Source organism: Sminthopsis crassicaudata, chromosome 1 (assembly GCF_048593235.1).
Source record: "Sminthopsis crassicaudata isolate SCR6 chromosome 1, ASM4859323v1, whole genome shotgun sequence".
Taxonomy (NCBI): Eukaryota; Metazoa; Chordata; class Mammalia; order Dasyuromorphia; family Dasyuridae; genus Sminthopsis; species Sminthopsis crassicaudata.
Window position 1 is genome coordinate 305,227,474 of NC_133617.1, and position 72,089 is coordinate 305,299,562.

Here is a 72,089-nt window from a genome sequence, read left to right on the forward strand (position 1 = left end):
TCTCTAGATTCTTGAACAGTATTGTAAGTTATCTAGGTGACTGATTCTGTAATTGTAAATTAGATTTGAGAAAGAATAAGCTCTAGGCAGGGAGACTAATTAGAACACTATTGCAATAATCCAGAGTAGACTGATAGAGGATTGTAGAGTGAAGTAGAAATAGAGGAAAATCTATTCACCCATGTAGCCTACTAAATGTGAGGAGCAATGAAAAAAGAAGTTAAAATAACTCTTGGATTTTTATCTGGAGGATTGGGGGTTGCCTATTCCATGAACAGTAATGAGCAAATTAGGATGAAACTTTTAGGAAAGAAAAGATGGGGGCAAATTTTGTCATAATAGAGTTAGAAGCTAAATTACAATATTGAGCTCAAAACCAGCTCATCATTGCCACTTTTCCTCCCACTCATTCATGAGTCTTCCTTTTCAAGATTGAGTCAATAGAGAAAGCAGGAAGGAAACCAGACACTTCCCACTATAAAGAAGAGTGGGAAAGGGGTCAAACTAGTCAAACCAAAATAGTCTTCACAAAGTCTTCTGATCTTACTGCATTAGTCAGACCCGTTAACATTTTGAATAGACCTTTAGGATTTGTAGGGAGAAGACAAAGGTGATCAAATGTGTGCTGTTACAGACTAAAAGCTTAAGTTATTTGTAACTACTATAATACGTGTCACTCTATTGGAAAGCTTCTGTATATGCATGTGAAAATATATGTAATGTATTTATACTTTTAAAAATAATCTTTTTTTTACTGAAGTTCTAATCAGAGGTTTTAGAATAGGATTTTATACTTCCCTTTTTGTTATGGATACTTCTGTTGCAGGATGTTTTATTTATAACTTTTTAATAAATAGTATTTTATTGCTACTTGTTCCCCAGAAAGTTTTACAAGAAAATAAGTTTTGAAATCTTAGACCAAACAGCTAAAATCCTATAATAATCTTTTATTACCTTTTTCAGATTTCTCATATTTATTTTTTGTGTGTTTTCACTTTAGAGAGATTAAAGAAATGTGTGTATGTGTATATCCTTCAGCTAGCTCCCATGAGGGCAGGAACAATGTCTTATTTATATAGGGATCTTACTCAGCAGCTAAGAGTTCTGCATGTAGTAGGTGCTTAATATTTATTGGATTGAAGAAAATTTAATTCATTCAAATGCTAAAATTCCAACACCTTTTTACACATTAAGCACAGTACTTAATTTACTTTAAGTTGTCAGCTCCAAATTCACAATCATTGCATGTGTTCAAATAAAATCAGAATGACAACTTGTCAGGGATGTTGCAGAGGAGACTCATGTCTCTTAGGTAAATGTTGGACTAGAAGACCTCAGAGGTCTCTTCTAATGTTAAGATGGTAAATTGGTAAATGTACGGATCCAGTGTGCAGCATTCATTGACTTCAAAGGCTATTTCTTATGTGTTTTAGCACCAAAGAGAATGGAGAAAGATGAAAGAAATGATCTACTTAATTATATGTAGGTACATATTAGTTTCACTGTCCTATTCAATATTACTGTTCATATATGTTAGGCTTTTCATTAATGAGCATATTTTATACTTATATATTAACTTGTTCTTTATCTTATTATTATTCATATTTCCTCTACCCTATACAAATATATATGTATATATAATTCATATAAAAGGCAATTTATAATGATTCATATCCCATTTTAGAAGACATAATCAGTACTAGAAAAGAGCAGAGTAGACAGAAAAATATAGATTAGGGACTTTCTAAATCTACTAAAATATAAAGCACACAATAGGTTTTACATGTCACAAATCACAAAATAATACAAATCATAGATTCTCAGAATGAGAAAGACTCTTAGTAGGTATTTACCACCCATGATTAAACAAGAATCCCCTTTGTAACACCCATGGCAACTTGTCCCCCAATAGATTTTAATTGAAACAACTAGAAAGAAAAGAGTTATTTAACATATCTTGGTACAGGCCATTTCGCTTATAATTGGCCTGTAATTATGCCTAAAGAAAATATTTTAATTTCTAATTTTCTTACTAACCTGGATTTCCTACCCAATTCTATTACTTACTACCTGGATGATATCAGGCACAGTTTTCTAACATGTAAAATAAGGGATACAACTAGATTCCCTAAGTACCCATCAAGCTATTTGATCATATGAACTCTATAGAAAGTAAGGAATATCAAGGTTAAATGGAGTTAAATAGAAGTTTCTTCCAAGGAGCAATTATTTCTAAGAAAGAGTAAAGACTCACTTCCCCCTCCTCCCCCCCAGCCTTGAAGTTTCCTTTACTCTTCATGTCCCATAGAGACTTAGTCTTCTCTTTGGGATATTCTGGGATTTTGCTTTCTCACTGCCCTTCCTACCAATCCCTCCCCATACTGAATTTTGTGAAGAAAGAAAGAGGAAGAAATGGTTCTTTTTCTGCTCTCCACACTAGATCTTTGTTCTTTCTTTAAAGCTTTCTTTGAGGTATCTTCAGCCATGTGAGAACCTTTGCGACCTTCCATGGTTCTTACAACCAAAAACACTTTAGTGTACTCAAAACCTGGGAATTCTGAAAACAAAGAAAACATTGTTAGGAGCAAGGCTGCTCTTGCTTTCTACAATGATCTCATCTCAACAGGCTAGTACTTTTTCTTGGAATATGATGGAAATTCTTATGGAATTTAGAAATGAAGTTCTCTAAAGAAACTGTTTTACTGAATAGATCTTATGAAATCAGGTAACAGTTCTGGTGTTTTATTTAATTGCTAGGAATCCATTGCTGACAGAATCCATCTTGAAATGGCAGTATCTTTCAGGCTTATAATGCTTTTAGCTTTAGTGTGAAGTTTTCACAGTTTATCATGCTTCTGGCTATACAGGGGGCATTAACCACAGACCATTGACACAGGCCGTTGACAAGATAAACCATGCATGCTCAGTAAGCATGCACACTAAATACCCATATGAAAAGGCATTTGCTCTGTATGCTCAGTGAACACTTTCTTGGCATGTGTATCTTCACTACTTGTTTAAATACTTGTCTGCAGCAACATTTATTATGTTGAAATAGTAAAAAAAAATTCAAATATGTGCCACTAAAACTGAACTCACAAACTCTTTGAAATTAGGTTTATAAGAGACACACTAAAACATTCTTTTTAATGGTATAGCAACTTTACAGATGCAGAAAGATGGCATTGGGTAGGAAGTGGTTAATGCTGTTCCACATTCTAACTATTTCTTCATTTTAGTTTCAAAACTATGGTACAATTACAAACAAAAGATTTCTGAAGATCTGAAAATATGTGCTGGATCCAGGTCTCACCTGAGGCAAAAATAAGCAGTCAAAAATTATTTTTGTCATCTGTTAGAAGCATCACTGGGTCTCAGAGCTGCCATTCTGCTCCTTCAATGTCCAGCTTCTCCTCCCTGCCAGTTCCTCCTTTCTTCAAATCTATAGGGCCATTGCGTTTAACAGGGGTCTCTATAACAAATTTCCTTTTAGGAAATTTCCTCCTAGGAAATTGAAGTTGTCTTTCTCACTAGTTTGATACACAATGTTTGTATTTGAACAGGAGTCTAAGGAGTGGTCAATTTCTGGCACAATGGCAAGTTTGTATGAGACATAGTATGTGTGTGCGTGTGTGTGTGTGTATGTGTGTGTGTGTGTGTAATGGATGTCTTTTGTGTCTTTCACATTGTATCATATAGGATTATCAATGTGTAAAAATGTTGTTGTAAAAATGAGGTTTATGTTTTCTCTCCCATTAAAGTATATTATCCTTGGGTACAAGGTTTTGCTTTTTTTGATATCTTCAGCAATTAGTAGAGCATATGGAACATTGTAATTGTTGAATATTTGTTTACTCATTGACTATTTGGATCTATCTCCCTCCTTTTTAACTCAAAATCTCTCTAGTCTTTCATTTTTTCTTGTTTCCTTCCAGTCTTAGAAAAGAAATAGAATAAAGAGGTCCTAAAACTAACCCTTTTATCTAGACTTACAATATCATTCCTTTCTCAAGCAATCATTTTTATCCCCACTTTTATGTCTTCTCAAATACTTTGCTCTGTTTACATGTATGATTAAGCATTTCTTCCATGACACTTCAAAAACACCTTGATTTGATTTTAGAGGATACTTTTTCTACTGACTTAGACAAAAAATTCATGATTTAACAGATGGTATTCATGTGTTGTGGTAGCAAAAGAAACAAATAATGTTTAAAAATCACTTATATTTCATGATTTTTTTTTCTTGAAAACTTCTACAAATGTCTGATCTTGGGAAGATTGATGTTAGAACCTACTTCTGGAGCTCGAGGTCATCTACTCCAAACCACTCATTTTGCATATTTAGAAACTGAGATCCAGAGGGGTTTTAATGACTTGCCCAAGATCACATAAGTAATGAGCATGCAATCTATAAATAAACATGGTCCTTGATGCAAAATGTTTTCTGTTGGGTCTGAGAGACCTTCTACCCCAGTGACATAAGAAAGTCACCTCTACTTCATTATGAAATATAAGTTTCAGTGTAAAGAATAATGTAATATCTGAATTTCAGCATTAAAAAGGATATTAGACTATAGGCAAATCACCTAACTTCTTTCAGTCTTAAATTTCTTATTTGTAAAATGGGAATAATAACAGAACCTATTGCTCACTGAGTTGTCATGATAAAATAAAATAACATTTTAAAATGTTTTGGAAAATGTTAAGTGATATATATATATATATATATATATATATATATATGTATCAGTTGTTATTGTTAATGTAATTTTTATTGTTTTTCTAGCTGCTCTATTTTCTTTACTATTCCATTGAGTTAATGTCCTTTATCTTTCCTCTTCTGCTCAAACTTCAAAAAAAGTGTTTTTCACATTTGTCACTCCTTCTGTACCTTCCCACACATTGTACAACCTCCTGCCATGTGTATTGCTCAATACCCAATTGAAATATCTTTCTCCAAGGTTACCAATGACTAGAAAAGCAGCATGCTATTGTGGAAAGAAGATTTTATTTGAAGTTTAAAGATGTGATTTGAACTGTGACTCAAGTACGGGTATGACTTAAAGTAACAAGTTGGTTGATTTCTAGTGGTTTGCCTGTTTGGCCTTTTTATCATAAATCTATAGTTATTATAACAAACATCTTTGGCCACTTTTTTATTCTCATAAAGGGCAGATTGTAAGGGCTTTAAAATAACAAATAGAGAAATTTACATTTCATATATTCCTCACACTCTAAACCTCTCCTCAATAACCTTATAGCCCTTGATGAATTTGGGGACTTGATATCCAAATTATTGCTTGCCCCTCCTGTACTATTAAATCTGGAACACCTCACCCACCAAGCTTCACTTTACTCTCTACCATTAGGGCATATTTTCCATAGCTTTATGAGTTGCTTCTTTACAAAAAAAATATTTCCTGTCTACTCTATTCCCAATCTAAAGTTCTGAATTTATGATTCAATCAGTTATGGCATCATTCATAGATACAGTATTTTACTCTATTTTACTCTACTCCTTTATGGTTTCACTTACCAGCCCCTCTGACTTCACAGGAAAAAAAGTGTCCTTCTCTGACCAACATTTGATTATATTATATAGGTTGGCTCTTTAATTTATTTATTTAGTGAAAGTATGGAAGTGATATAGTCAGGTCTAATATCTTTTTAGGATCTGTGTGAAGAAACAAATAGGAAGACCAGAGGCAGGAACAGTGATTATCTTTTCTTTAATTGAAAACAAAGTCACTTTATTATAAATTTTTGATAGTATATATGCATGAGTAATATTTTTATAACATTATCCCTTGTAACCATTTTTCCAAATTATCCCCTCCCTCTCTCAACTCCCTCCCCTAGATGACAGGCAATCCCATACATTTTACATGTGTCACAGTATAACCTAGATACAATATATGTGTGTAAATCCAATTTTCTTGTTGCACGTTAAGTATTAGATTACAAAGGTATAAGTAACCTGGGTAGATAGACAGTATTGCTAACAATTTACATTCACTTCTCAGTGTTCCTTCTCTGGGTGTAGTTGTTTCTATCCATCATTGATCAACTGGAAGTGAGTTGGATTTTCTTTATGTTGAAGATATCCACTTCAATCAGAATACATTTTCATACAGCAATGAAGTGTACAGCAATCTTCTGGTTCTATTCATTTCACTCACCATCAGTTGACGTAAGTCTCTCCAAACCTCTCTGTATTCCTCCTGCTGGTCATTTCTTACAGAGCAGTAATATTCCATAACCTTCATATACCACAATTTACCCAACCATTCTCCAATTGATGGACATCCATTCATCTTCCAGTTTCTAGCCACTAAAAAAAGAGCTGCCACAAACATTTTGGCACATAAAGGTCCCTTTCCCCTCTTTAGTATTTCTTTGGTATATAAGCCCAGTAGAATCACTGCTGGATCAAAGGGTATGCACAGTTTGATAACTTTTAGAGGATAGATCCAAATTGCTCTCCAGAATGGTTGGATTCTTTCACAACTCTACCAACAATGTATTAGTGTCCCAATTTTCCCACATCCCCTCCAACATTCATCATTATTTGTTCCTGTCATCTTAGCCAATCTGACAGGTGTGTAGTGGTATCTCAGAGTTGTCTTAATTTGCATTTCTCTGATCAGTAGTGATTTGGAACACTCTTTCATATGAATGGATATAATTTCAATTTCATCATCTGAGAATTGTCTGTTCATATCCTTTGACCATTTATCAATTGGAGAATGGTTTGATTTCTTATAAATTAGGGTCAGTTCTCTATATATTTTGGAAATGAGACCTTTATCAGAACCTTTAACTGTAAAAATATTTTCCCAATTTGTTACATCCCTTCTAATCTTGTTTGCATTAGTATTGTTTGTACAGAAACTTTTTAGTTTGATGTAATCGAAATCTTCTATTTTGTGATCAATAATGATCTCTAGTTCTCCTGTGGTCATAAATTCCTTCCTCCTCCACAGGTCTGAGAGGTAGACTATTCAATGTTCCTCTAATCTATTTATGATCTCATTCTTGATGCCTAAACCATGGACACATTTTAATCTTATCTTGGTATATGTTGTTAAGTGTGGATCCATATCTAATTTCTGCCATACTAATTTCCAGTTTTCCAACAGTTTTTTTCAAATAACGAATTTTTATCCCTAATGTTAGTATCTTTGGGTTTGTTGAAGACTAGATTGCTATAGTTGTACACTTTTTTGTCCTTTGTACATAATCTGTTCCATTGATCGACTGTTCTATTTCTTAGCCAATACCAAATGGTTTTGGTGACTGCTGCTATGTAATATAGCTTTAGATTAGGTACAGCTAGACCACCTTCATCTGACTTTTTTTTCATTAGTTCCCTTGCAATTCTCGGCCTTTTATTCTTCCATATGAATTTTGTTGTTATTTTTTTCTAAGTAATTAAAATAGTTTCTTGGGAGTCTGATTGGTATAGCACTAAATAAATAGATTAGTTTGGGGAGTATTGTCATCTTTATTATATTCGCTTGGCCTATCCAAGAGCACCGAATATCTTTCCAATTATTTAAATCTGACTTTATTTTTGTGGCAAGTGTTTTGTAATTTTTCTCATATAATTCCTGACTTTTCTTTGGTAGATGGATTCCCAAATATTTTATACTCTCAACATTTGTTTGGAATGGAATTGATCTTTGTATCTCTTGCTGTTGCATTTTGTTGGTGATACATAAAAATGCTGAGGATTTATGTGTATTTATTTTATATCCTGCAACTTTGCTAAAATTCTGAATTATTTCTAATAGATTTTTAGCAGTCTTTGCGGTTCTCTAAGTATACCATCATGTCATCTGAAAAGAATGATAGTTTGATTTCCTCATTTCCTACTCTAATTCCTTGAATCTCTTTCTCGGCTCTTATTGCTGAGGCTAGCGTTTTTAGTACTATATTGAATAGTAATGGTGATAGTGGGCAAACTTGTTTCACTTCTGATCTTACTGGGAAAGGTTCCAGTTTATCTCCATTGCATATTATGCTTACTGATGGTTGTAAATATATGCTCCTGATTATTCTAAGGAATAGTCCATTTATTCCTATACTCTCAAGCATTTTTAGTAGGAATGGATGTTGGATTTTATCAAATTCTTTTTCTGCATCTATTGAGATGATCATATTTTTTTTATTAATTTGATTATTAATATGGTCAATTATACTAATAGTTTTTCTAATATTAAACCAGCCCTGCATTCCTGGTGTAAATCCTACTTGATCATGTGTATTATTCTGGGGATGATTTTCTGAATTCTTTTTGCTAATATCTTATTTAAGATTTTAGCATCAATATTCATTAAGGAAATTGGTCTATAGATTTCTTTCTCAGTTTTTGATCTACCTGGTTTAGGTATCAGTACCATGTTTGTGTCATAAAAGGAGTTTGGTAGGACTCCTTCATCCCCTCCTTTTTCAAATAGTTTATATAGCATTGCGGCTAATTGTTCTTTAAATGTTTGGTAGAATTCACATGTAAATCCATCTGGTCCTGGGGATTTTTTCCTGGGGAGTTGATTAATAGCTTGTTCTATTTCTTTTTCTGAAATGGGACTATTTAAGCAATTTATCTCCTCCTCTGTTAATCTAGGAAGCCTATGTTTTTGGAGGAAGTCATCCATTTCACTTAAGTTATCAAATTTATTGGCATAAAGTTGGGCAAAGTAATTCCTTATTATTTCTCTAATTTCCTCTTCATTGGTGGAATGTTCCCCCTTTTCATTTGTAAGACTAACAATTTGATTTTCCTCTTTCCTTTTTCTGATCAGACTTACCAATGGTTTATCTACTTTATTGGCTTTTTCATAAAACCAACTCTTGGTTTTATTTATTAATTCAGTAGTTTTTTTTACTTTCAATATTATTGATTTCTTCTTTTAATTTTTATATTTCAAGTTTGATTTTTGGTTAGGGGTTTTTAATTTGGTCTTTTTCTAGCTTTTTAAAGTTCCAGACCCAATTCATTAATCTTCTCTTTCTCTATTTTGTTCAAATAAGCCTCTAAAGATATAAAATTTCTCCTTATTACCACTTTAGCTGCATCCCACAGATTTTGGTATGATGTCTCATCATTGTCATTATCTTGGGTGAAATTATTAATTGTTTCTATAATTTGTTGTTTCAGTCAGTCATTCTTTAAGATGAGATTATTCAGTTTCCAATTACTTTTTGGTCTATTTACCCCTAACTTCTTATTGAATGTAGTTTTTATTGCATTGCGGTCTGAGAAGAAGGCATTTATTATTTCTGCCTTCCTTCATTTAATTTTGAAATCTTTATGTCCTAATATATGGTCAATTTTTGTATAGGTTTCATGAACTTCTGAGAAGAAAGTATATTTCTTTCTATCACCATTCAGTTTTCTCTAAAGGTTTATGTTCTATTTACTTTTTAAAATTTCTTTCTTATTTGTTTTGTGGTTTAATTTGTCTAAATCTGAGAGTGCAAGGTTGAGATCTCCCACTATTATAGTTTTATTGTCTATTTCTTCTTACAACTCTCTTAACTTTTCCTTTACAAAGTTAGATGCTATACCAGTTGGTGCATATATGTTTAGTATTGATATGGCTTCATTGTTTATGCTACCTTTTTGCAGGATATAGTTTCCTTCCTTATCTCTTTTAATTAGGTCAATTTGTGCTTTTGCTTGATCTGAGATAAGGATGGCTACCCCTGCTTTTTTGGCTTTACCTGAAGCATAATAGATTCTGCTCCAACCTTTTACCTTTACTCTGTATGTATCTCCCTGCTTTAAGTGTGTTTCCTGTAAACAACATATTGTAGGGTTCTGACTTTTGATCCAGTCTGCTGTCTCCATTTGATGGGAGAGTTCATCCCATTCACATTTACAGTTAAAATTGCTAATTCTGTATTTCCTGCTATCATATTATCCCCAGATTATGCTTTTTCCCTTGACCCCCTTGAACCCCTTCCCCAATATTTAATTTATAGACCCCACTTGTGATGCACAGCCCTCCCTTTTTAGTATCCCTCCCCCCTCCTTCCAAATCCCTTCCCTTTTCTTGTACAGTTCCCTTATTCCCCTTTTCCTTTTTCCTTTTCCTCTCCCCCCTTTTAATGAGGTGAGAGAGAATTCTCTGAAAAACAGATATGTCAATTATTTACTCTTTGAGCCTACTCTGATGAGAGTAAAATTCAAACAATGTTTCTCCCCCTCTCTAAATTCCCTCAGATATGGTATATTTTCTATGCCTCTTCCTGGGATGTAGTTTCCCTCTTTTTATCTCTCCTTCCCCTGTTTCTAATACTACCCCCTTCGCTTTACTACTCCCCCCCTTTTTTAATATCAGTAAAATCAAATTATCCATGCAGACTTTCTATATTTCCACAACAGAGATACAGTTCTCAAGAGTTCTTTTTACCTTTTTCTTTTTCTCTTCAGTCTTGTGGATGTAAATCTAATTTTTTGTTTAAGTCTGGTTTTTTTCTTAGAAACAAATGGAATTCCTCTGTTTCATTAAATGACTATCTTCTTCCATGGAAGAAAATGCTAAACTTAGCTGGATAGTTTATTCTTGGTTGCAATCCTTGATCTTTTGCCTTTTGGAATATCAGGTTCCAGGCCCTGTGATCTTTTAATGTGGAGGCAGCCAGATCTTGAGTGACCCTTATTGTGGCCCCTTGATATTTGAGTTGCTTTTTTCTAGCTGCTTGCAATATTTTTTCCTTTGTTTGGTAGTTCTGCAGCTTAGCTACAATATTCCGTGGAGTTCTTTTTTTAGGGTCTTTTTCAGAAGGTGTTCGATGAATTTTTTCAATGCCTATTTTCCCTTCTGTTTCTATTATCTCTGGACAGTTCTCTTTGACGATTTCCTGTAAAATAGAATCTAGGCTCTTTTTTTGGTCATAGTTTATGGGAAGTCCAATGATCCTCAGATTATCCCTCCTAGATCTATTTTCCAGGTTTTCCCAGTAAGTATTTGACATTATTCTCCAGCTTTTCCTTTTTTTTTTTTTTTTGGTTTTGTTTTGTTTGACTGATTATTGGGTTCTCAATGAATCATTCATTTCTATTTGTTCCATCCTGATTTTTAAATGAGTTATTTTCTTCCTTCACATTTTTAAGTTATTTTTGTATATGCCCAATTGAGTTTTTAAATGAATTATTTTGCTCTATTGAATTTTTTTTCCATTTACCTAATTTTTTTAAAGAGAGTTATTTTCTTTTTCCAATTCAGAAATCCTACTTTCTGGAGACTTTTTTATCTTTTCCAATTCAGAAATCCTACGTTCTTGAGACTTTTTTTTTCTTTTCTAATTCAGAAATCCTACTTTCCTGTGATTTTTTAACCTTTTCTAATTCACAAATTTTGTTTCCCTGCATCTCCTGTGAATTCTTTATTTTTTCCAACTCAAATTTCAGAACGTTGTTATTCTCTATCATAGCTTCTCTTTCCTTTCCTCATTTTTCTTCAAACTCTCTTAACTTTTTAATAGTCTCTAGGAGAGAGTTATGTGATGAGGGGCAGGTATTGTTCCCCTTTAGAGTGTTATCTGCTGACTCTGCTGTTTACTTCCTTGGGGTTGGATACCTGCTCTTTCTCTGTGTAGAAGGAATCAATAGTTCTCTTCAGCTTTTTACTCATGGTTAAAAATCTTTTGGGGTCTGTCCTTGGGGTAAGACGTTTATTTATTTATTTATTTATTTGTTTTTTTACCAGCTTCCTCCCAGACCAGATGGATGTAGCGGCTCCTGTGTCTGAGTTAAGAGATAGCTCTGGGAGAGAGTTCCCCTCCCCCTCCCTCGAAGTGCCTCAGAGGTGATTAGTACGACTGCGCTGTGAGGGTTGCCCAGTGAAGGACCCCTAGCGACTTCCCTGAGGTTTAAGACTGAACAGTAAAGGTGACACAAAGCCCAGCCAATGTGTCCAGTGGGGCGTGGATATCAGCAGCTGATGTGAAAAGCCCCTGCTCTCAAACTGAAAGTGTCTGCCCAGAAACTGCGATCCCTATTTCAAAGGTTCCTCTTCTCTGGGACTTCTGAGGCTAAGTTCTACAGCCTCTGGCCAAGCCTGGCACTATGTGGATTAGATATTGCCTCAGGCTGTTTCCCTGCTGTTCAGGCTCTTAACTACTCCAAGGTGAAGCCAGGACAGCAGAAAGTGGTTGCACAGCAGTGCCGAGATCTGTTAGGTCACTTCCGGATTGGGGTAGTTCTAGGATCTGGCTTTATATTTTAAAGTGGCTTGATTTCTCTTCTGAGCTGCTGTTTTATAAGCAGAGAAGAGCTATCAGCCTGTGCCAGATTCCTCTATCTCAGTGGCTTCTCTGATCCCAGAACATGATCGGCACAGTGTGCTAGCACCTAACCCTGTCTGTGCTGGCCTTTTTCCTTCCTCCCCTCGGAACTGACCTTTTCTGTTGAAATTCCAGATTCTCTTCAGCTGGTACATTGTGCTTCCAATCCTTGTGGTTTCTATCAGTCCAGTGTTATTTTTGAGGCTGATTAACTAATTGATAATGAGGGAAGAAGGGAGCTTACAGATTCTGGTGGCTGCCTTCTTGGCTCGCCCCCTCCCCCCCAGTGATTATCAATAGGCTACTGCAAAAGTCTTGACAAGAGGTATTGAAGACTTGAACTAGGGTAGTTGCTTTATGTATAGAGAGGAAAGAATAGTCAATGGAGACATTATGAAGGTAGAATCTACATGATTTGATAGTGGTCAAAGAGGTAGAAAAATGAAGAGAAAATAGTATTCTACTTAGACAAGAGAGATTATTATTCAACCAACATTTTTTTACTAAATACTTGAAATATTATAAAGGAAATAATTTGTATCATCAAAGACTGTTCTATTAGATTGAGGAGAGAGGATGTTTAACATGTTTCAGAGAAGTTGCCTGACAAATATAATCTAGGGCATATATGACTGGAAAAAAAAAAAAAAAGGTGGTCAGTCATGTCATGAAAGTGATAAATAACAGATCAACAGCTTAAGTGGTTAACTAATCCCTAATTAATTAACCTGGATTCCATGAAATATTAATGGAAAGAGGGGAAACACTCCAGATTGTCTTGTGGGATCCTGTATAAAAGATTTATGGGAAAACATGAGCAAAACTCACATAGCATAAAAACCCATGTATAGGTTATTTCTGCTGCAGTGCTCATGAACAACAAGAACCAATAAACTTCCCAGAATGCCTATAAGTCTATCCCCACTGACTATTTACTCTTAAGAGGTTTTTCTTGCATAAATTACAAAGCATTAAACTACTTCAGAAAATAAGTTAAATTTGGAGGTTTATTCCTTCTCCCTCACACTCAGCCCCTACGTTTTTTATTCTATTTAATGATTGCTTTGAATAAACAGTATGACAAGTGGTCTCACCTGCTGTATTATTCCATGCCAAAGCAAGGACAAAAGTTACAAGTGCCAAATGCCAGCCAATTTGTGGAAGTAGACTTGTTCTAATTTCCTATGTGACTAGTGTCTTGTGTCTGTTGTTGAGTCTATTCCCTGCTTTTCTGACCTGTTAATAGAAGGCAAAATTCCAAGGAAATGTTTAATTAACATTTGTAATTAGTATAACAAAAGACCCTGCCTCATAGAGCAGACTGTTTAAAAAGGAGGAAAATTGTCTCTTCACCCTGTAATTATTGTGGCTCACCATAGTACTCTCCTTTATCTAATTAACATCACAGTGGGATGGTGCCACTACAAGCAACTGGCAGGTGTCTAACTGCCCTGCTCCTGGGGAGATTGGAAAAAAAGGTTCTGGTCTGCAGAGAACTTGCAAAGCTTGCCAGCAGTATGCCCCTTTCACATTTTGCAAAATTCTTGGTTTCCCAAACACAAATGAAGTCTTTAGATTTGCTAAACAGAAGCATTTGAAAGATTTGAAGTCCTGGATTTGTTACTTAGAAAATATCTTTCAGGATGATCATCACAAAACCTTCCAAAAAATGACATTTTTTTTTCATTGCTGCTTAACTGCAAATTCCTTCAAAGAACTTTTTAGCCTGGACATTTGGACTCTAGCCTTCTTTTACTGATAAACTTGTGCTGTCATATACACCTCTGTAGGAGTTCTTTATTTTTTCTATGCAAACTACTTTTGTTTCTCTATTGAATTGATGAACTTGCAAAATTCTCTGGATTAGTAAATTATCAGCTTGCCTGCAAACAACGTATTCACTACGAAGTTCAAACAAGTTTTATGCTATTAAATAAGATGGCTTTGTTCTTGAGAACTGCTAAGAATTTTGTTTTCTTTTGAAATATGGTAACTGATATACATTTTGTTGAACTGTTAATTTGCATTATAAGCCAATGATGAGGTGGACATTTTGAAATGTAGAGATGATTTAATTTCTAAAATATTTAGGTAGGCATCATGCTATTGAATGAAAAGGAGATGATTGAGCCTGAGTTATTAATATTGGTAGTTTATAGTAATTAATTAAAGTTAATTAACTAAATTAAATTAAGTTTATCATATAACTTCTCAGCTTTGCATTTCATTTGATATATGTAGACAAAATAAGTATACTACTAAGCAAAATATTTTTGGACTATTATTAAATTGAATCTTGCATTTTTTGCATAATTTTGAATTTTAGCTTTAATTTTTTAGATTTTCATTGCTTTATGATACTAGATTGGAAGGCCAGGCAATGAAAAAATAAATAAAAATGCTGTGTCAAGCATGTGCCTTGAAAATATAGAGATGATAAAATGTAAGTGGTACATTAAGAAAAAAAAATTTCACTTAAAGCTATGTTATATCAAATGAAAATGGAATATTCCCCATTCTTTTATGTATAATGTCTCACATAGGAATATTTTGTAAGATTTAAAGATAAAGGGTTCCCTGTTCACACCCTTTATTATGAGTTTCTCTTTAGAGAAACCTCACTAATTATACTTTCCCTCTGGATTTCTAAAGCCCAAACTTTCCCAAACTTCAGAATATCATTGAATTTTGAATTGCTACCTTTTCCTCTAGACAGCTTCAGCCTTTGAAATTTTTCTACAGAAGTCTAAGGGGGAATAAATTAGACTAAAAGTATCCTCCAGCTTTGAAGAAGAGTAGAATAGGCTACTGTAAAGCTTCTGAAAGCCAGAGACTCCTTAGATCATGAGAAGGAAATGTCAGTTGTGTGAAAGGTTAGGGGATTTCTTTTAAAGGCTCATTGCTTTATGCAGGTATGTTTATGTTTCCTTCCTCCCCTACTTCCTTAGTGGATCAGGCTCTTCTTTAATATTTTAATTTAATTTTCTCATAAGATCTTTTGCTATTCCTGAAAGCTATCAATAAGATTGAGAAATGACTGTACCATTAGAGTCAGTATTGCTACCAGTAAACCTTGTAACAGTCTAGCAGAATAGAACAAAGTTTGTAGTATGAGATAAACCATTCCGGTCTAGGCAACATGCAAAAGATGATGGTCAAATTAAAAAGTGACATAATATGTGAACCAAATATATTCTTTTCCTATTGTCTGAAAACCTGAATGTACATAAGGTATGAGATAAAAAATATGACAGTCTAAAGAATGGATAATCTTGAAAATCAGAATATGTTAAAGCAACAGACTTAATTCAGATTCATTTACAATGTATAACTTTAAGATATAATATGAATTCACTTACCAGGTATCCAGTTAATGTGCCAAAAAAAGTAGAGGCATATCTGGAGGGAAAAAGAATATACTGAATTCTCACTTAGGACATTTCAAGTTATGACTCCAATACATTTTTATAATTTTCATTGCTACTTACTTTGACCATGTCCTTAAGCTGCTTGTACAAAAATATAAATTCTTTGTCTTGGCCTTCAACCTCCATATTAGTCAGTATTGATCTTCATAATCACTCTTTCTCACATGTATCTTTCCATTCCTTTTTTAAACTGAACTTTCTCTAAACTTTTTTCATAACTTTGACTCACAACTGTTTTTAGACCTCCAAGGAGAACTCTTGAGATAACCTATTCCACGTTTCTCACAATTGTAATAATAAAGAATTTATTTATTTTCCTTTTTAGGACATTGAGTTTAAATTGGCTTTATATTTTCTATCCATTGCTTCTGGTTCTGCTTTCTGAAGACAAACAGAATGAGTCATGCCTTCCTTCCACACAGCCCTTCAGATATGTTTTTTTTTTTTTTAATAAAATAACATTGTAGTTCCTGAACCCTGTCTTTTTTCCCTATATGAATTTCTGAACCAGAGAACCTATATTTTAATCCTGGTTTTGATATATTTTTTGCTTGCTGCTTGACTAATTGCAGCCAGTTACTTCATGTTTCTGAGACTTGATTGCTTCATCTGTGAAAGGGATATTCATCATAGCCTCCAAAATAATTTCTAGCTCTACAACTTTGGTTCTGTGAATATTATACATAAAAGAAAGATCTTTCAATCTTATAGTCCAGTCTTTTCATTTCACAGTAAGGGGAATGGAGTAACATTTGTTCTAAATAGAAGTCATTATTCCTCTTTGAAGTTTCTGCACAATGAATCTTACTGATTCATGTGTTTAAAAATACCTTCATTGAGGTATTTAAAATGTCTTTACATTCAATGGTTATAATATGACTTTTCCCTTTTTATAATTTCATTTTATGACTATTAAAATTGCCTGTGACACATAATATGATCATGTTAATTAAGTGTCTACTTTGGTCAGGTGAATAAACTCCATTGGCAGTGTGTTGGAACTTGTGATTCTAATATATCAAAGCCATAAATATATTTATATATGTTGAGCCTCTGGGCTTTTGCACATGAGATTCACAAGAATGGTTCATTATTTTTAGAAATTTTTAGTTTTGTTTGCATTTATATCACCTCCTATTGTCAGGCTGAGCTTGTGCACAGTTTACTACATCTGTGTCAAGAGTCTAGTATCACTTGTCTGTACCAGAATTTTAAGGAAAACATTTAAGTAGAATAGAAAAATAGAAGTGGCTTTTTGTATTCAAGGTACTTATATATGCCAAAACAACACTTTTAATTATTATTTCAAACAAATTGCTAGTTTTTTGGGAAGAAGAAAGGGCAAAATGCACAAACCAATTATTTGCACAGTAGATAAGTAAAGTAAAAATAATGATTTGGCAACAATATGCGAATATTAGATTTTGTCCACTCAACACATAACATAAATCAGTCTGAAAATATCAACCAAATGAAGAAAACAAAATCAGCAAACCTGTGGTTTGACATCAAGTAGACAAAACAACTCTCTGATTGGTATTTTTTGACTTTTAATTGGTTGTTATGATATCATGCTGACACAATCTTATCCTGCAATGTCAAAATACAATTGTGTTATTTCTATTTTTTATTTTGGTTCCAGAGGAAAATTTATCAGCAGAGGCAACTATTTTCTTGATGCATGAGGCAGACTAGAGTGGTAATCTTTCAGTGGTAAAAATGTATGCTTGCCACTAAATAAATGAGATTCACATCTTCTGGATTATTTCTACATGGGCAAGTTTTTTCATCAAGTCAAGAGAGTCAATTTAAAAATAGGAATAAAATTACCTTCAATAGTTTAGTTGAATTGATGAATTAGTTGTTTTTTTTAATTTTAAAAAATTTTATAATGAAATAATTATTTTAACAAGATAATTGGTTCACTGTTTTTTTTCCCTTTACTGTACTATTTTCACTAAAGGAATCAAACTGGCAAAAATTTAAAAAAAGAGACTTATGCAGCCATTGTTACACATATAACCTGTAACATTCTGCTCCTGGAATTTATGATTTCTTCATGGAAAGAAAGGAAGACTGATTGTTTTTTAGATCATTAATGTGATAGAATTAGATCATTGCTTAATTTAGTTAAACTAGTTCATATGTCACTCTTTTGGGTTATAGACTTATGATATTATGATATGATATTCTCTACTGAGGCAGCCTGGTACCTCATCTTTAACCTTAGAAAGTTATCCAAAGCACGGAGAGATTGTTTTGTCTGGGTCGCACAGCTAGTATATGTCCCAGGTAGCTCTTAACTGCAGGTCTTTTCATCTTTTAGATTGACTCTATATTTATTTTTCCTCTCACAAATCAACAAATATTAATTAAACATCTCCAACTATGGACTATATATTGGAGATATAATGACAAAAATGAAATAATGTCCTTCCAAGTATATTGTATCAGAATTCTTCTAAAAGACAATGTACAGAAATAGATATGAGATAAATGCAAGACAGTTATATATAAAATAACAAGATCACTAGCATTTGAGGAGGACCAGAAAAATCAATGATGTTTTTGGAAGCATTTTTAAAGAGATAAATAATTATTTGAGGCAGAGAGACGGAAATGGAGCATTCTGGGCATAGCTATCCTATGTAAAGGGATGGAGATGAGAAATAGAGATTCATATTTGAGAAAGCTATGAGACTAATTTGGCTGGATCAAGGATCTCTACATCCTATATTCAACATTCTAAATTTATAGAGTTCTCTAACTTTATCTTTGATTTCATTTCTAATAATGCTCAGTTTTTCATTCTGTTTTGAAGTATGTTTCAAAATCTTTAGTCTTTTATTAGATATATTTTCTTTTTTTAGACTCCTGATTTATGTCCTTATTTCTGTGATATTTTTAGTTAATTCTTTGATTATTTTTCTGAACAATTCTGCTATTTTTTAGAGTCATTGTATTATTGTCTCAAGAAGACTCATAGAATCTAGTGGAACACTCACAAATTCTTCAAGAGATTTTGAATTTTTGATGGAGAGAAAAGGGATCTTTCAATTTTTTTTCTTGTCATTGCTTCTTTTGCTATAATTTAGTCATTAATTTTATTTATTTGAAGTGATGTATGTTATTGTTTCCAAGGTTAATTTTCACTTTATTATCTTTCCAGGATTCTCTTTTGCTACTGTTCTCCAAGGATCACTTTAGAGAATACAGTTCTTCCTTTGTTATGCATGTTATGCATAGATTTGATGATATGGCCATCACATTTTTTTTTTGAAAAAATCTCAGTCATTAAGTTTCCTAAAAGATAATATATATATATACATATATATTATATACCCAGTCCAATCTTTTTCATTATACCTTGTTATTTTAAAATATATAACAAGGTATAATGAAAAAGATTGGACTGGGTTATCAGAGAACCCAAGTATGAATACTACCTATGGTACTTACTGTGTAATCTTGGGGGAAAAATTATCTTACCTCTCTTGGCCTCAGTTTCCATTTCTGTATAATGAAGAGATGGGCTAAGTTATCTCATAGGAATTGTTTAGGGCTAAAACTTATGATTACTTGCTTTGTATTATTTAATACTGTAACTAATTTCTCAAGAATGATCTTGATACATTTTAACTACTCTTTCACTAATATTTTAGTATGCTTAACATTAGTAGGTGAGATGGGCAACACAGAAAGAAACAATTTATTTTATATTTGTGTGGCATTTTATAAAACTTTTCAGAGTTCTTTTACTTCTATTATTATATGCTGTAAAACAATAATTTATTAAGCCATTTGCAATGTTTCTATATTGATTTTGTCCTTACAATAAGTCTATGTATTAGGTAGCACAAATAGCATTATCTTCATTTTACAGATAAGAATCCTGAAGTTTAAAGCTACCAAATGACTTGTCTAAGATCAACTGATGAATAAATGTCAAAAGTGGAATGATATCTCCTATTACTTCATTTTCTCTTTCACTATAACAGTGTGGACAAAATAAAGAAACTTAATTTGATGAATTTAGAAATTTTGTATGTAGTTGGATCAATAATCTAGATAATCTTTTTTAAAAATTAATAGATTAGCTCAAAACCAAAGACTATAATCAGTAGGACAGAAGGCCATAAATATCCTCAACTTAATTATTTCATCTCTTATTTATATCTCTCCAAGACAAAACATAAGTTTTAACTTAGCTGCCTATTTCTTATCATTATAACAATATTGTTATATCTTTTTGAAGACACCTGGTATTCCCATTCCATTTTAGCTTCCATATATCTGCCAAAATGATTTTTGGAAAGTGTATATCCTATATTACCTCCCTACCTAATAAATTCCAGGAATGTGCTATTACTATATCAAGATCAAAGAGACCTTTCTGCTTAGATTTTAAAGACTTTCTGCATTACTGACCCTAGCATACATCACTCCTTTTCATGTAATCTACAATCAGTCCTGGCGCATGAGCTTATTTGTTTGCTTTTTTTTTTTTTTTTTTTTTTTTTTTTTTGCACGATATAGTTATCTCTGCTTCTTTCCCTTTGCACTCACTGGATGTTCCCCAGCTGCATTCAATGGATAACATTGGAGCATCATCTTTATGGAGAAAATGGGAAACAACAATAGCTGAATCAGAACTAGAACCAGATAACAAACCATAAATAACTTCATATATTTCACTCCCATGTTTGACAGGTATATACTTGTTCAGTAACTTCAGTTATGTCCAATTCTTTGTGACCATTTTCAGGGTTTTCTTACAAAAATACTGGAGTAGTTTGCCATATCCTTCCCCAGCTCATTTTACAAGGCAAACAGTGACTTGTCCAAGATGACACAACTAGTAAGTATGATTTTCTTGTCTATATGAAAAACTAATCATTGAGAAGGTGGTTGTAAACCAAAGTACTCTGTAAATATTGGGAAATTTTAAGACAGTGTTATAATATAAACTATGCAAAGGATAAAAGAAATAGAGAAATTAACATACTAGCTATGGTATTGTCATTTCAGGGAATGCCTCATACCACCAAAAGATAATTTTAATCCCTTGTACCTAACACAGTTTCTGGCATAGATGACTCTTTAGTCAGTCATGCAAAATTTAGAGATACTATTATATGTTAGACACTATAACAGGTCACAAAATTCAAAGACAAAAAAGAAAACCAATTGAAATAAAAGAGCAAATAACTCTCATGTAATTTACATACTCTTGGATCAATTGATAGTCTGTGAGCATGTACACATGCTATAAATATTTACACATCAGTTTTGGGGGTGGAGCTAGAAACTAGGGAAATCAAGATAAATTTAACTTAGCAACTATACCTGATATGAGCTTTGAAGAAAATCAGAAATTCTAGGAGGTAGCAGGTGAGAAGAGAATACATTCCAAGCATGAGGGACAGTCTATACAAAATTGAATTGGAACACTTCACTATAGTTAGTTTTTCTTAAATATTAAGACATTTGTTAATCTTTTAAATGGTGACTCATGTTATTTCTATACAAAAATCTGGAGAAGTGTGTTTTGGATTTGAATTTCTTATTGGAACATGGAGTCCAGGCAATAAAAATACTAATTTTCATCATTGAAAATATTTCTATAATTCCTTATGATGATGGTCTGGTGCAAAATTAGAATTTTATTTTTGTCTCTTTTTCTCCTGGCACAATGGGGAGAGTCTCAAGTTTAGACTTAGGAAGACTTATCTTTTTAAGTTCAAATCTGATCTTAGACATTAATTGTATAACTCTGGTCAAGTCATTAAACCCTGTTTGCCTCAGTTTTCTCATCTATAAAGTTATTTGGACAAGAAAATGACAAACCACTCCAGTTTCTTTGCCAAGAAAACCCAAATGGGGTCATGGAGAGTCAGACATGACTAAAATGAATGAACAATATCAACAACACAATAACAAAACAAGTTTTAGCTCATCTCAAAGATGAGACTTCTTTGACTTTTTCTGATAGCATTTAGGTCATCTTCTATTCATATCTTATCACATTGAACATGCTGACTGGGACAGCTGACTGGCTATGTCATTTCCTCACTTCTCTGAAATAACAGAGACAAAGCATTTATTTGTTTTACATGCATCAGAATATTTCTGGGAACTTGAACAAAGAAATAGGAAACCATGGTATTAAGTAACAATCAAATAATGGAATCAAACTCTCTGAGGCATTAGGGACTTTGAAGAGTTACTTAGTTAATCCCCTTACCTCAGAGAAACTCTCCCAGTTGTTGAAAATCCCACTCTGATAAGCCAATACACTCATCAGCCTAGTATGTGCCTAACAACAACAAAAAAATGTTGTTGTTTTTTTTTTCTTTTTTAAAGATAGGGGCATTTTTTCACCTTTTCATTTCCCCCCCCCCTTTCTGCTGAGTGATTCAGAGAAATGAAAAAGGAACGAAGATCTGAATAGTTTTATGAACAAGATAGCCCAAATCCATGATGAGAAAAAACCAGAATCTTCCTGGACTTAATTACATGAATACAATAATCTGATCAATTACCTTTCTAAGGTTACTACTTTTATATATGTCATTTTATTGATCTACAACACCTGAAGAACTGGTTTAATGCTTGCTTAACCTAGGTTGTATACACATTGCTATAATGCTCTGTTTATTGGAACCCACTTTGCTGACTTGAATCATTTGGAAAATGATCAAATAATTGATGGAAAATCTGTGTTCGAAATGGAAATATACAGGCTGCTTCTGTTTTGGTGCAAGCTCAAATTGATTAAAAAGGGCTAGTTAAAGAGGTTCAACATATTAAGTATAGAATTTGGGTCAAGGCCACTTGTCCTAATCTTGGTTGATTGCTGGATTTTGGAAAAGTGACATCCTTTCTTTTGAGTTTCCTGTTCTGTAAAAAGAGAATTAAAATGATTTATCTCACATGGATGTTGTAATTGTTAACCATAAAATGCCTTGAAAATATATATTGCTAATTAATAAGACAGTCTAATTGTAGCTGCTGAAGACATTGTGAATATTAATCAAATATTAATGTACATGCAAACACAATTTATTAGATTTTTACTATAGATCATTAAATATTAATAATAATATTGAATGTAGCTTTAGCTACTACTGACTGTAAATAATTCTAACTTTACCTTTATCTAACTACTTCTTTTTCAGGTCATATGTTTAATTACCTCCCATTTGCTGGATATTTTTATTCAAATGACCTACTATCACTGTAAAATAAATATGACTAAGAGAGATTTAATCTTCCAGTTCCAGCTGAACTCTTTTCCTGTTTAATGTCTACTCTTTGGATGAAAGAATACTCATGTAACCATCTGACCTGTGCCTCCCATCTTATCTTGCATCTGCCTTCAGCCAGCTTGATCTCAAATTTGGGAAATTGGTGATGTCTTCCACTTAATGATGAACATTCTCACACCTGGTCATACCCTTCACATCCCAATTATTCTGAACTCCTAAAGATTATCATCTAATCCTCATTCTACTGTCCCATCACCATATTCTTCTTTTCCATGTACTTCAATCCTTTCACACCATAGCTTTAATCAAACATCACCTAGTCCTTTCACTGTAACCTCTAAAAGGCTCATTTCATGGGCAACAAACTTATAATTATCTTAGAACTTTTTTTCTCCTACTCCTTCTATCTGCTACTTATTACTTAATTCGGGCTTGTTACAAATGACACCACCTTTCTGAACATCCTTTATAATTCTGGACTTTACTAATTCTCCTGCTGTCACGCAAAAATATTCTACTTTTATGATTAAGAATTCTGAAATACTTTTATCTAAACAAAATATATTAGCTTTTTATCTCTCCTTTTGTTTTTTCCTTCCAAAAACTTACTCTTTGTTTATACTATTCTTTCTAATCCCTTGACTCCTCAATTCTTTCCCAGAGTACTAAAAACTCGGTACTTTTTTGCCCATTTTGACCTCTTTATGAACATATTCAACCCACACTGACTTTCTCTTTTGAATCTCTACCCACCACCCCTTTTGTCACATTGCCAATTATGTCTAATGCAATCTCACCTTTGTATCACTTCTACCTTTTACGTCCTTTATACCTACATATGGTCCTACTGAATGAAGACTCTTTTCTTCAATCCTTATAGTCCAGCTTCTGATATTATTACTCTACTAAAAAAGTGTTATCCAAAGTAACTAATGATTGCTTAGTTGCCAAATTCAATAGCCTTTTCTCTATCTTCATTCTCTTTGTCCTCCCTGCAGCTTTTGACATTCATGATCATCATATTCTTTAAAAAATTTATCACTCTAGATTTTGGGTGATACCACTCTCTCTTGATTCTCCTCCTTTCTGATCATTTGTATACTATTTGTACTTCACTGAGGCCTCCTTCAAATCAAGTCTTGTAGATGTCCTGTAGAATTCTGTCCTGGATTCTCTTCTCCTTCAATACTGCTTTACTTGGTGATTTCATCAGCTTTCAAAGATTTAATTACTTTGTGCTGATTATTTTCAAACCTACACATTCTTTCTCAGACTCTCTACTGACCTATTTATCTCACATCTTTTTAGAAATGTTTAATTATATATATATATATATATATATATATATATATATATATACATATATATATATATATATGTATGTATAGTTATGTCTTATGTAGATCCTAAACTCACTATAATTGAAACTAAATTCATTTTCACCTTCTCCTTTTACATTTCCTATTATTATAGTAGGTAACATGATCTTCCTAGTCTGTCAGGTTCACAATATAAAAGTATGCTGAATTCTTCACCCTCTTGCACAACCCATAATACATCCCATACTGTATCCCAAGGGCTATCAATTTCCACTTTGCAATATCTTTCTAATACTATGTGAGAGATTAAAAAAAAAAGCAGAACAGAAGAAGTTAATATAGAATTTATTGATTAGATCTTTTTCTGGATGCAGATGGAATTTTCTGTCCAAAGTCTATTAGAATTGCTTTTACACTGAGAAGAACCAAGCCTTTCATAGTTGATCAACTTTTCATAGTTCATCACACTCTTGCTGTTACTGTGTACAATGTATTCCCAGTTCTACTTATTTCTCTCAACATCAGTTCATGTAAATCTTTCCAGGCCTTTCTATAATCAGCTTGTTCACCATTTTTTTTTTATAGAACAATAATATTCCATTATTTTTAAGTAGCACCACTTGTTCAGCCATTCTTCAATTGAATGGTACCCACTCCTTTTCTAATTCTTTGCTACCACAAAAAGAGATGCTAGAAAAGTTTTTGCACATGTGGGTCATTTTCCCTGCTTTATGATTTCCTTAGGATATATAGAACCAGTAATGGCATTGCTGGGTCAAAGAGTATTCAGTTTTATAGTCCTTTGGGTATAATTCTACATTGCTCTCCAGAATGGTTGGATCATTTCAAAACTTCACCAATAATGCATTAGTGTCCCAGTTTTCCCACATGCCCCCTAACATTTATCATTATGTTTTCCTGTCATCTTAACCAATCTGAGAGGTATGAGGTATGAGTTCTTTTAATTTGCATTTCTCTAATCAATAGTGATTCAGAACATTTTTCATGATTATAGATGGTTTTAATTTTGTCATCTGAAAATTGTCTGTTCATATGCTTTGACCATTTATCAATTGGGAAATGACTTCTGTTCTTATAAATTTGACACAGTTCTTTATATATGTTAGAAGTGAGACCTATATCACAAATATTGGATGTAAAGTTTCCCCCCCCAGCTTTATACTTCCCTTTTAATCTTGTTTCTGTTGGTTTTGTTTGTGTAAAAACTTTTAATTTAATCTAATCAGACCAACAGGATGAATACAGAGAGGCTTGGAGAGACTTACATCAACTGATGCTGAGTGAAATGAGCAGAACTAGGAGATCATTATACACTTCAACAACAATCCTATATGAGGATATATTCTGATGGAAGTGGATATCTTCATCATAGAGAAGAGATAATTCAATTCCAATTGATCAAGATGAACAGAATCAGCTACACCCAGAGAAGAAACACTGTGAAATGTGTGTAAAATGTTAGCATTTTTTTTGTTTTTCTTCCCAAATTATTTTTACCTTCCGAATCCAATTATTCGTTTGCAACAACAACAACCATCACAAAATTTGGTTCTGCACATATATATTGTACCTAGGATATACTACAACATATTTAATATGTATGGGAATGCCTGCCATCTAGGGGAGGGGGTGGAAGGAAGGAGGGGAAAAATTCGGAACAGAAGGAGTACAAGGGATAATGTAAAAAATTACCTATACTTATGTACTGTCAAAAAAAGTTATAATTATAAAATTAATTTAAAAAATAATCTTTAGGCATAAAGAATGAGATCATAAATAGAGTAGAGGAACAGAGAATAGTCTACCTCTCAGACCTGTGGAGGAGGAAGGAATTTATGACCAGAAGAGAATTAGAGATCATTATTGATCACAAAATAGAAGATTTTGATTACATAAAACTAAAAGTTTCTGTACAAACAATACTAATGCAAACAAGATTAGAAGGGAGGTAAAAAATTGGGAAAATATTTTTAAAAGGAAAGGTTCTGACAAAGGTCTCATTTCCAAAATATATAGAGAACTGACCCTGATTTATAGGAAACCAAACTATTCTCCAATTGATAAATGGTCAAGGGATATGAACAGACAATTCTCAGATGATGAAATTGAAACTATTTCCACTCATATGAAAGAGTGTTCCAAATCACTACTGATCAGAGAAATGCAAATTAAGACAACTCTGAGATACCACTACACACCTGTCAGATTGGCTAAAATGACAGGAACAAATAATGATAAATGTTGGAGGGGATGTGGGAAAACTGGGACACTGATACATTGTTGGTGGAGTTGTGAAAGAATCCAGCCATTCTGGAGAGCAATTTGGAACTATGCCCAAAAAGTTGTCAAACTGTGCATACCCTTTGACCCAGCATTGCTGTTATTGGGATTATATCCCAAAGAAATACTAAAGAGTAGAAAGGGACCTGTATGTGCCAAAATGTTTGTGGCAGCTCTTTTTGTTGTAGCTAGAAACTGGAAGTTGAATGGATGTCCATCAATTGGAGAATGGTTGGGTAAATTGTGGTATATGAAGGTTATGGAATATTATTGCTCTGTAAGAAATGACCAGCAGGAGGAATACAGAGAGGCTTGGAGAGACTTAAATCAACTGTTGCTGAGTGAAATGAGCAGAACCAGAAGATCACTATACACTTCAACAACAATACTGTATGAGGATGTATTCTGATGGAAGTGGAAATCTTCAACATAAAGAAGATCCAACTCACTTCCAGTTGATCAATGATGGACAGAAATAACTATACCCAGAGAAGGAACACTGGGAAGCGAATGTGAATTGTTAGCACTACTGTCTATCTACCCAGGTTACTTATACCTTCGGAAGCTAAAAATTAATGTGCAACAAGAAAATGGTATTTACACACATATATTGATTGTATCTAGGTTATATTGTAACACATGTAAAATGTATGGGATTACCTGCCATAGGGGGGAGGGAGTGGAGGGAGGGAGGGGATAATTTGGAAAAATGAATAAAAAAAAATAATCTAATCAGAGTTGTCTATTTTGCCTTTTATAATGTTCTCTAGTTCTTCTTTGTTCATAATTTCCTCCCTTCTCCAAAGATCTGATATATAAATTATCCCTTGTTCTTTTAATTTGTTTATGGTATCCTCCTTTATGCCCAAATCATGTAACCATTTTGACCTTATTTTGGTATAGGATGTAAGATGTAGGTCTCTAACAAGTTTCTGACATATTATTTTCTAGTTTTCTCAGAAATTTTTGTCAACTACTGAGTTTTTATTCCAGAATCTGGAATTTCAGGATTAACCAAATATTAGATTGCTATAGACCTTTCTTATTGTGTTGTGTGTATCTGATCTATTTCACTGAGCTACCACTCTATTTTTTAGCCAGTAGCAAATGGTTTGATTACTGCCACTTTACAATATGGTTTTAGGTCTGATACTGCTAGGCTACCATCCTTTGTATTATTTTTTTCATTAATTTACTTGATATTCTTGAGCTTTTGTTCTTCTAGATTAATTTTTTATTATTTTTCTAGCTCTATAAAATAATGTTTTGGCACTTTGGTATAGCACTGAACAAGTAGACTAATTTAAATAGAATTGTCATTTTTACTATGTTAGTTCAGCCAATTGATATTTTTCCAATTGTTTAGATATGATTTTATTTGTGTGAAAAGTGTTTTGGAATTATGTTCATAGAGGTTTTGGGTTGGTCTTGGCAGGTAGACTCCCGAGTATTTTATTTTGTTTACAGTAACTTTAAATGGAATTTCTCTTTCTTGGTTATGGACTTTGTCAGTAATATATAGAAAGGCAAATGGTTTCTCTGGGTTTATTTTATATCCTGCTATTTTGTTAAAGCTGTGAATTATTTCTGGGAGATTTTTGTATGATTTTCTAGGATTCTCTAAGTATATCACCATATTATCTGCAAAGAGTGATAGTTTTATTTCCTCATTGCCTATTCTAATTCCTTTAATTCCTTTTTCTTTTTTATTTTTATTGCTAAAGCCAACATTTACAATACAATGTTTAATAATAGTCCTCACAAATGGGCATCCTGATTTTACCCCTTATCTTGTTAGGAATGTGTCCAGCTTCTCTCCATTACAAACAATGCTTGCTTTAGATTTTAGATAGATACTGCTTATTATTTAAAGGAAAGCTCCCTTTATCCCTATGTTTTCTAGTGTTTTTAGTAGGAATGGGTGCTGTATTCTGTCAAAACCATTTTCCTCATCTATTGAGATTATCATATGATTTCTGTTGATTTTGTTATTGATATAGTCGATTATGAAAATAGTTTTCCTGATTGAACCAGCCCTGAATTCCTAGAATAAATCCTGCTTGGTCATAGTTTATTATTCTGCTGATAAGTTGTTGGAATCTCTTTGTTAATATTTTATTTAAAAATTTTGCATCAATATTCACTAAGAAGATTGATCTGTAATTTTCTTTCTTTGTTTTGGCCCTTCCTGATTTAGGTATCAGTGCCATATTTGTGTCATAGAAAGAATTTGGCAGGACTATTTCTTTACCTATTTTTCCAAATAGTTTACATAGTATTGGAATTAATTGTTCTTTAAATGTTTGGTAGAATTCACTTGTGAATCCATCTGGTCCTGGAGATTTTTTATTAGGGAGTTTATTATTTATTTGTTCAATTTCTTTTTTTCTAAAATGAGACTATTTGAGTATTTTATTTTCTCTTCTGTTTAACTGGGAAATTTATATTTTTGTAAATATTCATCCATTCCACTTAAATTGTTAGACTTGTTGACATAAAGTTGGGCAAAATAGCTCCTAATTCTTGTTTTAATTTCTTTTTCATTGATGATAAGTTCACCCCTTTCATTTTTTGACACTGATGATTTGGGCTTTATTTTTTAGTTTTTCTGATCAAATTAACCAAAAGTTTATTGATTTTGTTAGTTTTTTTTTCATAAAACCAATATTTAGTTTTGCTTATTCTCAAGACACTTTTTGATCCAGTGACACTAGTTTCCTGGATGTTCTGTGAATATTCTTCCATTATACTTTTTGGAACTATTACTCCATTGTTTTCCCTTTCATCCTATACCCCTTTCTCATACTCTATCTATCTTCTGCTACTGATGAAAAGATCGGTTTTTCCTAAAGATACCTTGTCTTCTGATTGCTGGCTTTTTTTACTTTCTGGTCTGGAATGGATCAGCATTCACTTGCCTCCTTGCAACACTTCTCATTAAACTTTTATTTTTTCTCACCAGGATTTCTAATCCCATATTTAACCTGTTTTTGTTCCATTTTCCAGCCTTGACTCTATGGCTAATGGATGAAAAAGATACTACCATTCAATCTTTAATCTTTTGATCCTTATACTTCTGTTTTCCACAAACTGCCAATTCTCAATGTCAAGTACTTGCTAGAAACCAATTTTTCCTACTTCTATTCTAACTTGATGAACATTGCCGGAGTAAATTATGAAACTGCTGAATGAATATACTACAGATTTATGTAATTTGACCTTGACTAGACTATCCTTGATATATAATAATACTTTTTGTACTTCTTTGATACTTTTGATTTTGTCTAGGCTATCACTCTATAGCATTATTTTATTCCATTATTGATCTCTCCACAGCATCTGTCCTAAATATTCTATCTCCTCATTATCTGAACCAGCTTACTGAACCTTGTTTCCTACTTTACTGAGAAAAGTGATGCCCCTTCTCATGAGGTTGTTTTTTTTTTTTTTTAATTTTCCCTTTCAAATTTCAAAAAATTCTCATCATTTTTGCCCATCCTCTCTAGTCTGATTCATTGGTGTGGCTATGGATTCAGGACCTTTCCCCTTCCCACTACTTCTTTTACCTATGCTTTTAGTCCATTTTCCTGACCTTTTCTCTAAGAGTGTGTTCCTTCCACCATATCCTGCCTCTCTTATCTTTAATCTCTTTCTTCCCTGCTGCCTACAAACATGCTTAGGTCTTTTAAAAAAAGCATTCAATTGAACTGACTGCCTGAAGCTACCAACTGTACCTGTTTTCCTTTCAATGCTAAATTTATAAAATTAATTTGTACCTACTGCCTTTGTTTGTTTGTCATCAATTTATTCTTTACCTCTTTGCAATCTGTTTTCTGAGGACCATAAGACACCAATTGAAACTGCTCATTCAAAGTTTAATTATGACCTTTTTACAGTAACAATGGTTAAGATCTCTTATAATTATGTACCTTGCATTTATATGTCCCCCAAAATTCCAACTAGCTCTACATAATTGGTAGATAGATAATTAGAAATCTGAATTTGTATTCTTACTATTACTACCTATGTGAGCAAGGAATTATAGTCAAATCAATTAATTTCTCAAAGCCTTGGTTTTCTCAACTGGAAATAAGGATCACTATAGGACTGCTTTGAGGAAAGTGCTCTCCAAATCTGACACAACCATGCAAATGTGGCTTATTATTATTATAATAAAATAATTTAAAACAATTAGTTGGATAGCATCTATAATTTAGGATCAAAGAGGGCATTCAAGCACTGAGAAACTAAGACTATATCATCAATTTTTTCAGCAGTGTGTAAGAGGTCATTTAATATATTAGAAAGGAAAATATATGTGATGTATAGAGATGGTTAGTAACTCCATGCTGAGGGTTTTGGTGACAACTATTTGCTGATTTTATATTAATAACAGAATATTGCCTTCATTGGATATGGATTCAGGATGTAGCATAGAATTTTTATATTTTTATTTTTTTCATCACTTTGGGCATTTGGAATCAAGAGTATGTTTACACATTTGGGAAGTCATTATTTGGTTAAAAAAAATTGACTGAGAGCAATATTTAAATTTTTAAACCAACACTTGAAATAAAGGAATAATGAGTCAGGACTGGCCTAATTGTATTTGCCTGATATACCAACAATCTAATCAGGAGATTGAAAAGGAAAGAGATATGAAGAGCGAAATCCTGCTTATTTATGTTTACCAAACTTGGTACCATTGAGAGGTTTATACCACTCCTTTTACTGGGATATCTAGATGGATTAACAAAATGTATTATTTTAACATAAGAGCAATAAAAATATTGGAAGGGGGAAGAATAGCATATTCATTTAATTTTTAAGGCCTTGGATTCAGTTAATAATTCAATCAATAATTTCCTACCCTCTACAAAGCACTGCAAATATACTGAAGAAAACAGTACCTAGTCAGAACCAAATTTAGGAAGTGTTTTACTGTAAGAGGTGGGTCAATACCAAAGGCAAGGGAAAGGATATGCTTTGGTTTTCAATAATCTTTTCTAGGCTAATGCTGGATTTTGTGGTACAAGGAGGAGAACTCAAAGTGTTTACTTCACCAACAATGTTAAACAATCAATTGGTAAACATTTTTATTTACTATAAATATGACATAATGGAAAGAGAGAAGATTTTTGGAGCCAGGAAGACCTGGATTGAAATTTTACTTCTGACATAGATTTACTGTGTGATCCTGAGCAGGTCTTTTAAATAGTAACTGTTTTACATCACTTTCTGAAACTAAACACTGCCCAAAAGTCCTGATATTGACTGGCATAGGAAGTTTCTTCATCCAGGACTTCCTATATGAATGAAATCATAGGTCTAAGTCATCATTTATGTAACTATTTCTACAAACTGAAAATGTTAACACTAACACAATGTTTTGTAAGCCTTGATAATGCAAATATATAAATGAATAGTTCCTGCCCTCAAGGAGCTTACATTTATTTATAGGACATATTGCATTCATATATAGGCTTATACAAACTGTAAAAGTCATTTGGAGGTGTGAATATGAAAGAAGGTTCTAGCAAAGGGAAGGAGGACCCAGGGATTTTATTTGAACTGAATCTTGAAGAAAACATAGGGCTTCTAAAAGATGGATATAAGATTGAAGAGCACTCCAGATATTTGAGATAGGCAGTGAAAAGATGTGGAGATATGAAAGAGAATATAGGAGGAGTAGTAAAAGTAAATGATGGTTGATGATGAGGATAGTTATAGACTCACATAAAGAACAGAAAATAAATGACTTTTTCACAAATGACCTATTGGACTATTTTTTGCCATCTTGTTCATTTTTGCTCCTGCCTTACAATCCCAGTTGAATAATCTCCAAGAATATTTGCAAAGAGAGAGTCTGTTGTATGACCTGTAAGAAACTTGCCTTTTCTCTTAGGACTAATCTTCATTTAAAGAGCTGCCAGGCTGTGAAGAGGCACTAACCCTCTTCCTGTTGAATTATCATGTCATATATTCTGTTTTATGGCTTTAGATTAAAAGTAAAGACATTGCTCATTATTCATTGCCTTCCTGCTATAAGGACAGAGTTGGTTAATGTCTTACTGGGAAGATCCCCAGTGGTCACATTTTGGCATTCTTTGAAAAAGTCAGATTGATTTACCAATATATAACCAGTCATGTGGAGATGTGTTCCTTCCCCTTCTCCCCCCTCCCCCAGTTAGGTGATTTGATAGCATTGCCAGGGATGAGAAAGGAGACAGATACTCTGGGTTCCCTGACCTGCTAAGAAAATAATACTCTGTCCTTCAATGCTTTTTCAAATCCCATGCACTTACCCAGACTCTGTAAATCATGGACCAGTGGACCATGGAGGAATGCTGAGCTAGGGTCAAGGGGACAAAAAAACTCTGTGGGCCACATGCTGTGCCATATATCTACTCATTTTGAAGCCCTGAAGTTTCCCACTAGTCTTTTAAATCAGGACAGAAAAGACCTGAGGGAAGAGAATGAGTTCAAATCAAATACAAGATAAAACATTTTGCAAACGATGTCATTCAACTCTTTATATACTGATTGAATGCTGAGGTCCTGCTTGGAGTGCCTGTTCCCCAGGCATTTAATTTCCCTCTAATCATAGGGGTCTTCCACTTTGGTTGTGACTTCTCCCCTTGTGTCATTTCTCTTTTTTAAGTATTTAACAATTTTTTTTTAGTTTTTATTGTCTATTCCACAGATCTATAAATTTAGGGAAAAATAACTTCCAAGTTTTTTGCTTTTCCATTTTTATTTGATAAAATACATACCTCCATCCCCATCTTCATGTAGATACCCCCTTCCAACTCTAATCTGTGTTTACATACCTCTTTATGATTGTCAAGATCCTACTGGCCTGCTAGGTGAATATGTATCAATAATATAACATGGCTTCAAAAAAGTGAGTTAAAACGTGATTTGGATTAAAAAGTCAAAAGATGTAATAAATCTTCTTTACTCTATCCATGCCAGACTACATATTGTTGTATTGTTCTCAGTTCTCTATATCACATTTTAAGGAGGGCTTTACTAAACTAGAGAACGTCTAGAAGAGGACTGTCAAGACAGTGAAGGGCCTTGAGGATGTCACATGAAACATCAAGGGATGGATAGCCTAAAGAAGAGAATACTTAGTAGGACTTGAAAGACATTTTGAAGTATTTGAAGGGTTGTTATGTAGAAGAGAAAAATTAAGCTGTTTCATTTCATCTCGGGTAGAACTGGAAGCAATGAATAGATATTGTAGAGTGACAAATGTAGGCTTGGTGTTATTAAATTTTTTCCTAATGTCTAGAGATGCAATATGTATTATTTAGTAATATATTATATATATATATATATATATATATAAATAATTACACACACATATATATTTATATACATAGTTATATGTACATATGTGTATATATATACATATACATATACATGTATATGCATTTACATATATGCACACAGATCTACACAGAAACACATTCCATCAATTATCTTAATTGTTAAGATCAATGACTTTTTGTAAATCCTTACCATTCCTGACTTCTTTTGGCAACTTTTGATTTAATCTCTTGCACTATGTGCCTGATTCACTCCAAGAATTAGATCTCTTTTTCTTTCTCTCTGTCTCTCTCTCTCTGTGCCTCTGAATCTCCTTCTTTTCTTTCATTCTTGCTCGGTCTCTGTCAATATAAATAAAGCATCTGAATTGCTTTGTATTTATACATTATATATATATATATATATGTGTGTGTGTGTGTGTATGTGTGTGTGTGTGTATCTACTGCATAATGTAAGCTCCTGGAAGATAGATAGTTTATTTTTTATCTTTATGTACCCAGCTCAGCATCTTGAATATCAATAAGGTGTAATTTGCCAGGGTTAACAAAGCCAGTATCTATTAGAAATCTACCTTGAGTATAGTTCTAGTAGATTCTCAAGCCAGTTTTCTTTCCACTGTACTACATTACTTCTGGTAATGTCACAAGTGGTAACTTCATAACTGTTTGGATATAGGGAGTATGGCAGAGAAAGCCAAGGGTCATTTTAAATTTAACACACTAAATTATATGAAGGATAGTGATGATTTCAATAGAATTAGGGAAGTGTGTACAAGTGGCAGATTCAGGAGAGCACATGCTAAATTCAACTTTGAGACATTGTGCTTTTTATGACAACAGGCCATATATATGGAGATGTCCTCTAGTCAGTTGATAAAACTATACAGTTCAACAGAAATTAGACTTGCATATTTAAGTTTTAGAGTTTTCAGGGTCTGTTGCAGAAACTTAAAACTTTGTAGATGAGTAAGATGGGCTGATCAATATTAAAAGTGGTAAGCCTTTGATTTGATATGCTTGAGGGTAGGTCACATGGCTTAATTGGAACTATCCAAGGAAGCATTAATTGCATAGCAATTGTGGCAAAGAGTTAGGGAGAAGAAGGAAATATTAGTACAAACCACTGGCATTTTTAGTGAGGTGATTCTCAGACCATTTCCTAGTATCCCACAACCATTCTCCACCCTGGGAGGATCTAGAAGAATAATAGCAAACCAGGACTTGGAAAGAAAAATAAAATTATATACCTAGTTTGGTATAACAAAACTGTAAAATTTGGATCTGGATTTGAATCTCACTTCTGACCACTCTGATAATTTGTTTCTCAACCTGTGAAATAAAGGAGTTATGTTAGATGACTTCTAAGTTTCCTCCTAAAAATCTTAAATCTTAAATCTATGATCCTATGATCTTCTTGTCATAGAATCATGAATGATGGTATATAGCATCAGGGAAGAATTTTGTTTTTCTTTTCTTTTTTTTTTTTTTTTTTAACTTGGATGTCCTGAAATTCTCATAATCAGAACATTGGTTGTTTTATAAGGAAGAGGAAAGTGGTTTTTAGGTAGGGTTGATCCAATTAGATCAAATTTTAAATTTCTATTCTGATATGGAATTTTCCAGATGTGAGAAGTTCCAGAGAAGGAAGAGGGCAGAAAAGAGAGTGCGTCAAGTTATAGGATCTGACATAGGTAGAGAATAGTCTGTTGGAGAGAAAAGAAAAAAGATTAGTATTTTCAAGAATATAATAGAATCTATCTGTACAGTAATAATGGCAAATACATAAGAACAAATAAATTGACAAAAGATTGCCTAGCAAAGGAAACAGAACATTACTGGTGGAACAGGGAGACTGTAGTTCATGGAGGTATATGTGATGAAGAAGGAAGAAGACTTATTTAGGCCATTTAGACTTTGAGTCTTGCTCTCTGTCAATATACCTGCTATGAACTTAGATCAATGTGGGATTATAGGACTTCTGATCAAAGGCTATGATCTTAGACTGCATTAAGTAAGGATAATTTTCAGAACAAGAAAAGAGGGGAAGATACTTTTCTCTACTATAGTAATATAGTATTTGATATATTGTTGACACAACTACCTAGAACAGTTGAAAAAGTCTTGACTTGGAAGGCCTAAGTTCAAATCTTACCTTAGTCACTTACCAGCTTCATGTTCCTGAGAAAGTCATTTAACCTCAGTCATTTTCAGTTATATCTGACTCTTTGTAATTCTAATTTAGGTGTTTTTAGCAAAGATGCTGAAATGCTTTGCAATTTCCGACTCCAATTCTTTTTGCAGATGAGGAAACTAAGGCAATTGGGATTTGGTTATGTGTTCAGAGTCACATAGCTAGTAAATGTCTGAAGCCAGGTTTGAATTCGAAAGATGAGTCTTTTTGACACCAGCCCTGCTACTCTATCCATTGCATCCCCTAGCTGCCCCCTATACTTAACATTCCCTCATCCTGTAAAATGAGGATTATAACATGACACACCTCTAAGAATAGTGATGAGGATGGAATGAAATAATCTTCATAAACCACTTAAATTGCTATGCAATTCTAGTTAATTTTGTAATTCTCATTATTCTTATCATGATTTTCAGTTCTTGATAATACATGTTCAGACAACAATTGTGAATCCAGGTAGATTCATATATATATGAGTTCAGGACAGAAGAGGATCAGTAAAATAAATCAGATGTCTTAGTTTAGTAAAGAAGAGATTATTTGAGAAGCACTTTTGGTTGTCTTTAGTTCTTTGATAATTTCCATATAAGCGAGGGAGTAAACGTAGCTTTTTGGTTATAGAGGGCAATAGTAGAATCAGTGCTTGGAAATAAACATATAACAGCTTTAAGCTTAAGATAGAGCTATCTAAACTTAAAGGGCTTCATTCTGAGCTGGTGAATTTTTGGCCATCTGAGATGTTTAAGCAGAGCAGGATGAGCACTTGCTTAAGATAGTGCAGACAGTACTAATGCTTCTGATAGGAACTGGACTAGATGACCTCATAGGTGACTTCCAACTCTGAAGTTTTATGATTCAGTGATTTATAAAGAATCATTAAATGTTAAGGTTTAAAATAAAGTCAAATTCCAATGTTCATCTTAGAGCACATAAGATTTAAAAGTGGCAAAGTGTAAAAATCCACATGAACCCAATGAATAAAATTAAGAGAAACTCTTTTATGGAGAGCTAAGAGAAAAAAAAAATGGCTCAGTCTCATTTTATCCTAACAGGATAGAAGACAAAATATTTATAACTGTGATATAGGCAAATAATGTAGACTATTATTTAGATGAGTTTTACCACAGTGCTCTTCTTCCTTCTGCCACCAGAATTCTGACTCTTGTCTTTTGGGTGCCAGAGTCTGATATTTTTTTCCTGTATTTCCATATTCTGTTTTATATTCTATATTTCCTCACTGTATTATTTTCTGGAGCAAGGCCGTTATGCCACTTTCCAGCCATCTTCTAAGTGTGCTTCCAAGCACTTGTTTGTTGCTTCATTTTAGTTTCTCTTCAAGTTTAGCTTCCCTCTATATTTCATCTTCACCTGTGAGAATGTAAGATATGTAAGGATAGGGAATATTTTGTTGTCTATATTTTTATAACAATTGCTTAGCATAATGCCTGCCACATGATAAACATTTAGTAAAGATATAGGCAATCAGGGGAATAATGTGCAGGAAGGATGGATTAGGTTGAGTTTTTCTTGCTTTTTTATTTTGGAGAAAACCTGAGTTTATTTGTAGAGAGAGGGAAAAGAAGTTGTGGAAAGGAAAAGACGGGAGAATAAGTAATAATAGATGGAGCAATTTACTCAAGGAGGATGGAGAAGATTCAAGACACAAATGATTGGACTAGTCTTGGAAAGGAAGAGGAAGGTAAGGGAGGCAATGAAGAAAGAACTCTCAAAACAATGGAGATACAGTGGTTGAAAATTTAGAGAAAAATTGAGGAGTATGGAAGAAGCTGAAATTGTTCATATTCAATAATTTTGATGTTAGTGAAGGAGAAAAAGTTATCTTTGAATTTCTAGGAAAACTAGAATAATACTAAGGAATTTAGGAGTGGGAAAGTTTAAAATGCGCAAGAGGTGTTCAGAGGTTCTCCTATAAATGAATAAAATGATTTCCAGTGGTGACTGAAGATCATGTACAATTTGTAAAGGATGGGTTTCTAATGGAGTCAGTCAGCCCAAATAGATGACTTTTTTTTAAGAGAGGTTCAACAGTTTAGGAATAAAACAAATAAAGTGAAATAATCTATTGCTAAGAGATGCTAAGGCAGGTTTGATAACATGTCAAAGGAAATGTAATGTTACTGAGATAATCTTTGAAATGATTTCTTATACAGTCCAATCTAGATACAAAGTGAAGGTAAGACAAAAGAAAATGGAATAGGAAAACAGGAAGTTGTTAATAAACTAGAAGATGATGGGGGTGCTAAATAGGACTGAGAGTAAAAGAAAAGGTTAAATGTCAGATTATAGTCAGAGGAAGAATATTGGTTTGAGACTTTTGAGGAAGAATTTTGGATAATATAGCAGATCATAAAGGTGAACATGCCATAAGAATTCAAAAAGTCAAGGAATTGTGAAGACATAGCATTTATCAGATTGTCAGCATGAATTTTGAATTTAAGAAGGATAAAGTTGGTGAATGGTGTGGAGAAGAAAATTGTAAACCAGATAATGAAGTAATATGGTGATATAATCATTATATTATGGAGATAAGAATGAAGAGAGGAACACAGAAATAATTAGTATGGTTTCAAAAGAGAAAAGGTCAATGATAGGGAAACAATAATTGAGAGAGATAACAATAGGAATCCACTAATAATAGCCACCATAATGATAGTTAAATAGTATTAATGCTAGTAAAACTATGTCTACTACTTTTATGATATAAGGTGTGTTCTGAGAAGATTAATATTCCTGTTGTGAAAGCTGCCAAGCTCAGCAGCTTTCACATGGCTGCTTTTCACCTTTGGTGTCCACCTGATCCACTTACTGCTTATCTGTGGCTCCAAGAAGCTGTAGCCTGCACAGCAACCAATCCCTAGTAAACTATTTCAATAAATGGACTAACCAAAGATTGAGGGTAACCAAAGGGTCTCAAACCCTATAGTGAGCTAGCGGGATGTCAATCCCACGCATGTAAAAACTTCCCCTGGTGAAATGGGCAATAGAGAAAAAATTTGCTTCAATGAGTATGAAGGCAGGTGAAGCAAATACAGGCCTCTGGAGAAGCATAAGGAGATAATCAGAAAAGTGATATCATAAGGTGGAGTGCTTAGAGCTTGGTTAATCATTGAAGACTCCAAGGTCATCTACTGAATCTCCAGTCATCACCACTCACCTTGATTCTCTCCTATTACTGGAAATTGATGGCTTAAGAAGAGAGAGTGAGGCTGAGGACTTCATGCAATTGTGCCTTACTTAAATTCAATTTCCACACAAATCAAAAGACATAACCATTCTAGTCACACTTAGTGACTTAGGTAAAATTGAGGATATTGACTTAACCTATCATTTTATTGTAAGAGAAGGCAGTATCTATGTTCATTTGCAACAATATTACCACAACTACAACCAACACAACAAACTTTCCCTTGGAACCTTTGCCAAAAACAGGCCAAAGCTTTGATTAACTTCTTTGATTCTCCAATGGATCTATGATATTGTAGGCAGCTAAATGATTCAATGGAAGACTACAGATTAATGAGAAGACAGAATCAAGATGGCAGAGTAATGGCAGGAACTTGCTCAACCTCTCCCCCAAATTGCTCAAATTACTTTAAATAATGACTCTGAACAAATTTTAGAATAACAGAACATCTTGTGGCAACAAGATGAAGTCTAGTGTACAGTCTCTGTGTAGCCCTCATCAATGAAGCCCCAGTCTTGGCCAGCACACTAGATCTTGCAGCTACAGTAGGGCAGAGACAACTAACAGCTCCAGGGCAGAAAAGAGTTTTTGGTCAGATTCCTAGAAGGATTTCTGAAAAACAGCTGCACAAAATCCCTGAAGCTTGAGGCAGTGCATCCTCATCCTTAGAAGGAGAGCCCTACTTTAACAAACAGTTAAAAGCAGAGTAATGGGCTAGAAAAATTAGCAGAAAACAAAACAAAAAAATGTTTCTGACTATTGAAAGTTACTATGGTGACAAGGAGGATCAAAACTAACACTCAGAAGATTATAATAAACTCAAAGCTCCTACATCCAAAATGTCCAAGAAAAACAAGAATTGAGCTTAGGCTATAGACGATTTCAAAAGGAACTTTGAAAACCAAGTAAGAGAGATAAAGGAGAAAAACAGGGAAAGAATTGAGAGAGGTGCAAAATGAAATGCAAAAAAAAAAAAAAAAAAAAAACAAAAAAAAAAAAAAACTGAGGAGAAGAATACTTTAAAAAACAAAATTGGCCAATTGGGAAAGGAGGTAGATATAAAAGCTCACTGAGGAAATAATTCCTTAAAAAATAGAATTGAGTAAATGAAAGCTAATGATTTTATGAGAAATCAAGATACAATAAAGCAAAACCCTCCAAAAATGAAAAAAAAAATAGAAAAAAATGTGAAATATTTCATTGGAAAAACAACTGACCTGGAAAATAGATCCAGGAGAGATAATTTAAAAATTATTGTTCTACCTGAAAGTCATGATCAAAAAAAGACCCTAGAATTCATTTTTCAAGAAATTATCAAGGAAAACTTTCCTGATATTCTAGAATGAAATGGTAAAATAGAAATTGAAATAATCCAGCAATCACCTTCTGAAAGAGATCCCAAAATGAAAACTCCCAGAAATATTATAGACAAATTCTGAAACTCTTAGGTCAAGGAGAAAATATTGTAAATATTGAGAAAGAAACAATTCAAGTAAAATGAAGCCACAGTCAAGATAGTACAAGATTTAGCAGCTTCTATATTAAAGGACCTTGGAATATAATATTCCATAGAGCAATGGATCTAGGATTTCAACCAAGAATAAATTACTCAGCAAACTGAATATAATTATTGAGTGGAAAAGGTAGTCATACAATGAAACAGAGGATTTTCAAGAGTTTGTGATGAAAAGAGCAGAGCTCAATGGAAAATCTGATTTTCAAATACAGGCCTCTGGAGAAGCATAAGGAGATAATCAAAAAAGTGATATCATAAGGAACTTAAAAAGACTAATGAGAATCAGGGGAACTTTAGAATTTTGTTGTCCTAAACAAATCATTTAACTTATCTGGGGACTTCTGTGCCCTAATTGCTTTAATACTTAAAATATGGATAATGATGCCACTTACTTCACAGAGCTATTATGAGAAATAGACTTTGCAAATTTTGAAACAATATACAAATGTTAGTTATTGCTAATATCATCAACCTCAGCATCATTATCTCCTCTGCTTCCTCCATCAGTTTTGATCATAATCCTTTCATATTTTTTCACTGTGAAGTTCTTATTTGTGTATTTTCATGATTCCTCCTTAGATTATCTTCCTAGTCCTCTGAAGAGCTTTTTGTATTTCTTTTTACCACAATAATTCATGGAATAGACAAAAAAAAGTCTTTGACATTTAAAAGTAAGTTGTGGTAAAGTAGAATAAGTATTTCTTTTGAAGTCAAACTACCTCCTATTTTCAAATCTGAGCTGCTTCTATCCTATTCTTTTCTTGGCTTTGTCACTTTGGATAAAGAATTACTATACTTCTCTGAATGTTAGTTTTCTCATCTGTAAAATAGGAATGAATAACACTTGAATCCACCACTTCATAAGAAGGACTATGAAGTTCAAATGAAATAATGTTTGTAAAGTATTTTTTAAATTGTAAATTTCTATATGAATGTTAGCTGTTATTATTCAAAACTACATAACTTTTGACCTAGGTCACCTTTTCCCACTTCTACTCTCCTCAATCTCTTTACAATATGGTTTAGGAGTTAAAAAACTTATGTATTCACACAAACAATATTTTACAATAGACTTTCATTGCTGTCTTTTTCATGTTGATATAGATGCTGTTTATTTTTTTAAAGGCAAGATATCTCAGAAAACTTATACTTTGTGACTTTCTGCTATTTATATTTTGATCAGATCACAAAGTACTGAGCAGTTTCCTAGATCAGGACCTAGGTATAATTATGTCTATACATATACCTTTCTCTATATGGATAATACTTTGTATATTCCATGTCCTGTAACAGATGGAAAGTGCAAGGTCTCCCCTTTTCCAAGGGAAAAGTCAGTTTTGAACCATGAGTATCTTCTTTTCCTAGTAAGTTTCCTCCCTTCAGTACAGTCAATATGATTCAATGGTTTCTGCATATTCATGTATTTTAACTAGGAAGAGTTACAGTGCTAAGCTTCTTACTCAATTCTTTTTTTTTTTTTTCTTCTTTTTTTCCCCTGAGGCTGGGGTTAAGTGACTTGCCCAGAGTCACACAGCTAGGAAGTGTTAAGTGTCAGAGACCAGATTTGAACTCAGGTCCTCCTGAATTCAGGGCTGGTGCTTTATCCACTGCGCCACCTAACTGCCCCTTCCTACTCAATTCTAAACAATTAGAGAATGACTGTCATAACTTGTAATGTTCTTTATTTGGTTTTCTTGAACTCTCTGGGAACAGCCTTCCTTTCAGTTCTGAATAATCACCACACAAGTAGCCAGGGTTTAAAGTCCAAATTCTTTATTATCTCTTTCAAAGTCTTATCTCCTTTCCTGGGGCCCTGTTAGCTTTCTATCTCTTGCCTTGGTTCCAAGAGCTTGAGCTCACACCTGTCTTCTGGCTAAGGCTCCTAACTTATATGCTCTAAATTGAGTATAAACCAATCATTATATCACTAGGAAATCATTATTTGTTGTAAGATTAAATCAGTCATATTGAAACATACTAAACTAGATAACCATTGTCTCTATCAATTCCACTGAGAGCACCTTTTAAGAATCCTTTGTTTCAAGTTCAGAGTTCTGGACTATCACATCTCCAACTTTCTTTTGTTTTTAGAATGTAGGTGGTCACTCTCCCTGACTTCTCAAGGAGGTGATACCCCTCCCCCCAAAGAGGTGATCATGCCTTCCCTGACTGCTCAAAAAAGGGGTGAAAACACCATAAAAGGAGGGATCATGCCCTCCCTGTTGTCTTAGGGAGATAAAAACCACCGAAGGAAATGGGAAATCAAATCACATTAGCGGGTTTTTGAATGGTTTCACTAGAAAAAGGTATACATATATCCATCAACGTGGGAAGTGTTACACATAATTACATAAATTATATAAGCACATAGTAACACAAGCTAGTAGAGATGTAACAAATAACACGAGGAATTAAACATGTTCAGAAGTCCTAGAAATAGTCCAAAACCAATTTACTGTCCATTACTTCATGTGTTAGGAAATCCAATGATTCCTGCAAGTTTTGAAGTCCTGCAATAGTCTTATCATGTTTCAGAGAATCCAATAATTTCTGCAGATTTTTTTTTTTTAAATTATAGCTTTTTTATTTACAGGATATATGCATGGGTAATTTTTCAGCATTGACAATTGCAAAACTTTTTGTTTCAACTTTTCCCCTCCTTTTCCCCACTCTTTCCCCCAGATGTCAGGTTGACCAATACATGTTAAATATGTTAAAGTATAAGTTAAATATAATATATGTATACATGTCCAAACAGTTATTTTGCTATACAAAAAGAATCAGACTTTGAAATAGTATACAATTAACCTGTGAAGGAAATAAAAAATACAGGTGGACAAACATAGAGGTATTGGGAATTCTATGTAGTGTTCATATTCATCTCCCAGAGTTCTTTTGCTGGGTGTAGCTAGTTCAGTTCATTACTGGTCTATTGGAACTGATTTGATTCATCTCACTGTTGGAGAGGGACTCATCCATCAGAATTGATCATCATATAGTATTGTTGTTGAAGTATATAATGATCTACGGTCTATTTATCCCTAACTTTTTGTTAAATGTAGTTTTTATTGCATTGTGATCTGAAAAGAAAGCATTTACTATTTCTGCCTTCCTGCATTTAATTTTGAGGTCTTTATATCCTAATATATAGTCAACTTTTGTATAGGTTCCATGAACTGTTGAGAAGAAAGTATACACCTTTCTGTCACCATTCAGTTTTCTCCAAAGGTCTATCATACCTAATTTTTCTAATATTGTATTTACCTCCTTAATTTCTTTCTTAGCTTTTTGTGGTTTGATTTATCTAATTCTGAGAGTGCAAGGTTGAGATCTCCCACTATTGTAGTTTTGCTGTCTATTTCTTCTTGCAACTTTAACTTCTCCTTTAGGACATTAAATGCTATACCACTGGTGCATATATATTTAATATTGACATTGCTTCATTGACTATGCTACACTTTAGCAAGATATAGTTTCCTTCTTTATCTTTTTTAATTTTATCAATTTTTGCTTTTGCGTGATCTGAGATAAGGATGACTATCTCTGCTTTTTTGACTTCACTTGAAGCATAATTGATTCTGCTCCAGCCTTTTACCTTGACTCTGTATGTATATCCTTGCTTTAAATGTGTTTCTAGTAAACAACATATTGTAGGTTTCTGGCTTTTGATCCGGTCTGCTATCTGCCTCCACTTTATGGGAGAGTTCATCCCATTCAATTTATGGTTAAAATTATTAATTCTGTATTTCCTGCCATCTTCTTATCCCCAGATTATGCTTTTATTTTTCTTGCCTCCCCTTATCCTCTTACGGCCACCACTTGTGTCACACAGCTCTCCCTCTTTAGGATTTCTCCCACCTCTTTGAATCCCTTTCCCTTTCTTGTACCCTTTCCTTATTACACTTTTCCTTTTCCATTTTCTTCTCCCACTTTTTAATGAGGTGAGAGTTTCTCTGTAAACCATATATGTCAATTATTTTATTTTTGAGCCAACTCTGATAAGAGTAAGATTCACACAATGTTCCTCCCCCTTTCTAAATTCCCTCAGATATAATAGGTTTCCTTTGCCTCTTCATGGGATGTAGTTTCTCTCTTTTTATCTCCCTTTTCCCCTTTCCCTTTCTACTTCCCTTCTTTATGTTATATCAGTAAAATCAAATTATACAGGTATTCTTTATGTATATTGACAGCAGAAATACAGTTCTCAAGAGCTCTTTTTACCTTTTTCTGCTTCTCTTGAGTCCTATGATTGCAGATCAATTGTTTTGTTTATATCTGGTTTTTTCCTTAGAAACAAATGGAATTCATCTGTTTCATTAAATGTACATCTTTTTTCATGGAAGAAAATGCTCAGCTTAGATGGGTAGTTTATTATTGGCTGCATTCCAAGTTCTTTTGACTTTCAGAACATCAGATTCTAGGCCCTTTGATCCTTTAATGTGGAGGCAGGCAGATTTTGAGTGATCCTTATTGTGTCACCTTGGTATTTTATTTTATTTATTTTTTTTTCTGGATGCTTGTAATATTTTTTCCTTAGTCTGATAGTTCTGAAATTTGGCCACAATATTCCTTGGAGTTTTTATTTTAGGGTATTTTTCAGAAGGTGTTTGATGAATGCTTTCAATGCCTATTTCCCCCTTTGGTTCTATTACCTCTGGGCAGTTCTCTTTGATAATTTCCTGTAAAATAGTTTCTAGGCTCTTTCTTTCATCATAATTTTCAGGAAGTGCAGCAATCCTTAGATTATCTCTCCTAGATCTATTTTCCAGGTCTGTTGTTTTTCCAAGTAGATATTTAACGTTTTTCCCCTAATTTTTCCATTTTTTGGTTTTACTTGACTGATTCTTGATGTCTTAATTAATCATTTATTTCTATTTGTTCAGTTCTGATTTTTAATGAGTTATTTTCTTCATGAGCTTTTTTTACTTCTTTTTGTATATGACCAATTGAGTTTTAAATGAGTTGTTTTTATCTATGGTATTTTTTCCATTTCACTATTTTTTTTTTAACTGAGTTATTTTCTTTTTCCAACACACAAATCCTACTTCCTTGGGAGTTCTTTATCTTTTCCAGTTCACAAAACCTACTTTCTTGGGAGTTCTTTATCTTTTCCAATTCAGAAATTCTGTTTCCCTGCACTTCCTGGGAGTTCTTTACCTTTTCCAATTCACATTTCAGGAAGTTGTTACTCTCTTGCATAGCTTTTCTTTCCTTTGCCTATTTTTCTTCTAGTTCTCTTTTTAAGATTTTTAATAGTCTCTTTTAAGAGAGCCTTGTGTGATGGGGATTTGGTTAGATCCCCTTTTGGGGTTTTGTCTGGAGACTGTCTACTATTAATCTCCTCAGGGTTGACAAACCTGCTCTTTTTCTGTATAGAAGCTATGGATTGTCCTTTTGATTTTTTTTAAAGCCTGTAGGGTCTGCCTTCAGGGCAAAGAGGTTACCAGATTCCTTTACAGAGCAAGATTTGGTGTATGGTCAGTAGCTGTCCTGTCAACAGGCTGCAAAGAGCAGTGAGTTATTGGAGTGCTCTGGGAAAAAGTTCTCCACTGGAATTGACTAGGCCTGGGTATCACAGGCCAAACAGTGGGAAATGCCTTGGGAAGAACCCTGCTGTGTGGATTAATGACTCCCCTGGGGGTAGAGGCTAAGCACTGAAAGTGTCATTACCCCAAGCTTCAGGGTACCTGAAGTGTCTCTGCCCAGAGAAGCACAGTTGCTCTGTGGAAGTTCTATTGCCCCAGATCGAGCCCCACACTGTGCAGATTAGAGGCTGCCCCAGGCTGTGCCCCACTGCCATGTAGACTTATGACTGCCACTGCCTATGGTACACATTGAAGCTGCACAGCTGTGCTATGTTCTGTGCTGAGTCACTTCTGGTTTTGGGTGGGTATAATCAGATCTTGTTAGGTTCTGGTGTTTTTTAGAGTACCCTCTCCCTTTGGCTTTAGTTTCTCTGTTGGTCTACTATTTTGCAAACAAAACAGAGCAGTCAGCCTATGGCAGAGTCGTCTCTGTAAATTTTCTAACCATGGAGGCCACCCCCGCCAGGTCTGCTCAATATGCTAGCCTCTAATTCTATCCTTGTTTGGCTGATCTGTTCCTGATGCTCAGCACAAACCTTTTCTGGCAGTCTTCAGATTATCTTCGGCTGGTAAGTTGTTGTACTTCCAATCTTTGTGAATTTTACCAATCAAGAGCTATTTTTGAGGCTGAATTTAATAATTGGTAGTGAGGGTATGAGAGAGCTCAGAAAATCGAGTGTGCCTTCTCCACTATCTTGGCTCCACCCTCCTCAATCCATTCTCTTTCCTTCCAATACCTTGACTGGTTTTCAACTAGCAATAATCTACATCAAACCTGAAACATTCCATTTTAGGCAATCTACTCAGCTTTTGAATGAAAGAATAAGAAGATGAAGAACTGCAGAAACCTAAGGGTGTAAAGCATATTCAACAGGAAAAACTAAGAGGTCAGGAGAGACTCTCTGATTCTGACAAAATGGAAGTGGAAGTGTTGTGTAAGAGAATGAGTTCCAAGATATAGTTAGGCTGGCAGATAACAAAGTAGAAATTAAGGTCATTGGAGTAGAATAAGAAAAGAAACTAGGAAGCAATCAAATTAGAAAGCACATTAATATGAATGAATAGGTCATTGATATTGATATTGACAGATATTGAGATGTATGGAGCTAGAAGTATGTTAGAGATAACTCATATCAGCTCTTAAGAACTTAATGTCAAAATTCCAATGTGATCACTTTACACCTCAGAAATTGGTAAATGCTTTAAATTGAAACTTGGATTATTATTTTATTGATTGTTTTTACTTAACTCAAAATGTTAAAAATGTATACTAAAGTTAAAAGTGATATATATATATTTTATTAAACATATATGCATTTTATTAAATATTTGCTAGCACGCCCTTTAAAAGAGAGTATGTCTATCTACTAGAATTCATGATAATAATATCAAGAACAAATGTATCCACAGATACTTCTAGTTTCCATCTGCAGTTTTTTATCTGGTCAGTCTAATGAAAAGTGTTCAATGGTAAATCTTATACATTACAAATATTTCACATTTTGCTTCATTAGGGAATACAGGTGCTCTTAAAATTTTCAACAATAAGTTTGATAGCTTTGCAGTAATATTATGTGCTTTTCCTACATTCAAATACATCTATTGTCAAGATATGAAGGGCCCACAAAGAAAACTTGAAAGGCCTGGAAAATTCAAGGATCAATTATTTTATAAATAAGTCCATTAGCCCTTTATGGCTTTTTCCCCTCACATGGACAAGGGACTCTCCCCACAAACTAATGTAATTAATGCAAATCCTGAGTCTAAATAGCTATGAAAAAGCAGAGCAAACTGCCTACTTGATATAATTTCCTTAACATAAGATAAAATGTACATCATGCTTTATATTCATATAAAGTATAACTTGGTGCTTTCTATAGTAGTTTGTGTTATTATGTACATATTGTAAAAGCCTTAAATAATCACTTCAGCTTAGCTAGACATCATTTCTAACACCTTAGGAAGTCCATTTGCTATCACTTCTTCTATTTTGCCATATATAAATTCAAAATAAAAGCCCATCTTTCTAAGAGCTAATAGCACTTTAAGATTTATAAAGTACTTTACATGGTAGTTTTTCATTCCATCTTCTTCACAATAACAATGTGAGATAGGTACTATTATTATTTCCTGTTTTATATCTGAGGAAACTGAGAGAAAAGGGATTGCCTAAGGCCTTGCATCTAGCAAGTGTAGGATGAAGAATATAAATTCAATCTGACTCTAAATCTAGGACTCTTCACCATGATAGTTTGCTGCTTAGCATGAGACAAAGATAAAGTTGTCAGAGGTCTGTCTTGCAAACCTATCTGGTCCATTTCCCTGTCTTTAAGTAGGTAAATGTATAAACCATCACCAATAAGTCATGTTTCCTATTAATTTCTAGAAAATATTTTATGATTTTATTTTTCATTATTGTTGTAAAAGTATTATTATGAAACATAATTAAATAACATGATTAAATATCTGAAATTTATGACTTATTAAGAATGAAGACAACTGGTCAGTGTCCAGAACAATTTTGCAGAAATTGCAAACTTATTAACCAGTATCTTGTGTATTCTATAACTGGAAAGTTTAATCATTTGCTTTTTTCAAATAAAATATTTTGTAGTCCTTTGTTGAAGATGTTAGTGCTTATAAGCAAATGAGAGTATGGTCAAATTTCCACAAATAAATTTGACTTTTATAGTTGTATTTCCCAGAAGGGGTCTAGGTTCATTCAGTGTGTTTCTATAGTGAAAGATGTGATCAAAATGAAGCTTGAAAGAAATTTAGGAAACATTTAGAAATCAAATCACTCATCATACAGGTTAAGGAAAAAAAAAGACAGAGAAATTAAAGTGTCACACAATTTGAAAATAGTACTTTTAAGGATCTCTCCCACTCTGGCACCCTGTTAGCATTCATACTCTGAAGTTAAGTTCCCTTTGCCCCTAGGCATAATATTTTCTCACAGAGGCAACTTGTCTTTAAGACCCAGCATCTGACTCAATTTTGTCATTATCCTCCTAAGTACTGTTTATTGCTGCATATGAAAGAGGGGAAGTGTGAGGGAATGGGAGAAAGGGCTGTAACTAGAATTCAGAGCACCCTACCACTTTCTCTTGGTTTTTCTTTCAAATTTTCCCTCAAAATTTAAATTCCAATCTTTTAATTCAATTACAAAAGTCAGTTCTTTTATCCACCCATATAGCTATCTGTATAAAATGAATATAAAAGAATAATAGCAAGATAGTAATTTGACCCAGTAGTATCTTTATCTAAATTTTATTAAAAATGTAAATAATAAGATGATTAATATTAATAATGAAAATACATTTAAGTATAACATTAGCATACATGTATGAAGTTCTTTCTTCACAGAACTCCTGAGATAAGCAAGTGATCAATCAAAAGGAATTTATAAATCACCTACAACATGCTTAAATATAGACAAATATCAAGAATGTAATTATTTTTATTCTTAAGGGATTTTTAACAACTAGCCTAATTAATGGTTAAAAAAAATGTCGTATGAAAAACAGAAAATCCATGTTGGACTTGTAACACCCACTTCTTCCAGACAAACATCTCTTCTAATGCTCATGCTGACAGATACTCTGTCTCTGCCTGTACAAATAGTTATCTACTAGCTTCATGAATTACCATTAATACAATTCTTCCATTTGTAGGATAATTGTGACATAGTAATGCAGTTACTTTTGTTTGTTTGTTTAATTGTATTTTCTATTCAAATTTTATTGGAATTGCCTTGGATCATTGAACCGCTCAGAAGAACCAAATCTTTTAAAGCTAATCATCCCATAATATTGCTTTTACTGTGTTTAATTTATTCCTAGATCTGCTTATTTCGCTTAGCATCAGTTTATCTAAATCATTACAGGCCTTTCTAAAATCAGTTTGTTCACCATTTTTTATAGAATAATAATATTCCATTATCTTCATATACCACAACTTATTCAGCCATTTCCCACTTGATGGGTTATCTACTCATTTTTCGATTCTTTGCTACCACAAAAAGAGCTGCTACAAACATTTTTGATCATTTGAACCCTTTTTTCCTCCCTTATGATTTCCTTGTGATATAAACCCATAGTTGCACTAATGCAATTACTTTTGATAATAACACTGACACCACCCCTCATTTTATAAGTGGAGAATCAATTTTCAAATGGTCTTATGAGGAAATTACTACAGTGATATTATTCCCATTTCCAGATGAGGTTAACTGATATCCTTGTTTACACTCCTAAGGAGAATCTATTTCATATGCAATCAACTGACTTCAAGATTAGTGCTCTTTCTCCTGTATGACATGATCTCCTATTGTGTTCCTAATGGTCTAAACTAAATGACAGAATCTATCAGAATTAAAGCAATCAAATAAACAAACCAAAGAACATTACCAAACTATTAGCAGGTATTTGTATAAAACTTAGACAAGTAGAACAAATCATGATGACATCTTACAAGTAGAAAAAAAAAAAACAGCTACAATTATTATTCTCTCTGTGAATTCTCTAGGGTTTAGAATAAACCTTAAATGTTTCTCTGACTCTAAATGGGCAGTTTCTGCATTTTTGTTGAAACATGTCTCTACCAACATGTCAAAGTTCAGTGCATTTTAAGAAATAGGGTAAGGACAAATATATATCTCTGAGGAAAGCACATTTAATATAATTCTGCTCATTTTTATTTAGCACCTATTATGTGAAGGAGTCAGCAGGAGAGAGAGGGAGAGATGAGAAAGAGGGAAAGAGGGAAATGTTCTAGCTTCTCTGAAAACTCCACCTAGTGAGGAAACATCATGATAATTTGCTTGGAATGTTTTGTGGGAATTGTTTAGTACTGGCTATGATTTACTATTGTCTTTCCTTGGCCATAAAAATAATTATAAGAAGAAATCTTTTTATTTAGATTCTGTATATCTGATGCCATTAGGGAATCTACATTTGTTGGTTTTCTCCAGGGTTTTTATACTCCCCCACTAGATCCTCTTATTTTTCTTTCTTTTTAAACAGTAAACAATCCTGATATAAATTATTAATAATAAATTATATTTATAGGGCACCTTCTCTTTGCCCAAGCTCTCAAGAGGCACTACATGAAGAAATAAAAACATAAACACTATCATTTTTTGCACCTCTTAACTCTGCCTGTTGTCTGAAACAATCTGTGTTAATCCCAAGTGTTGAAGAAAGTATATTGGAGAAAAAACTATAAAAATCCTTCAATCCTAGAGGAGAATAGACTGTTAGGATGATATAGTAGTAATATAAAAAAGGACTTAACTTTAAAAACAACTAAGTCATATACCAAATTTGATCATTTGGACAGTAAGAACCAGGGAAGAAACCTAAAAGTTAAATAAATTTCTAGGTCATTTCAGAAAATAGGATGGTAGAGTTTGTGTTTTGAAGACTTCTAGGTTACCTTAAAGCAACTGGTTTCATTCTATCTTTGAGTGAAGATAAAATTTGAGTAAAATTTAAATAAATGATGAAATTTATCCTGCATTTGATAACAATAAAAGACTACATCTAATGATATCATGGTGATTTTAAATTTTTCTATTGAGTATTAATAACAGGGATTTGCTTTCAAGTGTATCTCTCATTTAGGAAATGTTTTTGAAATGTCTTCTGATGCCTCTAATTTACAAGGGTCATTTCAGAGAAGTATATTGGATTTGAAAGAATTAAAAATATCTAGCAAGCAGTGACTTCTAGTGAGACAGTTAGACTCTATGAATTCAAATTGTAATGTTCAGAAATTTAATCTTTGACTTCAATGCATTTTAAATAAGCTTTATTTTTTATTTTATTTTCTGCTCACACAGACAGCAAAAGCAATCTGAATTGAATTGCTCTTAAGAAGTGAATGCTATCACTGGGGATTGTCCTGGTTCTTAGCCATTTTTCAGGATTCAGGCCACTATTGGAATTATGCTGTATTTCAATGTAACTGAGTCCTTTGAGGTCACTCAATGAGACCTGGTACCTTTTAAAAAATCAATCACCAAGACAGTAGCCTTGTAATATGCTCAGCTTTCCTGAAATCATTGATGATATAGTATGTTTACTTGCAGAGATTCTGCTCTACTGAAATGGTCTTCTAAATTGTTGGTTCCAATGACTAAGTGCTTAATCAATCCCCCTCTGGCCTTATACACATCTGAACACACTAGTCACCATGGTCTGTCAGTGCTCTTACATTTTTTGGACAGGTAGTTTGCAAGAAAAGAATTGATTGGTAGGGACTGATTAACAGAAAGCCTAGAGAGCTGTCTCTGTTTCAGTCTATCATTTTGTACTTAACCTTTGCCTGTGATCATTAATGATGGCACCCAAGGACAAGGGGAAGAGAGCTTTAGATATGGCGTGAACTTTCATTGCTGTGAGCAGGAGAATTATATATCCTCCTAGATGCAAAGGTCCAGGTTGGAAATAAAACGGTAGTGTAGAATCCATTGTTTTTTCTTCTTCTTTTTTTTTTTATATTTGCGGTGGTGTCAAAGGTCTGCAAAGTGCACTGCTTGCCACAAACAGGTAGATTTCCAGAGATATTTTTGTACAGACTTGCATGATGTCTTCTGTCATGTTGACAAGGGTCAAACAAGCCTACAACATGAGTGAGCCTTATTATTTTAGCTCTACTTTGGAAAACACTATAGTGTCAATTATGGGAACTCAAAAGGCTGAAAACACTAAAGAACTCATAGGGCACAGTATCACCATATTACAAATAACATTCTTCATCTGTCAGTTAGCAGCATCTTTGAATTATTACAGTGGTGCCCTTTCATGAGGCTGTTTTGCTATTATATTAATGAGTTGAAAAATTCCTGAAGACTTCAGCAACAATATTCACCAGAGAATTGTTGCTTTCTTAAATTTGTGGCTTTGGGGAATCCTTAGGACATATGGATTAAAGATAAAGGACAGATAGCTTTAGAGAATAGATCCACACAGTCATGATGCCTTTATTTTAAACTTATCTTGAGGAGGTTGCTTTCACAGCTCATTTCCCTAGTATAATCACATATATGTCTGGATCAGAGTCTTTGAAGAGGAAGTCCTCTTGTCAGCAACACTTCAGATAACATGGATTCTTTCCTCTGGTCCTTACCTATTTGTTGATTTTTCTACTCAGTTTTTGAGAATTGCTTTGGTTCAAATTGTTCATAGATTCCACCCAGCACAGATTAAATCTGTGCCATGAATTCTATTCCAAGTCCTAGTGCACTTTACTAAGACAAATTTTAATAGACTAGACAAAACTAGGACACAATCTTACTGTAATTTCAATATTTATAGCAATAAGGTTAACAAAAAGCAAAGCATATCTATAGACAAATAGCATCTAAGATATGTTATTATCATTGAAGTCCATATATATTATGTTATTTAATTCTTTTTCTTCTCCCCTCCTTTCTCCCTTTTATCCCTTGTTCCTTTCTCTTTCTCTCTTCCTTATTTATTTCCTTTCTCTCTCTTTCATTTCTCCCTTCTTTTTCTTATTTACCCAGTCAGCAAATGTTTTAAAAGTGCTCCCAGTGATTTGAACACTTTCCTCAATTAAGATGGAAACAATTAGTTTAAGCCTTGAGATGCTGCAACTGAACTGAATACTTTTATGAACAAATAATCATTTTAAAGTTCAAAGAGATTGCTGGTCAATTTCTTATAGTCCACCTCAGGCTATCTTTGGGCATCTATAGCAGTATAATTTTTAATCATCTACAAATAGGTTAAGTACAATAAAATTTGTCAGAGATCTTCTTGTAGTAATATTAGCAGGGAGAGGATTCTCCTCAAATTTTATTTTCCCATCTGATTTAGCACCAATGATATTGTTATAATCAAAAGAGTTGGTATAACTGGTTTGTGGACCTTGATTACATAATCAAACTTAATAATTATTAGATAATTAAGTTCTTTAGTTTCTCTAAGTGCAATTCATGCTTCCCTTACTTCTGAAGATGCGAAGTCTGAATAAAAAGTGAATGAGACCTCTTTCTAAAAAGTCCTGCTTCCTCACAGAATATTGGATGTACTTTTTAAAATTAATTTTATAATTATAACATTTTTTGACAGTACATATGCATAGGTAATTTTTTTTTACAACATTATCCCTTGCATTCCCTTTTGTTCTGAATTTTCCCCTCCTTCCCTTCACCCCTCCCCTAGATTGCAGGCATTCCCATACATATTAAATATATTATATTATATGTGCAGAACCAAATTTTTGTTGTTATTGTTGTTGTTGCAAAAGAAGAATTGGATTCAGAAGGTAAAAATAGCCTGGAAAGGAAAACAAAAATGCAAATAGTTTACATTATTTCCCAGTGTTCCTTCTCTGGGTGTAGCTGATTCTGTCCATCATTGATTCATTGGATCTGAATTAAATCTTCTCTTTGTTGAAGATATCCACTTCAATCAGAATACATTGGATGTACTTTGTTGACAAATTTCCATATGTAGGTTGATCTAAATCTGGATATCTTGGATATTGAATCTTAGGTGTTAGAAATGGTTTGAATAAAAAAGTTTGAGTCTTTAAAAAATACTCTTCAAATAATGACTAGAAGTCTCTCTGAAGAGTCACACAGCATACTAACAATATAGCTTGTAGCAAAACCAAATAAGTGATCATCATAAATTTGAAGAATGCATTATAAACTGGGTTGATTGCCTCTGAGAATTCCAAAGTTCTGTAAATGATCTAGTTTCTCCCTGAAACAAAGAACTCCACCCCAATTTAACCGCATAAGTAGTCGTCTAATGATGTTGTTTAATTTGTAAAACACTTCAATCTTTAAAGCATTTAAGTTAGGTTCCTCCACAGGCAGCATAAAGTGGGAGGAGATTGGGACTTTTTAGGGATCATTCAGGAGAAACAGTATAAAGGATATAATCAAATGAATGTATCCTTGAAAAGTTAAGAGAAAGCAAGAAAGGTCCCTGTGGCAAGTTTAAAAATGGGTTGAGATTTCTATTATTGACAGAAATATCCATGTTAATAAGATCACATATCCATTGGAATACTGTGGAGATTGATTTTTTGAAACTATCATTGAAGGTTTCTTTTCCAATTATAAAGTCAAAATAATCAGAGGAGGAAAGAGTCTGCAAGTGCATCGGTATACCCATCATTTTAATATGGGCAAACTGAGAAACAAAAAGATTAGAGGTATTTGGCCAAAGTTATTATAGGCTGAGATTTAGTCTTCTGATTCCAAATTCAAAGATTGTTCTATTTAATACTGCTACTTCTATTAGTAGACTATACCTGTAGACAATATCCATCTTGCAGATATTGTCCTGAGGCATCTTGCTCTCTATTCTCTGAATATAATACAACCCTAAGGCTGTAATGTCTTGTGAATAATTACAATCATTTGATATCCTAGACTTCCTTTTGATGTATTTTGAATGGTATATACAAGCTCACACAGTATACATGTCTTGAAGTTTTTAGCTTTGATGATATCAACTATGGAAATGAAGATGTGTCCACATTCATTTTCATCATGTTCTTCTGAGCCTTCAGTGCTGTCCCGTTGCTTGCAGAATGAAGTTGATGTTTTTAGAATATTGGAGAAAAGGATAAAAAGGCAACACTTAGTGAATAATGGGAAAAGGTTTCTTGGATTCTTAAACTACTAGACAGAATGGTCAATTGGAATAAGGATGGGTTTTCACCAAACTTTTCAAAGTTATTTTTGTTACACTAATTTATTCCTCCTCCTAGCTATATACTGCTTTACGGTTGGCAGAACTCTTTACATATGTTATTTCACTTGATCTTCACAATATCCCTAGGAAATGGGTGCTATTATTATCTTCATTATACAGATGAAGAAACTGAGGGTAAAGAAAATGACTTACTTAGGATAATGTAATAAGTATCTGAGATGGAATTCAAATTGCTCTCACCTATTGTATACCTACCTTCCCCTATGTTCCATGGGGCAGAGGGAAGAATATTAAATTTGGAGACAAGGATTCTCAAACCTGAGTCCTCATGGTTCTTCTACTTTGGCCAAATTAGACAACTTATTATCCCCTCAACAATCCTTCTGGGATAGAATTACATTCTATCTCAACCAAAGAGTTCAATAATCAGGGCTTTCTTGGAGCTCTTATTGAAATTAATCTGATCTATTTATTTGATATGAATAATTATAATAATAATAGCCAACATGTATATAAGGCTAACTCTATGCCTGACCCTGTGCTAAATGTTTTACAAAGATTATTTCATTTGATCCTCATAACAACTTTGTGATATAAATGCTGTGATTATCTCTTTTAAAAGTGAGGAAACTGAGGCAAAGAAGGATTAAGTGACTTAATTACAGAGCTTGAAGGTTTCTGAGATCAGATTTTAATTAGTCTTCCTGATTTAAGGTCTAAAACTCTTATCATCTGTGCCACCCACCTGCATTGTGAATTATCCTGGCAAATCCAGCTACTTTGTTTCCCTAATCTCTTTGAGCCCAAGGTCACACCTCATACTTTTCAGTTTTTCCATATAGAACTTTATATGTTACAAATGCACTTCTCTCTGCAACTGTCTTTGTCTCGATTACTGTCTGTCTCCCTTTACTTCTCACCACTCTATCTCTCATTCATATATATGAGTCTCCAAATTTAATATTCTTCCCTCTGACCCATAACAGATATCTCTTCTCTGTTTTATTATTATGCTTTTTGTGCCTAGGTGATCTGGACTATGGAAGACACGCTCACATAGTGGTATCCCCTTCATACCCAGTGATTGGTGAGGTGAACCAGGTGGGATCAGTTTCTCTGATGCTCTGATTTTCCTATTTGTTTCTCTTCTAATCAAATACTAACCACAAAACTAACATGAAGATACAATCAGCATATCTATGAATTGAGCTTCCTTTGTTTCAACTATCTCCAGAAAAGAATTAGCTGGAATTTATCTAATGTCTTTTTTTTTTTTTTTTTAAATTGTCTTTTCCTCTCATTTGGATTAGTAACTGGCAAGGAAAAAAAAAAGGGAGGGTGAAACATATACATAGGTTACTTAACATTAGTTGGGTTTTTTATCCTATAAAAATGCATAATGATGAATATTCAGATACATTTCATTAACAAAGAAAGAATAGTGAAATAGGATCCTATGTATTTTAGGATAGATCTACTATCTACTATCTACTATGTGCATGTTGGATGTGAGCACTGCTCTATCTTCTAATTGGTTAGAAATAGTTTACACGCTTCAAAAGCCTGGAATATCATAAGGAAGAAATTGAATGGGAATTCCAGGTTGAGGTGATATAATTTTCACCTCAGTTTTGTATTAGATTCAGTAGAAGTGGTTGCCAAAGTGTTAGCAGAAATGAGAAGTCATTTTAGTTGGAAGACTGTGACTTTTATGGGTTTTAATTACATATTCTTGAGTAGGAATTTCAGATTGGATTGAAAAGGTAGTAGTTATTTGAGCTACTTATTGCTGGAAACCCTCCAAATAATGGCTGTTTTATTAGTACTCTTGGAAACTTCTGTATTACTTTCTCAACTCAAACATTCCTCCCTTTCCCCAACTCCTTTGTTTTTAAGTTTCATTCTAATGTAAATAACCTTCTTAATCAAAATGAATATTATTGCTCATATATATGTTTATATATATGTATATGTGTGTGTATATATATATATATATACATATGTATATGTACATATGTATATATATATATATATATATATATAATTCTTTTTGAATTCTCTAATGTATGCACTTTATTGATTAAATGGACATGATTTTATTAGTTTCATCCTTTTTAGGAGGTCCAATTCTGACAGCAAGTAGAGAGCTTATGGCCTTGTGGGGCAGGACATTAACTCATCCAGGCCATTGAAAGACTCATTTTCTAAATGGGACCACCCTAGTGGTCCTTAAATTTAATGTAGTTTCTGAAAGCTTTTCTCATTCAAAGGATGCAATTTATACCCTAAGACTCTGACTCAATATTCATAGAGAGAAACAATTTAATATCAGATCCATTTAACAGGTATATTTTGGGAACTTGCTATTTGTCAAAGTGCTACAAAGTACTGTGGGAAGTAGATATGGTACTATCATTGTTTTCAAGGCTTCAACAACATTGTTGGGAAATAAAATTTTCAGATCTTTATATTCAAGTATTGCAGCATGTCAACGTCAAAGCCAAACTTATGATTTTATCTGCTCTATTCTAAAAAAAATTCTCCTTATAATTTTCCAATCTTAAGAGACAGCATATAGAACTCTGGGCCTAGAGTTTGGAAGACACAAATTCACATTCAACTTCAGACATTTACTAGCTATGTATCCTTGGACAAGTCCTTTAACCTCCATTTACCTCAGTTTCCTCAACTGTGAAATGAAGATAGTAATCACACCTTTTTCTCAGTGTTTTTGTGAGTAGCAAAATTAGAAAATATTTGTAAAGTGTTTAGCAAACTGACTGGCATGTAGTTGTTGCTATAAAAATGCTTATTTACTTCCTTTCTCCTCTTTGTTTAAGGTCTCATGATTCTCTTTATTATACATATCAAAACATTTGAAGTCTTATTTTAATGCCCCCTTTTTATTTCCTAAATTTAAACTGGGTACCATTTTCTTCTGCTTCTTTATAAAAATTTCTCTTTGTTTCTTCTTTTTTCATTTAATTGATCAATCAACCATCATTTATTAAGTAGTTACTATATGCCAGGAATTGTGTTTGAAACCCAGAGTACCAAGACAAAAGTGTAATAATTATTTCCCTTAAGAAATTTTTATTCTATTGTGACACAAGCCTACATGCCCCCCCCCTACACACAAACACACACACAAACACACATTCATACTCCAAACAATATAAGATAGTGGAGAAGTTAGACATTAAAAGCTAGGGGAACCAGGAAAGATTTCTTGGAGAAGGTCCTATTTGTACTGGGTCCTTAGGGAGACTAAGAATGGTAAAAGGTAAAAACATGTTGGAAACAGTCTTCTGGCATAAAGAAAATACAAGAAAATGGAAGAATTTCCTTCTTTAGGTTCTGTCATATCAAGTCTTTATTATAGCAATAATTACATAGAAAGCTTTCTGGAATCCAGGCTTCCCCCTTTCCTAAACTATTTTACACAGTGCAAAGAGACTCATTTTTTCCAACCATCATTTTCATCATTGCTTTTCTGTTCTAGAACTTAAGAGTGATTTCCTATTATGTACTGACTACACCATGTTGTTCCTTGACTTGGCTCTACAATCCTGAAACTACCCTCTCTAAGTTGGTCATATAATTATATATCCTCAGAATTTTAGAAAATTTTAGAGGTCACCTTTATATCCAGTAAAAGTTGTTCAAGAGGTTGTGCGTTTACCTTCACTGGCCTTCAGGTAAAGTCTAGGTTGACATTTGGTAGAGAGGATTCTGTTTTAGGTGTCAGATGAAATTAAATGGCCAATTTTTAAATCAGAAATTCTGTAATTGTATGATTCTATGAAGAAATCAGTTCTATAGCATCATATAATCAATAAGCATTCAAAGAATATCTGGGATAGGCACTGGAGATTTGGGGGTAAAATCCATCTTGTCATTTGAAATTATATTTTATTGGGAGAAACATATGCAAAATAAGGGCAATGTAATTTGGGTAAAGGAAAGTAGCAGACAGTAGAAGCCAGAATGGAGGGGACTAGGAAAAAACAAAACAAAACAAAACCTTATTTAGAATATGTAGCTTGAAATTAAAATAAAATTAGTTATTCTAAGCAGTAATGTAAGGAGAAGTAATTGAGACACTGGGAGCAGCAAACAAATGAGCAATCTATTTTCTGTCCTGGCAACACACTATTACATGGAAAATCTTATTCCAGTTCTTGATGTCTATGAAACTGTTAGTAAGCTATTTAATATTTTTATCTGCAATCTAATTCCACTATGTGACTGTCACTCTTCTGTCCCTTCTTATTCTTCTCTCTGAATCAACAGAAAATATAAACTCCATCTTTCATTTCACTCTCAGGCCTGACCTCTATCCTTCTAAGACCTCTCTTCATTAGACTTGATTTAGTTTTTTAAATCCCTACAGTAATGTTAATACTTGAGCAGAGAAAGGAGGATGGTCTCGCATATGTTGCTTCACATGGCAATTAAAAATATTTAGTATGTGCTAATTTTGTCTAATAAGTGAATCTGGTTTTACTTGAGGATAGCAAGGAATTGTGGATAGAATATAGAATTTAGAATAAGGATGCTAGAATATAACCCACCTCAATGGTTAGAGAGCCACTATCTTCATCAGTGAAGTAGGATTAGTATTTATATTTCATAGACCCTATGGTTATTGTGAGGTCAATGTATTGAAAAGTTTTAAATTATATGAATATTTATCATTATTGCTACATGTTATTGAACTGAGGGCTAATGTCAAAGTGGAATTTTAGTTTCAAAACCTGGTGAGTAAGGAAATGATAGAAAAATATGCGATGTTAAGTACTGAAAGCTAAGAGTAAAATGAATAAGATAACAATGATTCATTTTTCTGCTTTTCTTAAGATTTATCAAAAGTTTCATTTTAATTATTGTCTCAAATAGAGAAAATCTCTGTTTGTCATTGGAAAAAGGTTAACAAACTCTTACAATAGAGGAAAGATTAAAGATTCTGCCCGGGCATATGAAAAAGCATGCTGTCCAGCAAATATTCTTTATTTTTTCAACTATTGAACATTATCAAATATGCTTAGTGTAAACTAGTTTAGTCAAAGTGACACTTTGTCCTTTAAATAATGAGTTAATGTCCCAAATATTTGTTGCCACAGGGAAAAAAAATAATCAATTAAGAATCACTTAAAAAAAAAAAAAACAAATCTAACAACATAATGGATTTTCTGCAAATCCTTCCATTTAAAATTATTGGTCAGTTGAAATAAATTGCTCTAAATAAAGACATTAAATAAATCATCTCAAATATGAATTCCTTCTCCCTAATTACCCTCCCTCCTAAGATACCTCTTCAGTAATATTTTTCTCAGAGCACGATAATTGCTCACATTTGTGAAACATTTTACTTTTAAGAAAGCTATTTCTTCAAAACAAGTTTGTAAAATAGGTAGTGCAAGTTTAGCACAGTGGCTAGTAAAGCTCTGCTATGATGAGGCTACTACAGAATCTGTTTCTATTCCTGTCCTTGACCTACCCTCATGATTTGCCCAGATTTAGCTAATAATGGAAGAAGCCTCCCATTTTTATCACTACTCTAAGGACATTTCTATTTTTGCTTCTATTCTAAGGAATTTCCCAAGAAAGGAGCCACAGTTTAAAGGAAAAGGCATCTAAAGCATGAACTTATCAAGGATAGGAAAGTTAATTTTATTCTCATGCAGAAAAGGAGAAGATAGGCATTAAAGTATTCTAAAATTTGAGAAGGTGAGGTTGTACAATAGTTAAAGATCTGGTCTTTTAGAGTAGGAAATACCTGAGTTTTCTATCCTGCTTCAGATACTTATCAGCTATGTAATACTGGACAAGTCATTGTACCTTTCTCAGTCTCAGTTTTCAAATCTGTAAAATGAAGATAATAAAGCTGTGAGGATCACATGAAAATTTATGTGACTTTTTCTGTAATTTAAAAAATTCTGCATAAATGCTAGTAACTTATATTTATAAAGTTATTGGAATAGAAAACTGAAAAAAATGACAAGAGAAGTAGATATAACATTCACAGCTTTGGATAGAAGAAGGATTCTTAATTAAACATAATATTCAAGAGAAGCATGAAAGAGAAATTTTAAAAATTCATTAGGGTAAACTGTTAACATTCTATATAGGAAGATAGTAGATACGACTCTTAAGATCTTAATCATTATTAAGATAATTAGATAGAATTTATATAGATACAAACCATGCATATACAACAATTATGTTGAGATTATTTAAAATAAATGAAGTAATAAGAAAGAGAGATGTACTGGAGAAAGGGGAAAAGAAAAGTAAAATAGAAATAAAATTCTCAGATATTGGTGCAATGCAAGGAAGACCTTTTCCAGTGAATAGGAAAAGGGGGTGTGGGGTAATGTTTGGACCTCACTGCCACACACACACACGCACACACACACACACACACACACACACACTCACCCAGACAGTCAGTTGGGTATAGAAATCTCTCTCACCAACACAGAAATAGAAGGGGGAATAATAAAAAAGGAAGGCAGATTAAATGAGGCAGTATTCAGAAGCAGACCAAAATTTTGAAGAGGGTGAGGTTAAAAAGAGAAAGAGAAGGATAAATAGAAAAATATAGGATTGAGGGAAACATACAATTCTTCTTTATTGAAGTGGGAAAATGCCCATGGGCACATAGTTAGTGTCTAAGACTACATTTGAAGTGAGATCCTCCTGACTTCAGGGCTGATACTTTATCTACTATAACCAATCACCTGTCCCTAAATACACAGTGCTTTATCATAACTGTGAATATGAATGGGGATGAGCTTATTCATAAATTGGAAGCATATAGTAGAATGGATTAGAAACTAGAATCTAACATGTGGCATATAATTGTGATGTAAGAAATGATTGAAGAATGATTTCAGAAAAAACACAGGAAGATAAATTTGAAGTGATGCAAAGTGAATTGAAGTAGGACTTTATTGTACATAGTAAAAGTAGCAAATATTGTAATGATGTTCAACTGTGAAAAACTTAGCTGCTCTATCAATACAATACATTTCCAAAGGATTTAAAGTGAAAAAATGCTATCCACTTCCAGAGAAAGAACTGATGAACTCTGAGTACAAATTGACGTATTATTTTTCCACTTTATTTTTCTTGATTTTTGGTGACATGACTAATACAAAAATATGTGTTGTACCATTTCATATGTATAATTGCTATCATATTGCCTCCAATCTCAGTGGGTAGGGGAGGGCTAGAAAGGAGGGATAGAATTTGAAAATTTGAGAAAATCAAAAAGAAGAGAGGGGATTAAGGGAGTCTCCTTGAAAGAAAGTATGCATCTCTTTGATGTGATGTTTTTGATTCTCCACATGTAGGTAGAGATTATATACCTCATGTTATGTAAATGAGTACCCAAAGGAAGGTTAGTTTTTCAGGTAAGGATAAATGCCACATGACTGAAAATTGTTTTCAAAGTTTTTCTATCTGTATAGATCTGTCTCCTAACTTGTCTTTCATTCATTTAACCCTTATCCTATAATTTTGAAATACATTAATTTATTCATATTTCATGATTGTGATACACAGTGGGCTAGTGTAATTCTCACTGTCCGAGCCCTACTTTGAGGGACAGTGAGGGACTAATGTTGAGCATATTTGCTTTTTTTTAAGAATAGATTTTTTATTTTTTCAAAATACATACAAAGATAGTTTTAAACATTCATTCTTTTTTTTTAGAGGTTGCAAAATTATGATTTATTGTCAACAAATGTTTGATTTGCATACATATTTTATATACTAATATATCTGGGGTCACATAAAATTTCTGAAGCCAAAATAGCTAGTTAAATAACTTTCCTACAGTCAGAGATGGAGATTTGAACTTGTCTTCTAACTCCAACCCCACTAGGAATTTTTTTTTAATTCATTTTTCCAAATTATCCTCTCCCTCCCTCCACTCCCTCCCCCCATGGCAGGTAATCCCATACATTTTACATGTGTTACAATATAACCTAGATACAATATATGTGTGTAAATACCATTTTCTTGTTGCACATTAATTATTAGCTTCCGAAGGTATAAGTAACCTGGGTAGATAGACAGTAGTGCTAACAATTTACATTCGCTTCCCAGTGTTCCTTCTCTGGGTGTAGTTATTTCTGTCCATCATTGATCAACTGGAAGTGAGTTGGATCTTCTTTATTAAACATTCATTCTTGCAAAACATTCCATATTTTTCTGCCTCCATCCTTATTTCCCCACTCCCCTGGACAGCAAGTAATCCAGTATAAATTAAACATGTGCATATTTCCATATATATCATGCTGCACAAGAAAACTTATATCAGAAAGGAAAGACAGAGAAAAAAAACAAGCAAGCAAACAACAACAACAACAAAGGTGAAAAAAAATTTGTTGCAATCCATATTCAGTCCCAACTTCCATCTTTCTGGGTGTAGATGGCTCTCTTCATCACAAGTCTATTGGAATTGTCCTGAATCACTTCATTGTTAAAAAGAGTCACATCCATCAGAACTGATCATTGTATAATCTTGTTGTTGCTGTATACAATGTTCTTTTAGTTCTACTCTCTTCATTTAGCATCAGTTCATATCTCTCTAGGCCTTCTGAAATAAGAGGATATATGTTTAAACAATTGTTAAGATCAAGTTAGTCTCAAATAAAGAAATAGAAGTTATGAATTTCCCCCTTTTAGTTTTTGAACTTTTTCCAAAAATGATTTCTATCACTCACTTTATTACCATTTTTCTTTTTCCATTCATTCTAGAGTCTCATTTTCTTTTTCATCATGTTTATACTTTTCTCTTTTCTTTGCTTTGTTTATAATCACATTTCCCAAAGTATCCATCTAAGTCTCTTTCTTATAGGATTTTTTTTTTGCCATTGCCTTACTTAGCTCAAGGATTCTCCTTTCTGTTGTGCTTCAATTTAGAACAAAGCAGGTGTCAGAGAACTCTCACTCCACCCTCACTGATTTACACTCTTTTTTAAAATTGACTTTTTCTCCTCTTTATTTTTTTGGAAACCTCATCCCTGTGTTCATGTTCTCACTCTTTCAGGTGCCAGTTACCATTGGGATTATAACTCTTACCCTCCTAAAGTGAATTGACTTTCCTCACACAAAATGTCCCAGCCTCCATTCAGTATAAGGTTGGCATCTCCCATTACCCATAAGAAGAATTCATCAGTGAAAACTTCTTCTACTTCCAAAGTAAGGCTTCCTGACACCTCTCTCCCAAACTTAATTCCCCCCCCTCATCATCTACTCCCTTGTAGATTTTCCTTTTTTCTGAGACCACAAAGGTAATTTTCCTCTCATTGCTAGCCATTTATTTAACTAGTTCATCATTTACTTTTCTCTATTCCCTCACCCCTCACACTTTTCATATGCCCCCCCCAAATGAAATGATGTTTCATAAAAGAAGCATTCACCTGAAGTCAAGGTGCTGCCAGTATTTACTAATGACTCCTCTCTAACTTTACTGTTACCTCTTATCAGATTCAGATTCTTACCTCCACTCCTGTCTCCATCTATAATTTAGAAAGAAGTCTTTTGCTGATCTTTCTGTTGTAACTCTTGATGTTGGGCCATCTGAATTTATTCACTTCTCTTGCATTTCTTTTGTTCGGGGTTATTTCTGAAGCAAGTAATATCTTAAGTTTTGGCTTTCTTTCTAAAAATGTTTCAAACTATTTCTTTTCAATTGAATGCCTATCGTATGTCCTATATGATTTAGGTCAGATTTGTAGGATAAGTCAGTTTGGACAGTATCTTGAATATGTTATTCCATTTTCTCCTTCTTTTACTAGTGGGTACAGAATAGTATTAATTATTCAGAAATCCTTTCCATTATACTTGACAATCTATCCTCTGATGGCTTGCAGAAATTTAACTATTTGTCCTGGGTTTCATGGTCTTCTTGTTGTTTTTACTTTTCTGGTGGTTATCTGTAAAATTTTCAAATGGATTTTTTAAAATGTTCAAAAGTTTTGGGTTCTCTTCTATTATTTCTTTTTTATGGTATTAATATTTTTTACCTTATGAATATGATCCTTCAGTTGTTACTATCCATCCTGTCCATGAAATCTGTGTATATTGCTTGCATAATGAGCATATTTTTTTAAAGCTTTTGTTTTTTCTTTTGTTTTTTCTTCACTTCTTTTAAGTAGCCCTTTTCTTCTAAGTATTTGCATACCTGATCTGTGGCTCTCTCTTTTATTTCATTGGTGAAGATTATAGATTAAAGGTTTTTGTTTGTTTGGTGGGATTTTATTTCTTTATTTAGATTCATCTCATGTATTGTGCAGGATGTGAATTTATTATCTTATTTCTCATTTAAATCAAACAAGGACAATGTCTTGTAGTTGTATGTTTTCTGCAAATTCAGATGATAAATGTTGGACCATTTTCTTTTAATTTATAATAGTCATTCATATATACCTGCTTTTATTTGCTAGATCTGGAGGCTATATGTTACTCTTTTTTTCTATTGATTTATCTATTTTCAAAATCTCTGTTATTTCTTCTTGAAATCTTTGATACTTTCAGTCTTATTTTCCTTATTACTCATTTACTAACTCCCTCCTCTCCTTTTGAAAATTTTCGAGGCTACTTCTCAAAGCATCTCAGTATTCTCTTACTGGACACAGTTCATTATTCTATTTTGGCTCCTATTGCCTTTTGGGTGGTCAGCCCCAGATGATTGCTGTGCTCTTTTCCTCAGGTTTGGTATAATGCTACACATCTTCTTTTTAGATGTGCTACTCTTTTCCCTTAGTTCCTCAATCTGTATTGTGTCCTTCAGTTTGTTAGTGCATCTTCATTGCCAGAAACATAGGAAATCAGGGAGAGGTTCAGATCCAGTGAGTGCCAGTTCTTTCTTTTAAACCTTTTGGCTTCTAGATGTGTTAGAATATAAAAACAACTCAAGTTGCTTTATCTTTGGCCCATAATTTCTGTTTCAAAGAAGCTTGAGCACTATGTTGTTGATCACATGACCTAGAAGTCTTTTCTTGTTCTGTTTTGAAAAGTATAATTTTACCTTGTTTTCTTCATTAATTCTCTTACCTTTCTGCCATTTTAATTCTTTTACACATAGTTTTTGCTATTAGTTATGCCTTTAGTTTTATGTTAGAGTGTGTGTTTGAGTATGTGTGTATGTGTGAGCTTGTGTATTCTTCATGGGATGAAAGTTTCTAAATAACCAATTTTGAATTTCTATTTCTGAACAATTTCTATGGTATTTCCTTTTTAGTCTCACTTCTCCCTCACTCATTTTTCTCATTAAATTTCACTCTTAATAGCAGCATTTTCTTCAGGAAGTGCTAAGAATATTTCCCTGTGTCTGAAATTATACAGGACAGTTCTACATCTTACTAACCATATGATTATTTTTCTTACCATTTTGCCTGTAATTGTCTTGGTTTTCTTTCTGTTCCTTCTCTGTGTTTATGACTTTTTACCCTAACATATGCAGGTTACCTTGGTGAGTTCTGATTTCTCTTTGCCTAGGGGAAAATATTGTCCAAGGAAGCAGAACACCATATTGCAGAAAATTTTCTCTTTGAGCACCAAATTCTTACTGATTATACCTGTAAAAGCCTCATTTCTCATTAAATTGTCTCCTCCAGGGGAATGCTATTTTTTACCTTCACTGAATTAAGATAATCCTATCTTCCCTACCTGTTTCAGTATCCCCATTGAAACCTCAAACATTTTCTTCTGGTCCTTTCATTGGCTAACAAGCTGAAGGAGTTATTTTCCCTGAATTGTTAACTTACTTGATTGGGGCACATTCCCCTCTATTCCCTGCCTTTCCTCTGTACAGCTTAATAATGTAAATCAAACGTATTGATTTATGTATGTGTGTATATAGGATTGTGAGGTTTAATCCATGATGTTTCTGGTTTGTTTTTCTATTGTTAATTTTATTATTTCTTAAAATTTTCATTTTCATATTTATTTTGTGTACTTTTAGAAAGAAATCTATATGATACTTTAGTTGAAAATGTATTTTCTAAAACCCTATAGGTTTTTCCTTTCATTTTTTCCTTTGATATTCTCTAGAAAGAGGAAGTTAATTTTCTTTACTTTCTTTAGTAATTATGTCTATTTAATTTTCTTGCATTTCTATTTTTGGGGGTGTTTGCAAATCAAATAATTGCCACATATTGTTATGTTATAATTTTATGGTTCTTATTTTTAAAAATACTTTAAATGCCCCTCTTTTATTGAATATACAATTTTTTTTTATTGATGAAAGAAAATCTCTGCTTTGTAGTATGTGTCATTTTAGGTTGATGTTGAGGTCTTTTGTTCTTCAGAACACATTATTTCATTCTCTTCTATAGTTTTAGAATGATCGAAAATGGCTTTGTATTATTTAAATTTTCTTAATTATAGAAATTGAAGATCTTTTTTCCTGGTGACTAGCAGAATTTATTGTTTGTAATTGGAATTATTAAATTTAACCATTATCTGTCTTGAAATTTACAGGATAGTTTCTCCTCCTCCATCAAACTTCTCTTCCCTCTCCTGTGTTGAGAGAGGCTGATATGTAGTGAGGGGCTCTCTATATATAGCATGGAATTGTCCTGTGTGTCTTAATGTAGGCAAAATAGACATTTTTAGCCTCCTCTCCAAAGGAGACTTCTATTTCTTACAAAAGGGGAAGAAGGAGCTTGGGGACAGAGGCCAATTTGCTCTCCTCAGAGAGAGGAGTTAATGAGTTAGAATTATATCTTATTATATTGTTAGTCTTATATTTGATATTGTTAGTCTAGTAGGTATGATCAGGTTCAATTGAATTTCTGATCACTGTGTCATTTGAGGGGAGAAGGTGAACCCTAGGATTTATATCTAAGATTCAACTACTACCAAATACCAGTTTCATAATGAAAAGACATAAAGAATAGGAAAAAAAAACTCATTTATACGAATCATTGGCAACTAGAAATCAGAGAGCATATAGCTAGAGGATATATACCAAATAATACTTAGTGAAGAGACCTTCCTATAGGGATCTAAATAACTAAAATCAGCTCAAAGGGGATGTCCTATATTTCATCCAAGAGGAACTCTTTGAAATCTCTTTTGAGGCAAGCTGGGAATAGGAATATAATGAAGATAGCCTGATCCTTTCAGGTCTTTCCAGGGTCTTTTCTTTCAGCAACATTAGGATTGGTCTTTTTCTTCTTTATTTCTGAACCTTGAAGCCAGAAAATTCCAAAGTAAGTAGAAAGCCAAATATTTGAAGAAAATGGAGGAATTCTCCTTTCTCTTGCTTTAACCAACTTAATCCTACCACTCATGCAGGTTCAGGGTGTTCATCCCCTTTAATAAGGAGAGAGTACCACAATGATAGACTTTGGGACTGGGATTACACTTAAAAAGGCTAATACTTGCCCATAAAAAACAAACAAACAAACAAACAAACAAAAAAACTGATGGCAAGGTAATTTTCCCTCCCTTAGGTACTAAATATATTAAGCAGGTTTTTAAAAGAGTATTTTGTACCTTCATAAACCTCATTTTTGATTTCTGGTTGAATCAAGTCAACACTTGTGTGTGTGTGTGTGGGGGGGGTTTTACTCATTCACTTTATGTGTGGGGGGAAAAAAACATTCAGAAGTCCTTTACTGGTTCTTCTGGTTGGATTATCTAATTTCCTAGTGAAAAGATTAATTTAAAAAGTACCTATAGACATCATATTCTCTCCTGGATAAATAGAATATTGGTTTAAGAATAATTTTTGTTGTTTAGTTATTTAAGTTTTTTGACTGTGACTTCATTTATTTTTGGAAAGATACTACAGTGGTTTTGGATTTGCTCCTCCAGCCAAATTTATAGATAAAAAAACTGAGGCAAACAGGGTTAAGTGATTTGTCCAGGGTAATACACCTATTAAGTGTTTAAGGCCAAATTTGAACTCAGTTCTTTCTGCCTCTCATCCTGGAATTCTATTATCCAGTGGACTACCTAGCTGCCCAATAAGAAGAATATACTCAATGCATTTCAGTTTTCTAAATCTAAAGCAGATTTTGCTTTCAGATATTTGCATGGTAATAGATTTTTACTTCTGACAGAAATATAAATCTCAAATGCTTTCAATTTTTTCCCCAATAAATAATGGAATAAATCACTATTTTAGCTTGAATATCCCAAAATGTGATTTATTTAAATAAGTTTCTCTTAGGACTGAAAGAGCACAGCCTAATTTAAATTTTTATGTCATATTGACTTGGATTAAGGACTGAATTGGTCATATTCTTCATTTCCCTGATTTAGGATCATAATATTTAAAATATAGAGGTGGACCTTCGAGACTATCTGATATAATCTCTTGATATAAAGCTGTAAAAACCAAATGGAATTAAAAAGATTTTTTTTTGACTTACCTAAGGCCCACGTAAGTAAAAGAAAGAGGATTCAAATACATGTTTTCTTTTTCACAATCAGTACTCTTTTCTCTATCTTGTTTCTCGTCATTTAAACATTGGAAACTAGAGTTTGTTATCAATACTACTTTCTTTTAAAAGTTAGATTTTAAACATAATTGTATTAATAATACTAGTTCAGCCCCATTTATGGTTTGTACACCTAGAATGTACCATTTTTAATATTTATCATTTGTTATATATTTTATTAAATATTTAATGTTAATCTAATTCTAAACTAGTTGTTGGGCAAATAATTATTTTAAAACAATATACTTTTTTAATGAAAGGAAGTGTGGCATAATAGGATGATCTGGATTCAAATTTTGTCTCTTATCCCCTACTAGGTATATGATGCTATACTTGGGAACTAACTTCTATGTACCTTAAGATTAGACAGAAAGAAACAAATATATTCTCTGATAGATTAAGTTCTCATGCTGAAGAAAAAAAATAGATTTTGATTTTTAAGTTCTAAAATTTGTTGGAGTTAATCAAATGTTAATAATTAATTGTTTTGTCTTAATAGATTTAAAAATGTTTCTGATGGTCTGATTATGCTAGTTTTTTTTTTTATTAGTAGGGATAAATGATTGATCGCATAATTCTCTATATCTGCTGGATGTAATCAAGCAATTTAGTGACATTCAATGAAATCAACACCTCTTATTTGTTTTCTGCTAATGTGGTCTAAAATGTCTGCTTCTTAATGACCTAGAAAAATAACAACAAAATTCATATGGAAGAACAAAAGATCGAGAATTCCAAGGGAAGTAATGAAAAAAAAAATGAAGGTGGTCTAGCAGTACCTGATCTAGAACTATATTATAAAGCAGCAGTCACCAAAAACATTTGGTATTGGCTAAGAAATAGACTAGTTTATCAGTGGCATAGGTTAGCTTCACAGGGCAAGATAGTGAATAAAAATAGCAATCTAGTGTTTGACAAACCCAAAGATCCCAAATTTTGGGATAAGAATTTAATATTTGACAAAAACTGCTGGGAAAACTGGAAATTAGTATGGGAGAAACTAGGCATGGACCCACACTTAACACCACATCCTAAGATAAGATCAAAATGGGTCCATGATTTAGGCATAAAGAACGAAATCATAAACAGATTAGAGGAACAGAGGATAGTCTACCACTCAGACTTATGGAGGAGGAAGGAATTTGTTTCCAAAGGAGAACTAGAGATCATTATTGATCACAAAATAGAAAATTTTGATTACATCAAATTAAAAAGCTTTTGTACAAACTAATGCAAAGAAGATTAGAAGGGAAGTAACAAATTGGGAAAACATTTTTACAGTTAAAGGCCTCATCTCCAAAATATACAATTGACTCTAATTTATAAGAAATCAAGCCATTCTCCAATTGATAAATGGTCAAAGGATATGACCAGACAATTTTCAGGTGATGAAATTAAAACTATTTCCACTCAAATCTTCAACATAAAGAAGATCCAACTCACTTCCAGTTGATCAATGATGGACAGAAATAATTA

General features: G+C 33.2%; 1 long non-coding RNA gene across 1 annotated transcript; it reads right to left on the reverse strand.

Annotated features, from left to right (window-relative positions):
• Positions 1-10,227: 10,227 nt before the first annotated feature.
• LOC141554098 (uncharacterized) lies at positions 10,228-16,083 on the reverse strand. The gene is made up of 5 exons (XR_012485780.1): positions 15,786-16,083; positions 15,657-15,696; positions 13,392-13,533; positions 12,413-12,509; positions 10,228-10,872 (listed from the first exon to the last, which is right to left on the reverse strand). It is a non-coding gene; the product is annotated as an uncharacterized LOC141554098 (long non-coding RNA).
• Between the last annotated feature and the right edge of the window lie 56,006 nt (positions 16,084-72,089).